At 42.1% G+C, this 62,656-nt stretch overlaps 3 protein-coding genes across 3 annotated transcripts; 1 reads left to right on the top strand and 2 right to left on the bottom strand.

Moving 5' to 3' along the window:
• Positions 1-5,447: 5,447 nt before the first annotated feature.
• nsdhl (NAD(P) dependent 3-beta-hydroxysteroid dehydrogenase NSDHL) lies at positions 5,448-23,033 on the bottom strand. Its single transcript, XM_080745510.1, has 8 exons — positions 22,989-23,033; positions 22,761-22,846; positions 22,048-22,209; positions 17,127-17,273; positions 12,195-12,323; positions 10,706-10,848; positions 7,952-8,054; positions 5,448-6,882 (listed from the first exon to the last, which is right to left on the bottom strand). Exons 2-8 carry the CDS (start codon positions 22,779-22,781, stop codon positions 6,550-6,552), a joined length of 1,038 nt encoding a protein of 345 aa, XP_080601636.1. The 5' UTR covers positions 22,782-22,846; positions 22,989-23,033; the 3' UTR covers positions 5,448-6,549.
• A 1,299-nt stretch (positions 23,034-24,332) lies between these two features.
• On the top strand, positions 24,333-28,356 carry cetn2 (centrin, EF-hand protein, 2; the record flags this gene model as incomplete). The annotated part of the gene is made up of 5 exons (XM_080746548.1): positions 24,333-24,428; positions 25,610-25,774; positions 26,398-26,526; positions 27,455-27,592; positions 28,267-28,356. 5 exons carry the CDS (start codon positions 24,333-24,335, stop codon positions 28,354-28,356), a joined length of 618 nt encoding a protein of 205 aa, XP_080602674.1.
• A 13,225-nt stretch (positions 28,357-41,581) lies between these two features.
• Positions 41,582-53,054, bottom strand: gcna (germ cell nuclear acidic peptidase; the record flags this gene model as incomplete). Its single annotated transcript, XM_080746547.1, has 11 exons — positions 41,582-41,810; positions 43,710-43,914; positions 44,719-44,857; positions 47,169-47,313; positions 47,893-48,229; positions 49,081-49,587; positions 50,153-50,223; positions 50,796-50,862; positions 51,303-51,352; positions 51,692-51,764; positions 52,916-53,054. 11 exons carry the CDS (start codon positions 53,052-53,054, stop codon positions 41,582-41,584), a joined length of 1,962 nt encoding a protein of 653 aa, XP_080602673.1.
• Between the last annotated feature and the right edge of the window lie 9,602 nt (positions 53,055-62,656).

The following is a 62,656-nucleotide window of genomic DNA, read 5'->3' as shown; positions in this document are numbered from 1 at the left end:
GGATGTCGCAACAAATCCACAACATTCATTATTAACGCGCTTCTGAGCCCACAGTGACACCTGCTCATTTGTCTCCCATGCGACGCCGCCTGCCGAGGAGAAAGCGACACAGGGAGAAACACAGGGAGAGGCAGAGATTAATACCAGTGACCACACAGAATCTGATAGATAGCAGACTAGAAGTCAGGGAATATTAATATAAAAACCTGGGAATAAATTCCTTACCAAACGATTTCTTCACCGATGTGTTCGTAAAGGTGTCTAGTAACATATCTAACAAAGATTGAAATTCAATATCCTTAGGAAAATCTTTGACAGCTATGGTAATTATTGGTCTCATTCACTCACTATACAATATACTATAAGGGAAAAAATGACTCCCAAAAAATATGCTTTAAGTGGGATGTGAGGGGTCTAACTAGGTGTTTTTAATTATTCTGAATCCATCGCAAGCATTTGTTTTGCACGGAAAACATTCATTGGGCTAAAAACAATAAATAAAAATGGTGGTTTAGTGATGAGTCATCACTTTTCACAGTGGTATGGGGGTACATTTCTAGCCCAAGGAATGTTTTTCGTGCAAAACAAATGCTTGCAATGGATTCAGAATAATTACACCTAGTTAGACCCCTCATATTCCTCATATTTTTTGGGAGTCATTTTTTCCCTTATAGTACATTGTATAGTAAGTGAATGAGACCCAGAATTACCCTAGCTGTCAAAGATTTTCCTAGGGATGCTGAATTTCAATCTTTGTTAGATATGTTACTACACACCTTTACGAACACATTGGTGAAGAAATTGTTTGGTAAGGAATTTATTCCCAGATTTGACAGGTATTCTGCTAATTTTACCTGACTATAGAGAGAGAGAGAGAGAGAGAGAGAGAGAGAGAGAGAGAGAGAGAGAGAGAGAGAGAGAGAGAGAGGCAGACAGACAGACAGACAGACAGACAGACAAACACAAGCAGGCAGACAGACAGATATGATGGAATAAGAAACTGGCAGAGGTTTCACTCCTCACGTTGGCACTCAGGCATGTCTGTCTGCTTTCACCTCCCACCACGCACACCACACACGTGCACACGCTCAGAGGTTTGTGTTATTTACTATGCTTGTGAGGACATCGACGAGCTGGAGCTTGTAGATCTGCTCTCTTCGGCGCAAGACAACCGCCGGCGCACAACTAAGTATGAATCAGACATGACTATATCAGTCGTTCTCAAACTTTGTGGGCTTCAGTACCCTGTTTTCCTGATTGCTGAATCCAAGAGCCCCCTTTAACTGACAACAACATTTTGATGAGAAAATACGGACATCAAAAGTCCAGTTTTTATGTCAATACGTTTAAAATAAAAGTGAGTAGCCCGTTTTCTATTCAGTAACAGTAAAATTAGTACTTAGTTTGGTTTAAAGAGGTGGTGCCATAGTTTTGTACTTTTTCTGTTTGTCATGTGTCTAGGAGGTTGAAAGTACTTCATTAGACCCCCTTATGTGTTTTTTTTTTAGAAATGATTATTCTCTTAGTATTTGTTTCTTTTCTCTTGGAGGCTGCCACCTTGTGGTGAAAAGTGTCAGTTAAAAAACACAGATAAGATGACATCACAGAATCAACTCCTCCCCTATTTACCATTCACCCAACACTGTGGGGTGTGGCTATATCAGCTGGGTCACCACCCACCATGCCATCCATGCATACTTAATGAACTGGGGGTGTGTCCACATAAAAACCCAATTCTAACTCTTTCTGTATACTTTTTTGGAAAAAATCTTCCTCCTAGTATAATCATAATACCTGATAATCATGTTTTAGAGGGGGGGAAATCATGGCACCACCTCTTTAAAGCTTTACAGAGCAGCACGTTCAGATACATTTGTCAATGTTATATCTTTAAACATAACAGTAAAATGCATTTTCTGTTTTCTCTCAAGTACCCACTGTATTGCCTACGTACCCTCATTTGAGAAACACTGGACTATATAACACCTAATCCCTAATATAAACCTAAGCTCTAAATGCCTAATCCCAACCTGAATCGTTTCCTAATTGTAAGCGTATCCTCATAAAACAACCATTTATCTTGTGAGGTCCTCTCTCAGAGGCCATTTCTCAAATTCGACGAGACTTGTGGGAATATTTGGCTCTCACATGTATAGTAATAGATAGTAGACACGTACACACATACACGCACACACACACACACACACACACACACACACACACACACACACACACACACACAGACACACACACACACACACACACACACACACACACACACACACACACACACACACACACACACACACACACACACACACACACACACACACAGGAACCAGTCGGGTGGCCTTGCCCAGTGGTGACTCTCCAGCAATGAATCATCTGGGTGCTGCTGTGCTGAGGAGGGAGGAGAATGCAAGGTATCTTTAACAGAACCCCCACCTTCCCACAAAACCACACCACAACACGGAATGACAAACGCACATCAAAGCAGCCCGGGTGACAAGTGGTGGAAAAAGTACTCAAAGGTTTTACTTAAGTAAAACTGTCAATTACTGCCATGTAGAAATACTATTTTACGAGTAATAGTCCGGAATTCAAAATGTACACAAATGTTCAAAAATAGACTATCTACAAGTTCACAACGTGTCGCGATGCGACACGTTGTGAACTTGTAGATCGGCTATTTTCGAACAGACAAGGAATACAATAGGGCTAAAGTGTTTTGTATCTATGTTTTATAATATAATTTTTACCAGCAAAGTAACTAGTAACTAAAGTTTTTAAATAAATGTAGTGGGGTAAAAGTACAATATTTGAATCTGAGATGTAGTGGAGTAGAAGTAAAATAATTTGGAATTGGAAAATACTCAAGTAAAGTACAAATCGCTCAAAAGTGTAATTAAGTACAGCGCATAAATAAATCTAGTACATACGTAAATCTACTTAGTTACTTTACACCCCAGCCAGGTGGAAACATCCCACACGCGTGCGTGCGCGCACGCGCACACACACACACACACACACACACACACACACACACACACACACACACACACACACACACACACACACACACAGGTTCTTTGAACTGCAGTCGGCAGGATTATTTTGACTTGTAATTGTTAAATGTTAAAGAAAACAAATGACTAACATAATAATATGTCAGCTGGAATGTGAAGAGAAGACTGTGATCGCCCTGCCCATCCCATTATTGTAGTTCGACTGCCAGCAGACGTTTACAGGACCGACCGACGGTGTCGCAACCGCCTCGCTGGAAAAATAAACCAACACATGCCATGCCTCCTCAGTGATGCGTGGGTTCATTGCAATGTCGCAACAGCAGCGGAATGCCCATATTAGAGTAAATATAAAATATGGTTTCCATATTCATTAATCAGTAGGTGCCACACCTCAAGAAATATAGGCTAGTATATATATTTTAATGAAAGTATTGGGAGGAACAAATTCCACTGGAATGTATGAATGCAGTTTGTGCAGAAATGAGGCCTACAAGCACTATTAGGCCTAGAATTATTGAATGCTTTAACTATTGAAAAAATAGCAGATATACAAGCTCACAGCGCGGCACCGAGTGCCGCGCTGCAAGCTTGTAGATCTGCTATTTTTGAAAAGTCGTGAAAATGTGTGCAAATCTTTGAATATATGTATTTTTAAAGCGAACATTTGAAACTAAAATTTTGCTTCTGGGGGGGGCGGGGGGTCTCTGGAACTAAATATTTTGAGATGGGGGTCCATGGCCAAATACATATCATTTTGGGGGTCCTTGACGTGAAAAGGTTTGAGAACCACTGACTTAGGAGAGACTTATAGAATCGGGTCAAAACATTCAAAGACTTCTCAAGACTTTTCCAAAAATAGCAAATCTACAAGCTCGCAGCGCGGCACTCATTACTCTGCTTCTGTCAACTCCATTAATTTGAATTATTGTATGTAATAAGTAACGCAAGTTGGCTTATATAGTGCAACTTTATCTGGGTTGCCTTTCCTATTTTCCATCTCGCTTGGGTGGAATGTAGAAACCATTCTCACTATTCGTTTGTCCCGCCATGCCAAGACCATCACCTTGTCATTGTGGCGCACAATTGTTTCGCCAACATGCAGGTCAGTTTTTGTAGCCTGTCGAATGGACGGTGGTTCTCCTCCACTCGGTGCCGTGCTGTGAGCTTGTATATCTGCTATTTTTCAATAGTTAATGCAAAAAAAAAATGTACAGCACATTACAGAGATCTACTGACATTCGTTAGCGCAGTGAACAGATTAGTTATGTCAGCAAAACTTATTACCATCTGTTTGTCAGTTCTGTTTTTTTTTTTAAACCTTCACTCTGTGAAAACCTTCATACCTTCTGTTCTGTCCAGGGCAGGCTTTCAGGTCAACCAATCTGGCTAGCCATCGCCAGGGAAAAGTCGCTCAGTCGCTCGCCTCTTTCCCCTTGACTTAACTGGAGCTCAGTTTTAATTGGAGCTCAGTTCGGCTGTTCTTGAGAGACTACAGGTCAACTGACTGAAACCCGGGGAATGTCTGCTGCCGCCATCTGCTGGCGAGAGGCGGGGAGTGTAGGGGCAAAAGAGGTGACTTCACATTATTCACTGCACACAACAGATCCGTGTAAAAAGCTTTTAAAAGCCATCAGCGCGTCTGTCAGCGCGTTGACCGAGGCTTGTGAACCGGCCAGCTGCTTCAAATTGAACCGTTCCCCCAGAAACCTGAACTCGCGGGCCATTCCGCTCTCCCTCTGCAGGCATCAGTAAACCATTACAGTAATGTCCATAAATTGCACATGACTCGAGGGACCCCCCTCCTCGTCGCTTGATCTTCCACTTCAGGTGTTCTCAACGTGGGGGTCCGGGGACCCCCAGGGGGTCCTTAACCCATTTAGGCCTAGAATTATTGAATGCTTTAACCAGTGAAAAATAGCAGATATACAAGCTCACAGCGCGGCACCGAGTGCCGCGCTGCGAGCTTGTAGATCTGCTATTTTTGAAAAAGTCGTGAAAATGTGTGCAAATCTTTGAATGTATGTATTTTTAAAGCGAACGTTTGTAACTTTTTGCTTCTGGGTGGTCCCTGGAACAAGATATTTTGAGATGCGGGTCCGTGGCCAAATAAATATCATTTTGGGGGTCCTTCACATGAAAAGGTTTGAGAACCACTGACATAGTAGTCTCTCAAGAACAGACTAACTGAGCTCCAGTTAAGTGAAAAGGACCTTTTCTTTGACGATGGCTGGCCAGATTGCTGATATAGAAACATAGGTTTTTCAAAAAATCTTAGAAGGATTCAAAAAACACTAGAATCGGGTCAAAATTCTAATTTTCACGATTTAAAAAAAATAGCAGATCTACAAGCTCGCAGCGCTGCACTCGGTGCCGCGCTGTGAGCTTGTATATCTGCTATTTTTTTATAGTTAAAGCATAAAATAATGATACACAATGTGTACCCATTCTGAATGGGTTAAGGCATATAGCATCTTTGCAAAGAAACATATTCGCACATCATCCACTTTGTTCAGATGCGGGTGTGTTGTTGGACAGTGACAAATGAAGCAATCATGAACAAAGGTCCTGCACTCTGCTCTGCTAGCTCGGCACCAACAGTTTTATTCAAATCAACGTTTTGCTCCCTCTGGAGTCTGGAGTCCTTCATCAAGAGTGTCTCGTGATATTTGTTCACGATTGCTTCAGTTAATATAGCATAAATAAATCAGTTTTAACAACTTTAACCCTATTTTACACACGGAAAACTACAAGCTAAATAGGTAGATCTGTTATTTTCCCTTTTTTGTCTTTCAGTCCGAGTGTATCAAAAAAGCACATCGACGGAGGCGTGCCGTCTCAGGCGACCTTGAGCCATGTGAGACACCGCCGAGCCAGAATAGTAAATCTTAAGCTTCCGCCGACAGCTCTTGCCTTAACCGAGGTGCTTTTTGGATACACTCGGACTGAAAGCTCTGCAAAAAAAAGGGAGTCCCTTGAAAATGTTACTGTATGAAAATAATTTCTTCTTATGGGGGCCCCTGGCACAAAATATTGTCAGATGGGGGGCTCCGCGGCCAGATACATATCAATGTGGGGAGTCCTTGACATGAAAACATTAGAGCAGGGGTCTTCAACAGGTGGTCCGGGACCCCTAAGGGGTCCTCAGAGTTACTACAGGGGGGCCACCAAATTTTTGTGTGCTACAGTAGGATAATTCTTTTAAATTAACAACTTGAACCCTCCCATCCCTATTTTGAGGAGAACTTTAGCGAAAAATATTCGGGCAAATAGGTTTGGTGTAGAGGTAAAAAAAAGAATCCAACATAGACTGATGACAGCGCTGTCAAACAAGTCTATGATGAGTCCATCTATGAAATCGATGAAAATCCCCATCATCACACATTTATACAATATGTAGAGGGGGGGTCCCTCCCTGCTTCATCTCCCTCTCAGCTAAGGGGTCCTTGGTCTGAAAACGTTGAAGACCCCTGCATTAGAGAACCACTTTCACCACCTTCCACGTCCGATGGTCCCGCGCGTCGCCTCAGGCTCCCTGTCGGAGGTGAGGGTAGCTGTCCACCGTGCGGGCGATGGCCTCCTTCAGGCTCACCACGGGCGCGTAGCCCATGTCCTGCTTGGCGCGCTCGCAGCTGTAGTAGTGGTGCGTGCCCGCCAGCGCCACCCTCATGGGGGTGAAGGTGGGCTTGAAGGCCACTAGGGGGCGCAGGACCAGGGCCAGCAGCCACAGCAGGAGGGCCAGGCCGTACACCAGCGCGTAGGGGAGGTGGTAGCGGGGCGCCGCGTACCCCAGGCCCACCAGGATGTCGGACATGAAGTCCCAGAAGCGCACGGGCTCGTCGTTGGTGATGTGGTACGGCTGTGGATGAGACACATATCGTCGTTGTCCGATGAAAACCTTGTATGTCCAAAACCGTTCGTTTTGCATTTATCATTTTAAAAATGATTTAAACTAGTGAAAACAGCCGATCTACAAGCACACAACGCCTCGCACCGCGAGGTGTTGTGTGCTTGTAGATCTGCTGTCAGAGGGAGATTGTCTGGGGTATCAGCTAGGGATCCTACGATGAGCAATTACAGTAGGTCATCATATCGGTGTCTGCAAAATGATGTCGCGGTTTTAGCCAATATTTTATTTTATAATAGTTATGTCTGAATGTGAAGCTGAAAAAGCCTTTTGTGATGATTAAGTCAGCAGATTCATTCTTTTCTGGGAACTTTGAAGTTTAAGAACTTGACATTGCTTGAACTATAGTGTACATGTGCATGAGTAGGCCAAATAGGCTAAATCAAATTAAAAGAATACGCCTTTTCAGAAGCCTGCAACTGCACCCAGAATCACAGTTACTGTATGACAGGTACAGTACTGGAAACTTGCATTGCAATATCTGTATCGTATCAGTTGATTTGACCATGCAATTAATCTGTTATCAGAGGATATCTGCCAATATTTCAACAGTGTCCACCACTAGTATCAGCAAAACCCACCCACACCCATATAACCTTACACCACAGATTAACCACATAAGCCCTATGACCTATGTTACACTTCAGCTATTCAACAATGGCCAATCTACAAGCTAGCAACGCTGGTTATTTTCTGAAAGGTTTTGACCATTTTAAAACATTTTTATGACATTAATAGAGTTAGAAAGGGGAGAGCTCTCGCATCAAGTGGACCCGAAATATAGAAGTATTTCTCGGCAGCAAACTGAGCAGAGCAGCTTTGGTGACAAGCAACACACATCAGGCAGGGATGTTTGCACACGAAATAGGGAGATTAATGGGAGAAATTATAAATCAGGAGCACAGTGGGAAAAAAGGATTAAAAAAGGTGGAGAGTTCCCGCTGCAAACGGGAGTGTTGGCAGGTATGTATGCACGGAGGGACGGATGCCTGTCTGGTTTGTTTGTTCTAGGCTCTCTCACCTTGCCACATATGGGCGAGTCAGGCCTCAGGCGCTCCGCGGCCAAGATGTGACCATGAACGACGTTCTCCACGAAGGTGAAATCCACCAGGTTGGTCCCATCACTGGAAAGACACAAAGAAAAGAGTTAAAGGCCCACTTCACCTCTGGGACAACCAGATCTTATTTTATTGTTGTTTGGGACACAATCAACACAATCCTCCTGAGTAATTTTTGTGTTCAATCTGTGTTTTGAGATATTTTAGTATTTCAGCATGACTAGTGATGCATTGTGCATCATATGATGCAGCATGATGCATATTCCACTTTCTAAATATCTAAATATTGAATCAAGCAATTTAAAATCTGTCCAGGGTGTTCACAAAAGCCTGATTAAACGATAAAATAACCTAAAGTTTTTTTTTTTTTAAAGTGGAATATCCCTTTAACACCAATGAGCACAGAATCTGATAAATAATGCAATCATACCGGTGTCTAATAATAATACCTAAAATGCAGAAAATAGAAGAGAGAATCCCCTGTATGTAATTCAACTGTATAAATATTACATTTTCTATTTTTATATGTTTGAAGAGTTATTAAAGAATTGTCTCGTCATTGTTAGATGAAAGTGTATTTTGTATGCTGTCATATTGTAATCAAATTGCCCTTTTACTGACATTTGTGTGTGCTGACATATCAACATCCTGGAGATATGGTTTAATAATGACTCTACTGCACATCACATCCTCTTCTGTATCTTACAGTATGCACCGTCCACCTTCTGTACCCTGCTAACGAGCATTAGTCGCATCGTGAAGTACACGGTCAGCTGGATTCTTGTCGGCACGTCTAAAAATGATGTAATGCGTTTTTTAATAGATTTTAATGGTTTAAATAATGTACGATCCTTGGTCCACTATCGGAAAGCTTCCTCTGAAATAAACCATTTGATATCAGTCAGCTATGTTTGCTCTCCTAATCTCCTACTTTTAAGCTTTATCAGCAACAAACATTTATTAACCCATTTAGGCCTAGAATTAGAAGGATTCAAAAGACACTTAAAGAATCGGGTCAAAATTCTAATGTTCACGACTTTTCAAAAATAGCAGATCTACGAGCTCGCAGCGCGGCACTCGGTGCCGCGCTGTGAGCTTGTATATCTGCTATTTTTCAATAGTTAAAGCATAAAATAATGATACACAAAATGTGTACCCGTTCTAAATGGGTTAAAGCCCTTCAGGATTTCTTTTTGCTATTGCTATTGATGATATCCTATGCATAGTACTGTGTTCTATCTGTCTGTCATTCAATGTTATATGAGATACAAAAAGGTTTCCAATGTAAATAAGCCAAAAGGCTTTCTTGGATCTCCTTTTAGTTGCCACTGTACCAGTGGACTGTACTGTCATGAGACTGTACCTTTTCCTACTTCTAATAAAGTCTTCAATCAAACAATAAACTTTATTTGCACAGCACTTTTTATAACAGAGAGCATCGAAGACAAACAAAATACACATTTTTATAGAAAATGCATAGAAAACATTGCAAAGGGCACACATTTCAAGTCTCTGATAGATTAAGATAAAAAGTGTTGTTGTTTTCTTTCTTTTGCATTATACAGTCAGTGACTTCCCTCCCTCTCCATTCTTTATATTGTGGACTTCAGGGTTTCCTGCAGGAAAAAGTCTTGACCAGGGGGGGGATCGAAATTTTTTGATAATTAATTAATTAATTCGAGTGATTAATTCACTTAATTTTTAATATTAATTCTTATTTTTGCCCTATAAAAAACACATGAATGTGCCCATGATGACGGAAAACACTACATGCTATCATCCACATTTATTCAACATTGAATAAATACGTTTTTCACAGGACAGTGTAACTTGTTTTTTTCCCCCAGGTTAATCAACCAGCACTTGTGCCATATAAATAGAAGTCTACAGCACAGTAAAAAAAAAAAAAAAACATTGGTGTAAAGTAACTAAGTAGATTTACTTAAGTACTGTACTTATACTGTACAAAGGAGATTTTCAGGTATTTGTACTTTACTTGAGTATTTCCTGTTTTCAGTACTTATTTACTCCACTACATCTGGGATCCAAATATTTTACTTTTACTCTTACAAAGTTAACTTTAGTTACTTGTTACTTTGGAGATATAAATGTTTATACAATAAAACATACATTAATACATTAACATACATAAAAAAAAAGTTGTCCTTTAACTTCTTCGGTGCCATTATGTAAAGTGGGACCTCTTATATTGCCGGTTCGCCACCAAAGGGTTAAAAAAATAGTGTGCACGCTGGTGTACGAATTCGTGCACAGATGATGCACTATGCATGTACACGCTTTTCACAGCTTTCAAACAAAAAAATCCGCTTGGAAATCCGTTCAGGCATTCAGGAGATAGCAGCCCTTATGTTTTCTTCAAATGTAAACAAACATGGCTGCCATGTTTGAAAGATAGGGTTGGTATGGGGGTTAAACATGCAATTTCGCGATCGCGATCATGCCTAGTACATTTTTGGAGGTCCAAAAAAAAATTTTGAATTTTTTTTTTATTTTATTTTATTTTTATTTTTTTTATTTTTTTAGACCCTTGGGGGGGCGGGGGGGTTTTCTGGCCGGGCTGGGCGCCTGGCCTGTAAAGTGCTGCAGGAAACCCTGGGACTTTGTGCCGTTTTGGAAACCTTTTTGTCCTCCACTTTGTGTCGTGTCTGATTAAACCTCCATCTCTCTCCTCCTGACAGTAGGATTTGCTGACTCACCCGATGATGAACTTCATCTTGCCCCGGCGAGCCGTGTCCACTAGGATGGGCACCAGCTGGGGGTCCCGGGGGCCGAAGATGCCGTGAGGGCGGATGGCCACGGTGAGGAGACCCTGGTCCTTGTCACAGGCCTCCAGAACCAACTGAAGCCCAAGGAGAGAAATACACCGTTTATCACTGAATAAATGACTATAGTATACAGTAAGTTGGGCTGCAACTATAGACTTATTTTCTTATTGAGTATTCTATTGATTACACCCTGAACAGTTTTTAATTTGCTTGATTCAATATTAAGTTATGTGATGTAAATGTTATCAGCAGGTTTGATCCAGAGCCTCTCCACACACACACCCACCCATTGTAACTTCAAACTCCATTTTAACCATGATAGATTCATTAAAAACACCCATTTTATTTTTCTGATGACTCATACTACCCTCCTAATACGTGAGCAGGCCGTGTTTTTTCGATAACTATTTTTATTTATTTGTAATAATTCTTTGGGAAAGTGAAAAATATTTAATACAAAAATTAATTATTAAAAATAAATGAAAAAGGTTATCGAAAAAACACAAATAATGGGTGTTTTTATTGAATCTGTCACGGTTAAAATGGAGTTACAATGGGTGTGTATGGGGAGAGGCCCTGAGCCTGGAGGGCCTGATAACATTTACATCAAATATCTAAATATTGAATGAAGCAACTAAATATCTGTTCAGGGTGTTCATAAAAGCCTGATTAGACGATAAAATGACCAAACGTTTTTTTGAAAGTGGAATATCCCTTTAACATTGTTTTGCCATAACTAGATTAACTGCCAAGGTTGTTTCCCATGATTTTGTTTACCAGATTTTCAGTGGCACTGTGCACGTGGCACGGGTGTTCTCGTCCACGACCGCCCAAGGTCTTTTCTTTCACGCGGAGAAGAAAAGGTACAACCGTGATGCTCTGTGTGTACGTTATGGTCCATAGAAAACAGGCCGTTTTGACCAAACGGGCGATGATATGGCAAAAGAAGAGGAGATATATCCATGTGTCTCCAGCCAGGGTGAATACAATTCAGGGATAGTGTTTTCTGCAGGTGTTTCAGTCCGAGTGTATCAAAGGGTGCGTTCGGAAATGCGCACCGGGTGTGTGCTCAGTGTAGTGAGTGCCTGAACCTAAACCTAATCTTAACCCTAACCTCAGTAAAACTATGCCTAAACCCAACCCTAACCCTAACCTTAACCTCAGTAAAACTATGCCTAAACCTAACCCTAACCCCTAACCCTAACCACACCCGGTGCGCATTTCCGAACGCACCCTTTGATACACTCGGACTGAATCACCAGCAGAAAACACTCTCCCTACAATTCAATGGGAGCCGGAAGTCCGTGGATGTTGTGTTCGTGAGGAATCATGGGAAACTGAGTTCTTTCGCTCACTCCCGGCCGTGGCAACGCGGGGGCTATCAGTTACGGTTACCACGGTAACCAGTTAACACTCTTACCTTCTCCTGTTCAATCTTGGTCTCGGTGTAGTAGTCGATGGGCTTCTTGGCATAGGGGAGGTCCTCTCTCCCATTCTTAATGTCTGTCCCCTCAAACACCACACTGGCACTGCTGGTCAAAACCAGTTTCTGGCAACATATATATATATATATATATATATATATATATATTATATGTTACAATTACAATAAATGTTACAATTACAATTTGACAGACGCTGTAATCCAGAGAGACTTACAAGTGTAAGCTCAGAGGAAATGTCATGAACCCTAGTGGACACACTACAGGGTGAAACTAGAAGCAGTGCTCTTCCGAGCACAGGTCTCCACCAGGTCAGGTAGGTAGGTCCTGGTGTTGCTAAAGGGAAAAGGTGCCATGTCTTCTTTGGCCTTTAACAGCAATGTGACGCTGCATGCATGATTTGAGGCATTTTGGGCGCCATGGCATTGGTCCGAAGGTTCATTAGTCCGAAGGTTCATTAGTCCGAATTTGTTAAGAATACTATGCCTAACTCTAACCCTAACCCTGACCTCATTAACCCTAACTAAATTCTGACTAATGAACCTTCGGACTAATGAACCTTCGGACTTATGGGCAGTCCCCGCATTTTGTTCCAAAATTTAGTTTGGCAAAAGTCGACCTGCTGGTGGAGCTATAACAGGCCAATGTGAAAAGAGTGGCATTTGTTCCTTGACCTAGTGGGAATGTGCGTGCAGAATTTCTCTGTAATCACAAGCTGTGTTCATGATGTAAGTCATTTTGTTCAAAATGGACCAATCCTGCAAACTTTGGAAGCCAATGTTAGCCAATTAGAATGGAATATGAAATATCGGACAGATCTGTCTAAACTAGTACTAGTTCTGTCATCTGTGTGTTGCTAATCTGCACTACTGCTGCCCTGTTGCTTAAGTCTGGTTTTGTTTTGAAATTAAGCTGTTTTGTAATGTTGAACTGTAACTTGCTCGGCTGTAATTGCTGCACATGACTGTGTTCTGCTTACGAAAATAAATGGTGTCAAAGGGTGATGAAAAAAAAAGAAGCATGGGGTGTTGTTGGCAGGCAGCTAGGGAACGAGAATGTGAAATCAAAGTTTGCAAGAGTCAGACATAATAATGTTCTAAAGACCTCTACTGTCAGAGATTTGACTGAAGCAGTAAAAATGTCTAATTTGCATTATCTTTGCTGCCTGGAAGAAATCTCATATGGCATTACATTCTGGAACTTTTTCCTACAAGAGGAAACTCACAATGCGTTGCGATGTGTCGCGTTGTGAGCTTGCAGGTTTTGTAGTGAAAGTTAAAATGGTTAAAGGGTTCATATTTTAGATAGTCATTAGAGAAAAGAAAAGATGAGTGTTACAATGTTTTCATTTACTGCTTTCTATCAATTCAGCTATTTTAATGATTTTGATTTCATGTCTTTGTTTTTAGACACAATTCCCATGATGCACCACAATCTTTCATGGCCAGATGTGACTTATGAGGGCTAGTAGGGTTACTGCAAATAGTAATAAAGAAATTGTCGGCTTACTGTGTCTAAAAATACATACTTAGCCACTTGTACACTTGCCCCCCCCCCACCCACCGAAATCAAAATCGCTAAAATGGTAGAAAGCAGTGAATGAAAACATTTTAACACTCATCGTTTCTTTTCTCTCATTACAATCTAAAACATGAACCCTTGTTGGGAAAACAAAGTTGTCCTTTAAGTGTGTGTGTGCCTGTGTGGGTTGTAAAAAATATTGAACAAATGAAAACAAGCATTAACAAGAGCTGGTGACTAAATCATAACTTCATTGGATCCATTGAAGCAGAACACAGGTTATTTTTCCATTTCCGGATTTTTTTTTTTTTTTTTTTTTTTTTGAAATAGGGAATGCACTCATATATCAGCCATATATCTAATATTAGCATATCGGCAAATAAGTTGACTTCCACTGACGGCAGTAGCCAATATTTATGTGTTATTGTAGATAGATACCTTTATTATCCCAAGGGGGAAATTTAGTATTGTGACCCAGCCTGCCAAGCAGCAGACTCAGTCGGAACAGTTATTCCTTTTCTATAATGAAGATTGTATTTGTTTGCCTAGCACAAAGGAGGAGATAAATAAGAATTTCCATTATCGTCAATGTCGGGCAGAAAACTTGTATCACATTTGTACGTTTTTTCATAGTGGTTTCAAGTATAGCCCTGCTTCACCACACCAGACTGCCACACAAAACAAAACTTGCTCGGCCGTAATTGCTGCACATGACTGTGTTCTGCTTACGAAAATAAATGGTGTCAAAGGGTGTTGTTTTGGCAGACAGCTAGGGAAGGAAAATGTGAAATCAAAGTTTGCAAGAGTGAGAGTCAGACCTAATAATGTTCTAAAAGGCTAGGCGTTGTGTGCTTGTAGATCTGCAATTCTCACTAGTTTAAATCATTTTTTTTTAAATACGATAAATACAAAACGAACGAATGACTCTATTATTATTATTCGCCCGGCCGACAAAGGCGGAGCCACGGTGATCTTGTCTAAAGAGCAATATATTTCTGAGGCGGAGCGACAACTTGATTCTAAACATTATGTGAAATTGTCTACTAATCCTTTACCTGCTATGCAAACTGAGTTCCATGAACTCCTAGTCAAGGCTAGGGAGGCTCAATGGATCTCTGATAATGAATTTAAGTTTTTAGGTGTTGAATTCCCTATGCTCGCCTCGTTTTATTTACTCCCGAAAATACATAAAGAACCTTTTGATAATCCTCCAGGCCGCCCTATTATCTCTGGAATTGGCACTCTTACTGAACCAGCCTCCAAATTTATTGATAGCTTTATTAAGCCTTATGTTCAACAACTCCCCTCTTTTATAGAGGACACCACTGATGTTTTAAATAAGCTTTCTACTCTTACTAATTTACAAAATAATTTTTTGGTTACCATGGATGTAGAATCCCTTTACACTAACATTGACCATAATGATGGTTTGGAGGCCATGAGGTTTTTCCTTTCAGATAGAGATGCTTTGCCACCCACTGATTTTATTGTTGAGCTTACTGATTGGATCATTCACAACAATGTATTCATGTTTACTGACGCTATTTATAAACAGTGTATTGGCGTTCCTATGGGGTCATGTTTCTCTCCAAACTATGCATGCTTATACCTGGGCTATTGGGAGAAACGTTTTGTTTTAAACACTGTTAACCCCTTTTTCTCTTGCATAACCTGGTATGGTCGCTACATTGATGATCTTTTGCTCATTTTTAACGGCTCTGAGACGCAGTTGCTTGAATTCCATAAGTATCTAAATACTTTGAATCGTAATATCAAACTCACTATTGAATATTCTCAAACTGCTATTAACTTTCTAGACCTCACTATATCCAAAGATTTACTGGGAAATCTCCATACTACTATTTTTAGAAAAAAGACTTCTCGCAACACGCTGCTCAGAGCTGACTCATTTCACCCTTCTTATTTAATAAATAATATTCCTTTTGGTCAATTTCAGCGGCTACGCCGCTTATGTGATGAGGAAGATGACTTTAACACACAGGCTACTGATATGGCTGGTCGCTTTGTAAGCAGAGGATATAAACAAGAGGTGGTCGTACGTGCCCGCAACAAGGCGCATGATATTAATCGTAACGACTTATTAATAAAAAAGAAACGTAGGCCTACCAATTCCTCTCAATCCCGTCCTTATTTTGTTACACAATACAGCACTGCTGCCAACCATATCAGCCGCATCATCAAAAACAACTGGGGCATCATTAACAGTGACCCTACCCTTAGACAGGTCTTCCCTGAACCTCCAATGGTTTCTTTTAAAAGGGCTCCGACTTTAAGGGACAAATTAGTCAATAACTTTTTACCTCCCACCAAAAGCGATTCTTGGCTTAAAAGACCAATAGGTTGTTATAAATGTATGCATTGTCCACATTGTTCCAACGTTGAACAAACAAAAACTTTTATGGACTTTAAGACTAATAAAACGTATAAGATTAATGACTTCATTAACTGTAGCACTACTCATGTCATCTACAGGTTAACATGCACCTGCCCTGGTGTGTTCTATGTGGGAAGAACCAAACGTCGCCTTAGGGACCGTCTAGCTGAGCATAAGTATGCTATTCGCACAAACAACATGGTATATCCTATAGCAAGACATTTTAAAGAAATGCACAACAGTAATGATGGTTTACTGCGCATCATTGGTCTTGAGCAGATAAAACCGCTAACCAGAGGCGGAGATCGGCTCAGAAAATTAAACCAGAGAGAAACATTTTGGATCCACTCCCTAGACGCATTGTGCCCTCCAGGTCTAAATGAGGATATAGACTTTATGTGTTTTCTTTAAACTTTTTTGCAATTATACTTTTCTTTGCTTTAAGTTTGCTTCTTTGTTATTGGCATTTTGTTATATTATTTTTTTCGTTCTCTTTATTTAGTCTTTGTGGCTAATTGATTGATTGCTCTATTCATTGTCCCTCCTATGTAATTACCTTTTGTGCTGCTCACACACACACATGTGCAATTCTGAGTGTGTGTCCTCAGTGCTGATTGACTAGGTCTCTGCTACTCAGCAGCCCTCTGTATATATTGACTTGTGTTGGTCTGTTTGCCTCATATATGCCCTGATGAAGACCCCGAGAGGGTCGAAACATGTCGGCTTTTATTATGTCTTGAAATAAAGTACACTGCTTTTACGTCCGTTCCCCTCCTTTTTACTTTTTGAGTGCTCGGATCCGCCTTCTCTTTTTTCAAGTTTTATCCCACTGATCCTGGTAGCACCCGCCACACATTTTTAACTTTGCTGGTACCTCCTGAGCACCTAGTTTTTCTTGTTCTCTACAAAACGAACGGTTTTGGACACACAAGGTTTCCACCCAACAACAACATCAATACTATACTAGTTTAGGACAGCTAGGATGTGGTCCCACCTGCACTCCGGCCTCCCGGCAAGCCTCGATCACGGTGCGGGTTCCCTGGATGTTGACCCGGTGGAACAGAGCCCGGTCATCACTGGCCGGGGCCGGAGAGGCACAGTGGAACACCATGGACACATCCTTTAGAGCTGGCAGCAGAGCCTGACACGCACGCACGCACGCACGCACACACGCACGCACGCACACACACACACACACATGCACACACACGCACAGTTTTAGTTGACTAAATATCATATACTTACTGTATCATATCAATATTTTAGTCTACAGTTGATTTTGTCGACAATAATATTTTTGGGCAGGCCTTGATTGATTGATTGATTGATTGAAGACTTTATTAGAAGTTTGCATAGGAAAAGGTACAGTTTCATGACGGTACAGTTCACTGGTACAAGGTCTACTAAAAGGAGATCCATGAAAAGACTAAGCTTATTTCCACTGGAAACCATTGAAGTATCTCATATATCTCATATATCTCATATACCAGTAAGACTCCCTAATCGGGAGATAAGCGACCGTAGGTCACTTATCTCCACAAATAGGGCAAAAATGTGTTTTGCCAAAATCTTCCTGATCCATGTTGATGACATGAGTGTAGACATACTGTGTAGTGATTTTCGTGATTTTAGGGCAAAATCTGTAGGAGCAGTGTCCAAAAATGCGTTTTTAAAAATCGGCCTGGAGGTGGCGCTATATGGGAGAGATTCATGTTGATGGGATGAGTGTAGACATACTGTGTACCGATTTGCGTGATTTTAGGGCAAAAATTGTAGGAGCAGTGTCCAAAAATGTGTTTTGCAAGAATCGGCCTCATGGTGGCGCTAGAAGAGGGCCATGTGAGAAATGAGGGGTGGGGTCTCCGCGCCGGCAAGGCGGACGAATAGGTACCGGCCCCGGCTGTCCCGGTCGCTCCTAGCCGGAGTTACGGCATTTTATGTGAGCTGCAGTGTAGGGGGTCCTCCACTGGGGGCGCCACCACTTTTGCATCCGTTCTGGAGCACCAGGAGTGGGTGGTCCCCGGGAATTCCCCGTGAGCAGCCCCGTTGGGGTGGTCATTTGGTCAGTTTAGCACATTTGGTCATTTTTTACATCTGGGGGTCCCCCAGGGACCCCCTCCGGGGGTCCTTGGAGGTTGTAGTTTGGCAGGTAAGGAACGTGTGTGCAAAATTTGGCATGGATCGGGGCAACGGTGATATGGAGATATGAGCAGGGCAAGAGTGTGACGTGTGAGGTGTGACAGACAGACTGACTGACACTTTGTGCAGGGTTTGATAGTAAATGCGACCTACGGTCGCTGTACAAAAGTTCACACTGGACAGTCCCTCCCCCTGGCCCATCATCAGTACAGCTCCACCCACCTCACCTGCTCCCACTCCACCACACCTGCACACACTCATTCATCACCGGCTAGGCTATATAAATGACTGTTTGAGTGTCAGGCCTTTAGTTCTCCCTAACAGCAGCAGTAACCTTACCACCGGAGAGTGCCCTGCCATGGAGTCTCAGAGTCCTTGTCATGCGTGGATGAAGTGAGTTAGTTTAGAGTTTAATGAGTTTAATGATTACTTACTTGATTACTTGTATGGTGTTATTGTAATTGACTTTACCTGTTTGCTGTAGAGAAATGCAGCCACCACCATAACCCTGAAGAATATTACATATTGTCTGCCTTTATTGGTTGTCTGCCTTGATAGCATGCATAGTTTGTGATGCCAAATGCATAATATTATTAGTAGTCATTGTAGACTTCATGTTAATGCTATTTTATGCTATTTTAGACCTAAGAATACATGGAATGCTACTGTAGATACTGATGTAGAATGTTGTTGAATTATACCTTATAAAGACTATTGTTTATTAATACTGTTGAAATATATGAAATGTGTTGAATGTAATATAATTGTATTTATCTGTTCATAGAAATAAACCATGACAATATGGAAATACCTTCTCTACAATGGCTTTCTTACCGAAGCACCCATGGTGAACAAAACCCCTAGCCAGCCCTGAACCCTAGACACCCTATTCTTTTCTTCATGGTCCTTCGACGCCGAGAATAGTGCATTGTCATGGCGGAAGAGGAGCCTAGCCTGTACGAAATATTCACATTTCGGATAAACAAACCGGCTCACCCGAAGACGGACCAGGAGTGGATAGAGTGGTTAGAGGAGATTGACAGAGTATTTCAACTGATGTTAAACGAATCCAAGACCTTGCCTCGCAAGACTCCTACTCCTAGCTCGTCTCCTGTGCCCAGGGCTCCACCTCCTAGCTCGTCTCCTGCGCCCAGGGCTCCTACTAGCTCGTCTCCTGTGCCCAGGGCTCCTACTCCTAGCTCGTCTCCTGTGCCCAGGGCTCCTACTAGCTCGTCTCCTGCACCCAGGGCTCCTCCTCCTGCAGTGCTGCCCAAGTCTCCTCCTCCTCCTGCAGTTCTGCCCAAGTCTCCTCCTCCTCCTGCAGTGCTGCCCAAGTCTCCTCCTCCTCCTGCAGTGCTGCCCAAGTCTCCTCCTCCTCCTGCAGTGCTGCCCAAGTCTCCTCCTCCTCCTGCAGTGCTGCCCAAGTCTCCTCCTCCTCCTGCAGTGCTGCCCAGTCCTCCTCCTCCTGCAGCGCCACCCAAGTCTCCTCCTCCTCCTGCAGCGCTGCCAAGTCCTCCTCCTCCTCCTGCAGCGCCGCCAAGTCCTCCTCCTCCTGCAGCGCTGCCAAGTCCTCCTCCTCCTCCTGCAGCGCCGCTAAGTCCTCCTCCTCCTCCTCCTGCAGCGCCGCTAAGTCCTCCTCCTCCTCCTGCAGCGCCGCTAAGTCCTCCTCCTCCTGCAGCGCCGCTAAGTCCTCCTCCTCCTGCAGCGCCGCCAAGTCCTCCTCCTCCTGCAGCGCCGCCCAGGGCTCCTCCACCTCCTGCATCCTCCCCTCCAGCAGTGCCCAGGCCCCCTCCACCTTCAGCCCAGGCTTCGCCTCTGACACCCCCATCTCTGCCTACAGCCCCGCCTCCAGCAGCCAGGTTACCTGAGCCTCCCCCAGCACCTGGGCCCACTTGTCTGCCACCACCTGAGCCACCCCCAGTACCCATTCGTTCATGGGGCGGCCCTACAGCCAGTGTGACTTTTTTTTGGTTTAAATCTTTACAGATTTGGGGCGGCTGTACAAAAGTTCACACTGGACAGTCCCTCCCCCTGGCCCATCATCAGTACAGCTCCACCCACCTCACCTGCTCCCACTCCACCACACCTGCACACACTCATTCATCACCGGCTAGGCTATATAAATGACTGTTTGAGTGTCAGGCCTTTAGTTCTCCCTAACAGCAGCAGTAACCTTACCACCGGAGAGTGCCCTGCCATGGAGTCTCAGAGTCCTTGTCATGCGTGGATGAAGTGAGTTAGTTTAGAGTTTAATGAGTTTAATGATTACTTACTTGATTACTTGTATGGTGTTATTGTAATTGACTTTACCTGTTTGCTGTAGAGAAATGCAGCCACCACCATAACCCTGAAGAATATTACATATTGTCTGCCTTTATTGGTTGTCTGCCTTGATAGCATGCATAGTTTGTGATGCCAAATGCATAATATTATTAGTAGTCATTGTAGACTTCATGTTAATGCTATTTTATGCTATTTTAGACCTAAGAATACATGGAATGCTACTGTAGATACTGATGTAGAATGTTGTTGAATTATACCTTATAAAGACTATTGTTTATTAATACTGTTGAAATATATGAAATGTGTTGAATGTAATATAATTGTATTTATCTGTTCATAGAAATAAACCATGACAATATGGAAATACCTTCTCTACAATGGCTTTCTTACCGAAGCACCCATGGTGAACAAAACCCCTAGCCAGCCCTGAACCCTAGACACCCTATCCTTTTATATAGTCGCAATGATGGATGATGTGATGTCCCACTTTGTTGAATCCTGAAAATAGCCGATCTACAAGCTCACAACGCATCGCAGTGCGACACGTTGTGAGCTTGTAGAGCTGCTTTTTTTCATCTCTTCTCCACTAGTCCCTCCCTTACAGTAAGTAGGGAGTCTAAAATACTCTTTATTTGTTGACGAAACTGTCGATTGTCAACCCCAGCATATTTTTAGTCTACGACAGTGGTTCTCAACCTTTTCCGCGACCCCCCAAATAATCATATTTTAACTGGGGACCCCCCACCCTGTTGAGGCATTACATTTTGTATAACACGGTTCTATTGTGAAAATAGCAGATCTACAACCTATTTGACAATTTGGCCAAGGTTTAATTTGTCATTTTAGAGGTATTAAAAAGTCATGTGCAGATACCCTCTATCTATACACTTAAACATTGTTATGTTGGTTTGTTTACTGTTGAGTGAGAAAACAATGTTGCACATTAGGTTAGTCATCTGGGGACCCCCCCAAAATAATTTGGGGGACCCACAGGTTGAGAACCACTGGTCTACGACATGCTGCACCCCAAAGCCGCTGACGACATTAACACTTTACCCTCACAAGGGGACAGAGGGGAGGGGAGGTGACTAGGGCTGTCACAATTATTACATAATCGTCTAATCGTGATTATTTGACATTATCGCAATTATTTTGTCATAATCGTGAATGTTGAAAAATGTCAGAAATAGTGGAAATAGCAGATCTACAAGCTCACAACGCGTCGCATCGCGACGCGTTGTGAGCTTGTAGATCGGCTATTTCCACTATGAAAGTTATTTTTTAAGTAGTAAGTTGTCAAATATGTCAGTAATTTCTTTGTATATTTAGGTTATGTGTCATATCTACCATGTACAACTTCAAAGCCTAAAAGCCAAACAGAAATGTAATTGTCAACGACAAAAACACAATTAAATCGTTAATCGCCAATTATTTGAGTGACAATTAATCGTCATGTAAAATGTCATATCGTGACAACCCTAGAGGTGACCCACCTGCTTGTCACACAGGTCCCCCTGGTAGAAGGTGACCCCGGGCAGCTCGTAGCTCTGTCGGATGTCAAAGACGGACACGGAGTAACCTCGCTCCAACACCTTCTCCACCAGGTGTCTGCCCAGGAACCCAGAGCCACCGATGACTGCACACCTCTTACTGCTCTGTTATGGAAACATAATGAGAGAGACAGAGAGAGTTGAGGCATTACATTTTGTTTAATGCGGTTCTATTGTGAGAATAGCTGATCTGCGAGGTGTTGTGAGCATGTAGATCTGCTATTTTCACAATTTCTGCCTCTAATATTTGACAATTTGGCCAATGTTTATTGTTGGCAATGTTGATTTGTCATTTTAGAGGTAAAGAAAAAGTCCTTAAATTGTCACTTTAGAAATGTGCAGACATCCTCTATACACTTAATCGCCCCAAAATAATTTGGGGGCCCCCCTTGGGGGTCCCAACCCACAGGTTGAGAACCACTGCTATAGAGTGGTCCATGACACACATTGACACAGACAGAGAGAGAGAGAGAGAGAGAGAGAGAGAGAGAGAGAGAGAAAGCCAGACAGCCAGAGACAGAGACAGACAGAGAGATGGAGAGAGAGAGAGAGAGAGATGGAGAGAGGTTTTAAACACCACAGCTCAGTTAAACTATCACATAAACAGTGAAACACCATAAACATTGACGACATAAGAGCAGAGAAATGATGCTCACCGGTCGAACACGTGTGGTCATGATGATGATGATGGTTTACACGTCAGAAGTAGTCAAGACAACAACAGGTGAACGCTGTGGAGAGTCTGAGAGAGCAAAAGTATTAGTCAAAATATGTAGAGACTCTAAAACGGGGCTCATTCATTACAGCGTGCAAAACGCGCATATTGATAATATCGCACACTTTATAATTCCACTATTAAATATAAAATATGAATCTATATTTACCTGCTGCCAGAAAAACAGACCACACTGTGATGATACCGACCCGCGTACAGTACAATGAGCAGTGCATCAGCTGAGTGCAGGACGCTCTGCCATTGGACGGTCTGCGACCCGCCCATTTGTGCACGGCCAATCGTGAGAGGCATACGTCAAGGAACGCCACCGGCTGGACCAATCGGAGACGTCGCCCTCGCCGTTCTCCCCGCCCCTTGCTGGTTATAACCACGCCCCTAGCAACCACCCCAGTGCTGTTGTTGTACGTTTAAAATCCCATACGCCCGAAGGCTGCCTGCCTGGTTGTCAAGGGCAACGATGGCATCTTGTTTTTAAATATATTATATATTTTTTTTGTTTATTACGTGTTTTATTAATTAAAAAAAACGAACTTATAAATTATCTACACACCTACGTAATTGTTTACACATTTTGTTGATACAATTTGAGTTTCTTCAACTATTAATATAACCATGGGCTCTTCCCAAGACATTATTTGAATGTTATTTAAAATAATTAATATAAGCGGGTGCTTGCCAAAAAAAGAACGTATCACGACCATAGACTGTATAAAAGATAGGATCACGACACGTTGTTAGTTTTAAGATCTGTTCTTTTTAACCTCATCGGGAAAGTCTGGTTCATATTTACTGTTCACAGCTCATATCCGGGTTAAAGCCCGCCTTCTATATCTGACCATTTCCACCAAAAAAAAGCATGCAAGCAAACGAGACCGTTTCCGTATCCGCTCTGGACCGGATCTACAAACCAACCACACAGAGTGAACGTTGTTCTCCGTGAATCTGTGATCCCATGACTTCATCCAACCAATCACAATGTGGCCGTTTTCTCGTGGCTTTGATTTGCACCGCGTCGCGTGCCGCGTGAGTGGTGTACCTAGAAGCATACTATCTATGTGACAAAATTCATTTGGAAAAAGCACGTTTGAAAATTAAACAGAAATATGTTAAATGCTTTTTCATGTTCATGCCATGGTATCCGAGACATTAAGCCCATTCTTACCTCCCCCTTTCCACTGTAAATACATTATTTTCCCTTATTTCTTCTTCTTCTTTATAACTGCTTCTTTTCCCCCATTTGTTATTGATATCCTATGATGCATGCATAGTACTGTGTTCTATCCGTCTGTCATTCGATGTTATGAGAGATACATAGGTCTAATGGTTCAGTTCAGTGTGAATAAGCTGAAGAGTTTAGGATCTCAAATTAGTTGACCTTGTGCCAGTGAACTGTACCATCATGAAACTGACACTACCAGTTCCTATGAAACCTTCTAATAAAGTATTCAGTCAATCAATAAATGTGTTTGTATTAATTAAGCTACTGGAACGGATGGAGATGATGCCACTCACAACCGGGCGTCAGGGATTCACAAAGCGAACGCACCTCCAGCACCGCAGGCAGCTGAGAGCAGCGGTAGATAGGCGGGTGGGTGGATGTGATAAATAAGAACCCTGTTCCAGCTGTTATTGGGTTATATTGGCTGCAAAACGTTTATTTCGTGGCATTTGAAAAGGCGTTGCTTTAGAAACAGTGTTAAGAGCTTCTAGGGAAATAGAAGAGAAAATAAGACATTGTTTTTGTTTACGCGTACAACCGATAAAAAATAGGAGAAACAGTTTCATCATTATATCATCTCCCATTGCATCCAGCTAAATAATGGTGAGTGGAATATTGTTTATCATTGATGACAAAAGGTTTAATGTGCCTGCTTTAAGGCCAGGACCAGGTGCATGATGTAATTAAGCCTACAGACAGATAAAGAGCAGCTGGCTGTGGTATTAAGTATTAACACTAGACTAGTACAGACAAGGTAAATACATGTCTTATTTCATTCATGGCTGCAGCCTCTTACTCATCCCATCTTCTCAGATCACGTGGCTGGCTCATCATCTCATCTGTTCTCTTTCACCAGTGCAGCTGTGGTGCACACAGACATCCCTAATATCCCTATAGCTGTTAACAGGTGCTTTCAGTGTTGTGGGTCGGGACCCCCTGGGGGGATCCCCAAATTATTATTAATCTAATGCGCTAAATGCAGCCTGACAGCGAGTCACTGGTTCGATTCCTGAGCTTGACAACCTTTGCTGCGTGTCACTCCCAGTCTCTCTCTCTCTCTCTCTCTGTTTCCTGACACTCTCCGCTGTATAAACCGTCATCCACTCGAAACCTTTTAACAAAGATGTATTTTCCTGTGTTGTGGTGATTTGTACAATGCTTTACTCGCATTGGAAAATGATGGGTACAATTTCAGCCATTAAAACGCAAAAATAGGTGTACAGAAATTAATTTGATAACTGAAGCAATGTCCCATCTGTAATAATAACCATTCACTACTCAAATGGGATATGGAGCGTGTCATAGGTACTTTAAGTGACTAAACTCTGTATGATTGCATGCACTTCCCACCCCCTAAGCGGGGGGCTCTGGGGGTCATCATGTCACACATGCACAGTATAACTTGGACACGTGTTGCCACGGAAACCCCCCAATCCAGGAGAAATTCCGGAGAAATGACAATTCAGGAGCACCGCAGGAGATGGGGTCGAAATTCAGGAGTGTTGGCAACCCAGCCTATCTATTTGACTTGTTCTCCTGTGCTCTTCCAGGCGACCATAGCGAAGAGGCCGTCCCTGCAGGGCCCGGTGCCTCCTCCCAGGAAGAAGAGCAGCCCCAAACCAGAGCTCACAGAGGAGCTCAAGCAGGAGATCAGAGAGGCCTTCGAGCTGTTCGACACCGACGGATCAGGACACATCGACGTCAAGGAGCTCAAGGTAAAAGAACCCACACACTATAGGTCAGTGTTTCTCAAATGGGGTATTGTGGGTTACTGCAAGGGGTACAGGAGAAGATGGGATTATGTATTTTACTGTTATGGGTAATAATAAAACATTGACAGTCTTTGTGTGAACCAATACCTTGTGTTATTGAATAGAAAGCTTATGTTTATTTGCCATTATTACCCTGTAGTCGGGGTAAGGGGGTACTCAGCTTCAGAAGAAATCAAGGGGGTACTGCAACCAAAATGTTTGAGAACCAGTGCTATAGGACAAGGTCACAATCTGTTTTTGATGGAGGCTTGATGGATCTACAGCAGTGGTTTTCAACCTATTTCATATCAAGGTCCATTATTTATTGGGCATTTGTGCCATGGACCACCATGATGAGATGTAGCCTCTTTAGACCCAAAACAGAATATGTTATCATTGGATAAGATCTTGTCCACAATTCCATGCTATATTGATGTGGTGCCATAGGAGAGAGTCTAGAGGACACTCTCAAGAGTTAAAGATCTGTATAGGTCCATTTGGTTACCAACTCTCCATCATTTAGCTGGGGACCCCCTGGAACCCCCTCAAGAAGTCTAACATGCATGAATGTCTGGTCCTCTGTACAGGTTGCAATGCGAGCCCTGGGGTTCGAACCAAAGAAGGAAGAGATCAAGAAAATGATCGGTGAAGTGGACAAGGACGGGACAGGAAAGATCTCATTCGCCGACTTCCTTAGTGTCATGACACAGAAGATGGTAGGTGTACACATTAATGGTTGGTCGTTTTGTCTTTGAATCCTTTATTAAAGGCCCTTTCCACTGGGCACGATAACGATAAAGATAACAATACAAAATAGTGTTTTCAATTGAAGTGGATGGCAGCATACACACCACAACGATAAAGCCATCCTAATTAATGTGAATGCTGACATGTCGTTATCTTTATCGCGTCCGGTGGGAATGAAGCTTTAACCAGGATAAATCACCTTTGAGATTTTCATCTCTTTTTGAAGTGGGTCCTGCTCCACACTCAGGTTGGAACTATTGCTGTACTGACTTTGACCTCTAAGGACCTTCCAGGGAGAGTGCTCATGTGCGTCTTGCGGTGACACGCTGCCTAGTTTCTTCTGCTCTGAGCTGTTTCTGTTGTTTTTTTCGCACTGTTTTTCGACATTGCACTATTAGGTTGTGTTGGTAGTTTCTGAGTATTTGTCTTGTTTAACAATGACAGTGAGATACTTGTTGCACTAACTAGCATTGACTGCTTTGGTCTCTTTTTTGTAAGACACTTTATGTATATATACTTATATTTAATTCGGCCCCTCTATTGATGCACCTTCTCTTTTTTGGTACTGTACTGCTCTTGTTTTTTACTCTTATCTATCTTTTCCTACTTCTCTGTAACTTTGTAAATAACTGTATACTGCTGTGCTACAACTGGACAACTGAATTTCCCCCTTGGGATACTAAAGGTATCTATCTATCTATCTAACTTTAACAGTCACAGACATACACTGAGGTCCGAGCTGACTAGAACAACTTTCATAATCTGAACAGTTGCTGCAGAATCATTGCATCCCTTTTCCTTTTTGCTTGCTTGCTATTTTTCCCAAAGGTAACAGCAGGTGAATGTGAATGTGCTGAACGTGAATGAATGTAAAACGTGTGTGTTCTCTGAATTCAGGCTGAGAAGGACTCCAAGGAGGAGATCCTAAAAGCGTTCCGCCTGTTCGACGACGACGAGACCGGGAAGATCTCCTTCAGGAACCTGAAGAGAGTGGCCAAGGAGCTGGGAGAGAACCTCACAGAGGAGGAGCTGCAGGTACGAATGAACGCACACACATTCCTTAGCAGATACCTGTATATGTTAACGTGCATGGCCAGAACATTTCACTTCAAATCCTGTTTTGATTTTGTTTAGTTTTTCAAGTAACATGCAAATAAGTATTGCCTTCTATTCAACAACAGTTGTGCTACTAGTCAAGTATTTGGTTTAATTTGGTTTAATACCTTAAAGCTCAGCTGATTCAGATGCTGCGTTTTTTCGGTCGAATATAGGGGCGAATTTCGGAGCATGTAAATGAAAAAAAATAAAATGAATCTCACATTATGTCAATCATGTTTGTACACTGCCGCCCGCTTCATTTCCCTTGCTCTCTCTCTCTCTCTCTCTCTCTCTCCTTGAATTACACTGTTAATTTTTTGAATCTCCATCATATTACACAATGTAACTATGCACATCTTTCCACCTGAGATACGGTAGGCTATGTCACGGAGAAATATCCGGTTCCATCAGAACTGACTGAAAATAACTTTATACTAACCACTTGAACCCCAGCATCCCTATTCTGGGGGGAAGGTTCACCAAAAATAACCGATCTACAAGCTCACAGTACGTCAAAACGTAACGCGTTGTGAGTTTGTTGCTGCTATTTTTCAATGGCTAAAGTATAAAATAATTCAAGGCCTAAATGGGTTTATGCTGTCCTTCCACAGGAAATGATCGAGGAAGCAGACCGAGACGGAGACGGGGAAGTGAGTCAGCAGGAGTTCCTGCGCATCATGAAGAAGACCAGTTTGTACTGAGACACAGTGTGACGCGAGGAGGACCAGGGTCCTACATGCTGTTCTGTCTGTCTTAACCACTGAACCACGAGCTCTATAACCTCCCTATTCTGGGACGAACGTCCTGCGAAACATCGAACGATCTATTTTGTAGATCGGCTATTTTTCCGTTGTGTATTTTATTAAGCATATTACGATTAGGGAGTCTTACTGGTATATTAAGTATATTATTAGACTATTTTGGAGATATTGTCCTGCCCAAACATGCCCAAAATTGGGGCGACAGTGTTAATGGGCCCGATTCATCAAGCAGTTTACGGCCAAATTATGCCCATATTTTGATCTTACCGGCATTTAGGACAATTCCTAAGTTAGGGTCAGATTCAGCAATGTTGTTTTGTTTGGTATTTTGAAGGTAAGACAGAAATATAAGCCAGATTTAGTCACTACACTATAATTACGACCAGATTGATGAATCGGGCCCATATGTGTTTAAATTATTATCTCAGATCAAAGCACTTTGCTGTCAAACATCACAGTGAAAGGAAGGAAGTAGTTGACAGACGACTTGAATCTGGTCAGATGCCAAATAATTATTCTCATTTGTGTGTATTAGAGAAATGCAGCAGTGTGAAGCATTCTCACCTTAGTTCACACTGCAATGAAAGGTAGCTGTTTTGTTTACTTAGATACAGTACCTTTTGTCCTTGGTTGTCAAGTTGTAAATTAATTTAAAACAGTGCCTGCCTGAATATGATAATTTACACTAAAACAACAATATTTAGCTTCATGCTGGTGTAGAATTGGGCTTAATTATCTCTGTGCCATGATGTTAAAAGGGTTTACGTTTACAGCTCCACTGTTGTGCATTTTGACTGCGAGATATTGCATCTTTTTAAAAGGATGACATTTAAAAAGTTGCTGTTTAGCTAAATTGTGTTGATGTTGCTATAGCCTGCTAGATATCCTCATAATGGTGCTTGGGGATTGTGCGTTTGTATGTGCGCGTGTACGTACTACGTGCACATGCACGTGTGTGTGTGTGTGTGTGTGTGTGTGTGTGTGTGTGTGTGTGTGTGTGTGTGTGTGTGTGTGTGTGTGTGTGTGTGTGTGTGTGTGTGTGTGTGTGTGTGTGTGTGACCTCAATGCTGCTCTTGTGTTTGTGCCCGATTCTCTTCAAGGGTTGAGCATCACAATCAGAGAGGCAGACAAATGTCTCTCAGCTGTTTGTTTGTATTGGATATTTGTACCTTCTTTGTGTATCTACAGACTACAGTAGCATGTTTTCTCCACACTATTCTTCAATGTTTTGTACAAAAAACGTGGTGCTGTAACTATATTATATATACATATATTATATATAAATATTTAAAGTACAATTAAATAAACAAACAAATAAATAAGCAGTTTCGCGTGTTTGTGTCATGGTGATCATCTTTATTGTATGTTAGAATCTCATCTAACACTGAGGCTGCATATATCAGATATGTCAGTTTGACATTATTTGCACAGTGGCTGAAACTGATTGATGTTGTGCGTAACATTGACTCAGCGACACAAACCGAAAACACTGAACATGTACAGGCAGACAGACTGCCCCCCACACACACAAAGATGGAATTGTCATTCTGATTCTAAAAGCAATAAAGGTATGTATTCCAGTTGTCTGGGGGTGATGGGCTCTGCGTTCCGAAGGCAAGGCACAGTATATAACGGGGGAAAAAAAAGGTTTTCATCCATGGCACCCCTGAATTATACTTTTAATTTACATCATATTACTCAACATAAATATAGACATCTTTCCACTAAGATACGATGGGCTATGTCACGGAGAAATATCCATCTGAACTGACTGAAAATAACTTTATACCCCAGCATCCCTATTCTGGAGGGAAGGTTCACCAAAAATAGCCAATCTACAAGCTCACAACGCGTCCCAACGGGAAGAGAGTTGGCCGTAGATGGAAAAATAACTCATCAAGTACAGTGCAAATTAGGCCAGTTTTACTAAGCATAGTGAAATGATATGTTTTAGATGCGAGGAGTGGAATGCTCCCCTGTTTTTGCAAAAGGTTCACGCCCCTCGTGACTTGGGAGCAAGGAATCTGAGCACAACGGTGGGGGCCAAAAGTCGGGGGATGAAGGTTTACTATTCTGGTCCCCTGGTTTACAACTTATAATGGCGCTGAGTCGGCTCATGCGACCTTCGCAACGCTCGACACAGCCACTCGCTCGGTGGTGTCTCACGTGGATCAAGGTCGCCTGAGACCGCGCGCCTCCGTCACGCGAGGAGTGGACGCAGAGACTGGGGGCTTTTTGCAAAAGCCGGGGGGAATTCCACTCCTCGTGTTTTAGATAGATGTTGTGATATTGATGAATTCCAAATATTATCAAGTCATTCTGCGGGCACACCTGAACTGGCATCACGAACGGCATCCACTTTATGGGAAACCCTGATCTATATCTACCCGTTGTCCACGGCGCGGTTCCTCTTCATGCATCTGGCTGTCTGTAGTATCCTCTGCTGCAGCTCTCGCGAGCGGTAGCCGTACACCAGCGGGATGAGCGAGATGCCCAGGTTGAAGGTGAAGGTGGCCACGATGTCCAGGGTGTCGCAGTGCATGGAGCCGGGGATCAGGTAGCTCTCCATGACCAGAGGGACCGAGTAGAAGAGCATCTGGGTGGCCTGGAGGAGGTAGGGGTAGGGGGGGGCGATATGGTGATGAATATCGTTGAGAAACGAGACGATACAACGTCTCCACAATATTCCTTTTCAGAGATATCGTATATATATGGGAGCCTTCCTGTTGCATTGTTAATACAGAGATTCATTGCAGAATTCAATTTGGTCTAAATCAGTAGTTCTCAAACTTTAAAATGTCAAGGTCTCCTGTTAACTCTTGACAGTATACAATTGAAACCAAATGGACCCGTAAGGGTTCATTTGGTTTCATTTGTATACTGTCAGAGATACATACTTGTAAGGGTCAATTTAGACCTCCACAAAAGGAACACACAGAGTCCCTGGACCCCACTTTAGAAATAAATAGATACCTATTTCCTCCCGCCAGGGAAATTCAGTATTTTCAGCCCAACCCAGCTGATTCGCTGTCCACAAGGAGCGTGTGAGCAATTAGGGGTTAATATAGTCTTGCTCAGGGTCACACATCAACATTGCTATACCCTGGCCTGGAATCGAACCTGGGACAACCAGGGGCTCTGGTTCCCCAGGCGGGCTCCCTAACCATTCAGCAATGCCGTCCCCAATGGACCACTGGTCTAAATGGTCTGTTACTCCTTTTTCTTTGTAGTTTTTGTTACCTTGTAGGTCAGGGGTCTCAAACTAGCGGCCCGGGGGCCATTTGCGGCCCGTGAGACGATATTTTGTGGCCCCCACCTTAATATGAAAGTTTAATGTTAGTGCGGCCCGTGAGTTTTATATGAACCTCAAAACAGTTAACTCACTTACTGCCAATTAAAAATGCCCTCGAGTGGCATTAGTGCCAGCCCTCTCCATAGACTTCCATGTAATTTGTAGTGCACAGATCATGCACACCCATGCACAGATCATGCACCATATTTGTGCAGGCTGTTCACAGCTTTCAAACAAAAAAAAAAGATTGGAAATCCGTTCAGGCATTCTTGAGATAATAGCCATTATGTTTTACATGTTATGTAAACAAAGATGGCTGCCCTGTATAAAGATGGGGTTGTATGGGGGTGGAACATGCAAAATCGCGATTGAAATCATGTTTACTAGATTTAATGGGGTCAAAAAAAAAAAAAAAAACATTTAATTTTTTATTTTATTTTTCTAAGTAAAAGTCGCCCAAAGTCGCTTGGCAGGGAAGCCCATAGTGAGAAAGTTGCTCTAAAAGTCGCCTGGCAATGTAGTTAACAGTACATATGTTCCATAAGTTAAACACAACTTGTTTACGCCAGGGTCCTTGTTCATCTTATTTTGTGTTAAAAGATAAAAAAGATATTTGAGAAGATTGGAATTTTTTTTTTTTTTCGTTGATGGGGAGATAGACACAGTAGTTGTTAGACTGGTATGAAACTACAGTATAATAATAAAACAAATTTGTGCACATGCACTAATTAGTTTTATTAGTGCATGTGCACACGCACATGCACACGCTGCGCACGCGTGCATGTGCGCCTCAGCCAGACTCTGCCTCCAGCGGCCCCAAGGTAAATTGACTTTGAGACCCCTGTTGTAGGTGGTTGTTGTACTGTTAAGTAACTTGAAAAGTAACCCTAAAAAAACAACATAAAAAAGAATCGTGATAAGATTGTGTATCGTGATACTGCTTGGAGGAATATGGTGATATTGTATTTTTCCATATGGCCCAGCCCTACCTGGAGGGCCAGGGTGACCCCTGCCCGCCTGGTCCGCAGCGAGTCCCCAGAGCTGCCCCTGGCGTCCCAACACACCATGAAGAAGCAGCACAGCATTGTCAGGTAACAGCTGGGGAGCAACACCCCGGTGCCCACCTGGACAGTGGGGGAAGAAGTATATCGTCATTGTCGGGTGAAAACCTTGTATGTCCAAAACCGTTCGTTTTGCATTTATCATCTTGAAAATGATTTAAACTAGTGAAAACAGCCGATCTACAAGCACACAACGCCTCGCACCGCGAGGCGTTGTGTGCTTGTAGACCTGCTGTTTTCACTACTTTTGTGCGACGGCCTTGTACGATGAAGCAGGACTTTACTTTGCGAATGAACATACAAATTTGAAACTTGGAGATACGAGGTTTCCACCCGACAACGACGATATTCACATTATTTATATATCGTTGCTGCCGGGCAAACACTTCTTATCACCACATTTAAAAATGTATTTGTAAATCAATGAATGCCCTACTTGATCATATTACAGCATCACTCAAAAGTAGCAGATCCACAAGCTAGAAAAGCATCGTGAAGCAACGCGCTTTGAGCTTGTAGATCTGCTATTTGTATCTGTAAGTTTGTTAATATAATGTTTACAGTTGGGGTGGTAGTATTTTGTCTCCCTGCTCTTCTATTGAGATATTTAGGTTGTGTCAAAGGCCATGTCTCACCTGACCTGACACAAATTTTGATCTCATGGTCAAGATTAAAATTTCCCTTGAGCAAAGCAGGCCTGCAAATTTCGGCACTCAAATTCGGACTAGAATAGGAAAGTTACATAGCTTTACAAGTTAGATACATGATATATATAATGTTGGGGCCCTTGACAGTAAAACGTTTGAGCACCACTGATATAGCAATGTACCTTTTTCAGGAAACTGTTTAGGATTTAGAAGACATTTGTAGAATCAGGCTCAGGTCTTAAAGGACAACAAGGGTTCATATTTTAGATAGTCATTAGAGAAAAGAAAAGATGAGTGTTAAAATGTTTTCATTTACTTTCTATCATTTTAGTGATTTGTATCATCGGCTTATTGTGTCTAAAAATACATAATTAGTCACTGGTACGCATGCCCCCACCCACTGAAATCGAAATACTAAAATCGCTAAAACAATAGAAAGCACTAAATGAAAACATTTTAACACTCATCTTTTCTTTTCTATAATTACAAATCTAAAATATGAACCCAACAAAGTTGTCAAGCACACAGTCGGCTACTGTAGTGCAGTGGTTTTCATCAACCTTTTCAGGCTGTGACTCATATTTGAACTGGGGACCCCAAGGTTAATTGAGAACCACTGCTGTAGCAGCGTACTGCCCCACCTGAGGGAGAAGGATCAGGGGGGAGGTGGGCGCCAGGCAGGGCGCCAGGACGAGCGCGTGGCAGCGAGGCAGTTTGGCTTGGAGGGTGTGGAGCGTGCTGAGGCTGAAGCCCAGCGCCAGGCTGCCAACCAGAGCGGACGAGGTCCACACGGCGGCCAGCAGCGCTCCGCTGCGCCGGGTGCACGGCAGGAGCCCGTAGCGCAGCGGACACTTGATGGCCACGCAGCGGTCCACCGCCAGCAGCGTGCTCAGCAGGAGCTCTATCTATAGAGACGAGGAGGAGAGAAATGCATACGCTGTATCATTTTAGTCTAGTAGGAAAGGGGTTTGCACAAAAAACATTCCTTGGGCTAAAAATGGACCCCACACAACTGTGAAAAGTGATGGGTTCCGGTGACACTGTCGAAGGCGGGGATTTTCTCGGTTGAAAATGTAACCGGCCCAATGGGGATGGGATCTAAGGGGCCATTTATAGTTACGTATGGTTGATTTTGTTTACGTTTTGGGTGAGGAACTACGTACGGTTACTGCGTCGCCATTCATAGTAGACATGCACGTTATTTATGTGCCGACTCGCTCTCCGCTCCAATTCTGTCCCGTTTGTGTCCGCGCGCCACATGAAGGTGGTTCTCACACGTGTAAAAACCAAAGCATTTAGCCAAAATATGTAGAACCACAGATTTTGACCCGCCGTGATGTTTGGTACAGTATAAATACGTGGTAACAGTCTGGACTGGATCTGCTGTCGGCAACATTATCGCGGTAAATGCAACTCCGCGAGGGTACACATTTAACCACATGGATGCGGACCCGGAGTAGACTAATTATAACAAAACACACGTACACACCCGCTCATATATTGAACATAATTCCCAAGTAATAAATGAGCCGCATCATCATCTCTTCTTGTGACTTGTGTGCCTCGCTGTCTGCTCAGCTGATGACTGTTGATGCGTGATGAGGAGTCAAGGCGTCCTCTTCAAGTGGTTGTGTAACGACCTTTTTTCCGTTTCTTGATAAAATATAGACCTATTTATTATTGGGACACACAGTTTGAGAACCGCTGTTAGAGCAGAGTGTGAGCTGTGTGTGAGCTGTGTGTGTGTGTGTGTGTGTGTGTGTGTGTGTGTGTGTGTGTGTGTGTGTGTCAAGCCGTCCTGTTGCGAGTTGCGACGTTCCTTTTTTTTTTTTACCGTTTCTTGATACAATATATTTATCATTGGGACACATAGTTTGAGAACCGCTGTCATAGAGCAGAGGAAAAGTAATTTTCCTCACTACTGCGCCTTAGTTTGACAACGGTGGCCGTGGGTACTTCTTGCTACGGATACATCTTCAGTCCGTTCAGTCCGTTCAGTTGGGTGCTGTCCGTAAACGTCCGTATACGGAGATAAATCATCCGGAGTGTTACGTACTGGGAGTCAAACCGGACCAAACGGAGTAAAGTTCTCTCCCCCTCCGTTTCTTGTGTATTCCTGCGGTCCTTATGTACGACTATGCATGGTACTTAAGAAAACAGCCACACAGAGGGCTTTCAGACTGAATAATGGAGTGAGTGTCAGGCTATTAAAGAACAGAAGATCTAATGACATTTAAAACATATTTTTTTCACACTTTTAGAGCATATCAGTGGCCATAATGACGACATTCCTAACAAAAACAAAATGAAAGCATGGAGGTCGGCTATTTTCGGTGCGTGATACCACACTGAACTAAGCATAATCAAGTCGATACTGGAGATGTGGCGTAACGGCATGGATTTCTATACAGAGAGGGCAATTCTTTCAACATAAGATACTGCATTCAAGTTCAGGAAAAGTCGGGCACGGCAATTCTCCTGAATGGTATGCCATGGAAAGAGGGCATTTGCATTTCTTTCACCATAGTAAAAACTACATTCATGGTCTGGAGAGGGCACTTTTTACAGACGGGTAAAAGGGCAGGAGCTCAAGCCCCCTTTAATGTGTGTGTGTGTGTGTGTGTGTGTGTGTGTGTGTGTGTGTGTGTGTGTGTGTGTGTGTGTGTGTGTGTGTGTGTGTGTGTGTGTGTGTGTGTGTGTGTTTTGCATCATGGTAACAGACCAGGCTGAGGGTGTTTGAAGTAGCAGATAAGACCAGACACTGGACTACAGGAAGACCCTGCTGGGACAACAGAAGCACAGCCTTCACCGTCCACACCAACAACTGAAAGAACCAGAGGAGAAAACAACTCAACCAGGTGCTCACACGAGGAACAAGTAGCCTCATTTAAAGTATCAGAGGTGCTAACGGGATTAAAAAAAGTAATAAAGGCCTTATTGAGTGCCCGGTTCATCTGTTTTGAAATAATGGGAGCTATAGGGTGTGCCAATATGTAGTTCTAGAGCGGCCATTTCTTGGGTAAACACAGCCTTACACAGGTGTTCTGATTGGAGTAGAGCAGGGTTCCCCAATTAGTTTTCCTCAAGGGCCAAATTATGTCTAGGGTACCAAGCCGAGGGCCACAACATTGCAGGGGGGCAACGGTGGCGTTCCCGCTACTCCAGCGACGTTCAGATATCGTCACTGTCGGGCAGAAACCTTGTATCTCCAAGTTTCAAATGTGTACGTTTTTTGGTAAAGCAAAGCCCTGCTTCATCATACAAGACCATTGCACAAAAGTGACAAAACGCATCGCGAGGCGTTGTGTGCTTGTAGATCGGCTGTTTTCACTAGTTTAGTACATTTTTTAGACGATAGATACAAAACAAACGGTTTTGGACATACAAGGTTTCCACCCGACAACGACAATATACTAGTGTTGTTGCAGCTCTTATATCACCATTATTACTGTGGTTGGTGGGGGCCCAATCTCTCGAGACAAGATGATCTCGAGTCAATGATGTCTAAAGGGACAAGTGGGCGGTCCCTTTTCGTGACGATGGCTAGCCAGAATGGTGGGGTCCAGACAGTAGCCTCCCGCAGGCCGCAAATGGCCCGCGGGCCGCCTATTGGGGATCCCTGGAGTAGAGCATTAGTTCTATGCCAATCAAACAATGGACCAATCCCCAATCACATACACACCCATTGTAACAGTTACAATGGGTGTGTATGTGATTGGGGATTGGTTCATTGAAACACCTATGTTTGACCCAAAATATGACCGCTCTAGGACTACAATTGCGTCACCGTTGGCACACTCTATATCATCCAGTTTCAATCAAATTAAAACCTTCGAAATAACCGAGTCACATTAAATGTAATATCTACAATTCCAAGTGCTTGTCAGGGTGGGGGTCCCCAGTTCAAATATGTTTATTTTGGGGGTCACGGCCTAAAAAGGTTTGAGAACCCCTGGTATAGAGCATTAACAAATTCATCCACCAGGGGCATTGACAACTCATTCTTATGACTTCCTATCTAGCCAAGCTTTATAAACTATATTTTTATTAAAGAGAAAACAATAAAAAAAAAAATATAAGCGAATATTCTACTTAGGTGAACAACATCGAATGGTGACTTTGATATTCGAATATTCAAATAATCGAATTGTTGGTGAATGCCCTAGTGTGTGTGTGTGTGCGTGCGTGTGTGCGTGCATGTACTTACTTGCAGGTCGTCGCAGCAGAGGAGGTGTGTGAGCAGGAGGAAGCGTGTGTGCGTGAGCAGCGACGGGGACTGGGTGACGGCCATGAGCAGAGGGATGCTGAGCAGGGTGTTGAGGCTGAGGCTGGTGCAGTGGCTGACCACCTGGACCAGGGACGTGCACAGAATGTTAGAGAGGCAGGGGCTGACCACCTGGACCAGGGACGTGCAGAGAATGTTAGAGAGGCAGGCTCAAGAAAACCCTTTTGATGTCCATGTGTGCACGTGCCTGACCTTGATCCGGTAGAAGACGCTGGAGTCCATCTGGGTCGGGGGCAGCAGCGCGGACACGTTGCAGGGGACCTCCATCACCTCACCTCCTGACGCTCCCCTCACCTCTGCACACAACACAACCAGTGTTGATTTCATCGACTAAAACTATGACGAAAAATGTTTGTCGACTAGGTTTTTTTCACTGACGAAAACAAAATAAAAACAAAATAAAACTTGGTCAACCTAAATACCAAAAGGCCAAAATACATCTTATGATATTTAGTCGACTAAAATGAGACTAAAACTAAAACTTTTCAGGAGACTAAATTATGACTAAAACTAAAAGACATGTTATTCAAAAGACTATGACTAAAACTAAAAAAAATGCTGTCAAAAACAACACTGAACACAACATGATGATCCCGCATTATTATAGTGTGATTAAAGTGGTCGTTGGGTGTTTTAAAGGGATAGTTCACCCCAAACATAACTTATTTTCTATCGATTAATCACCCCATGGAGACTTGAATTCATGGATATTTTTTGTTTAATTCCTGAGCCAATAATTTGATGACCGACAGCCGTTCCCTATGGAGACACAAAGAGTTTACAGTTTAGGCGTTTAGTAAGGGAAAGTTAGCCCAGCGTTAGACCAATCTGGGAACTAAATTTAAATCAATAGCTTTCTTCACAAATGTGCTCATTAAGGTGTCTACTATCACCTCTGAACTTTTTCAATCACAACCAAAAATGAGGTGTGTAATTAGGGTATTTTGGGGCTGTTGAATCCATTCCAACCATTAGTTATCAGTAAAGATTACTCCTTGGCCATAAAATAGGCCACACCCACAAGACATAATATTGGCAATAAAAAAATGGTTGGAGTAGGGTTTGAATTCATGAAAACTATTCAAGATCAGGCAGGTAAACGCACATCATGACACACAGGATAACATGATGCAATCTGACAAGGAACACTCAAAATGGTTTAAAACATGGGGACTAACAGGACACAGGTGAACTCGAATTACTGTACATGATTGGCATGATTAGGCCTATTTTATGGACAAGGAGTCATTTTAGCTGAAAACTAATTGTTGGAATGGATTCAGCATCCCAAAAATACCCTAATAACACACCTCATATGCTCCTATTGGCCATTGTGTTATTTTATCCCCTTTAATCCCACGCCCAGGTATCCCGATACCCCCAACTTTCATTGGCTCCCACAAAGTTTCCGAAGGGAGTTGTGATTGAAAAATTTCAGAGGTGATAGTAGACACCTTTATGAACACATTTGTGTAGAAAGCTATTGATTTAGATTTAGTTCCCAGATTGGTCAAATACTCGGCTAACTTTCCCTTACTAGTTTAGCAGACGCTCTTGATCCAGACTTACAATAAGCCTTTGTGTCAAGTCTCTCCATGGGGAGAGTAAACGAGAAAAAATGTTATTTCTGGGGTGAACTATCATTACTAAGTAAAGTAATGAGATTCTTGAAGAGGTAGGCATAAACTTTGTTTGGTCTCTGACTTATAGTGACTCATAATCTACTATAATGAATTAATTATAACAGTGGTTATAATGATTTATATAAGTATTATAATGTATTACAACTATGAGAATTATACACTATGATCCTGTACAAAGTAAAATGTGATTGTCCCGCAATTATGAATTGTCACATAGTTAACGTGTTATGAATACATCATGAGTAGACAGTATGTGTTAAACCGATTACAATACATTTATACTTTAACTTATAAGTCCTCATAACGCATTATAGACATAGGACGCATAGCGAGTGTTACAGAATCATCAAAACAAGTCTCCTTATGGCGCATTCTTAAAATCAAAGGGTTTGCTTATTTCAAACATCAACCAGATTAACAGTAGTGGAGCACTCACCATCAGATGTGTATCAGTTGCGAAGCCCTCTTGATCATCCAAGACACTGGAAAACATTCAACTCATATCCTTCTCGTCCATGAAAACCTGAAGCTTTGTGTCCACATGAAGCTGAACCAGGAAGACCTGTGTGGCTTTGAAGCACATCCTTGTGGTCAGTCAGTGGTGAGTCAACAGCTTACATGGTCTGTTATCAGGGATTGAATGTGTGTATGAATGAGCACTACAGTCGGGTATTCGTCTCTGCAGAATCGTATTGTATTCTGAGTGTCAATATTTGCTTGTAATATTGAAAAGGATCAACAACAGGGGAAAACCAAATCCATCCTACCAACTAGTCTGTTTGGTTTCCAGCAGGGTTGATTTCGTCGACTAAAACTATGACTACCTTCTTTCACTGACGGAAACTAAATAAAAACTAAGCTACGATGACTAAATCTCTGACTAAATGTATTGACAATTCCGTCAACAAATAAAAACTTGACTAAAGTCGCTCCTAAAGGGAGCGACATGGAGAAGAGATCCAGTAAAGACATGTCATTTTATGCTTGGTTGCGCTTGGGTGTTGAGCTCTGAAAGTAGCAGATCTACAAGCTTACAGTTCTATTTCAGCATGCAACAAAGTTTAAAATCTGCCATTACGACACTATCAAGGCCTGCAAAAATACATTTTTGTAGCCAAAATCAATTGTAGATTTAGTCACCGAAAGCCTTATATTTAAATTGACAAAAGGAGATGACATTTTATTCAAAAGACTATGACTAAACCAAACTCAAAATGGTCTGTTAAAATTAAAACTGATTACCTTTGGGTTTGGCATTGTAATAGTGTTCCTTGATGCTAAAAGATCCATGAGATATTTACAGTTCTGAGAATGTAAGACTAACTTGGTATTTATTTTATAACGACCTTTTCATTGGATTTGATGAAAACAATATTCTGTACACACATTCAATTTAGGTTTAGACCCCTCTCCCTCCCCCAACAAACAGGAATGCGTGATTTATTTTTGCAGTATCAAAACTCAAGATAAATCTTTCCCTTGCTGGAAAAGAAATGAAGAGGATTACCCAGATTGAAAAACAAAAACAAGAGCTTTTATTAAAACCATTCATACAATTCCCTTTAAAAAGCAATTATTTAAAATAACTCATTGATGACAACAAATGTTGGGACCACACACATACCTCATCTCATGAACAAATATTTAAAAACATCAAATGAAATATCACAGTACCGCACAAATACAAATTAAAACAGATTTGACAATGACGATACCAGTTCCTTGAGGTCAAGATTCACATCACTTTTGTTGAGGTATTTTCGTTGAGGTCCTGGTCTTTCACAGCGCGTATTTGGCAACTGATTCAACACTAACTTTCAACATAATCATGAAGTATGCATTAAGCATATCGTCGTTGTCAGGTGAAAACCTTGTATGTCCAAAACCGTTCGTTTTGCATTTATCATTTTAAAAATGATTCAAACTAGTGAAAACAGCCGATCTACAAGCACACAACGCCTCGTTGTGTGCTTGTAGATCGGCTGTTTTCACTACTTTTGTGCGACGGCCTTGTATGATGAAGCAGGGCTTTACTTTGAGAAAGAACATACAAATTTGAAACTATACGAGGTTTCCACCCGACAACGACGATATAGACCTGACCTACGCTAGAATCTTTGAGAATTGTCTGCCTAAAAACGACACCCCCAACAGAGGGGGACGCCGGGTCCAATGTGGTCAATGACTCTGCAAACCTGGGAACAATATATTATATAAGACACAACATCACAGGGATCTCAGCTTTGACTCAGTTTGGCCTTGGCGGCAAACTCTTCGCTGAGTTTGCGCATGACGTCGCCGTGGCTCTGCCCCGCCAGCTGCTGGCGCACGCTGGCAAAGTTATCTTTGACGAAGCTGGCGAACGGCGTGGCGGGACGACTGGAGGGGTTGAGCAGGACGAACTTCCCTTTGCAGAGAGCGCACACGAACCGCTCCGTGTCCAGTGACTTGGAGTGGCGGCCGATTCTGTGGAGAAGGAAGCAGCACAGTATTAATTGCGACCGTCAGGTCGCAGTTACTATCAAAACCTCCACCGGCTGTCAGTCCGTCCGTCCGTCCGTCCGTCCGTCCGTCCGTCCGTCCGTCCGTCACACTTTTGCTCTTCTCACTTTTGCTCTTCTCACATCTCCGCAGCCGTTGCCCCGATCCATGCCAAATTTGCCCTTGCCTGCCAAACCACAACCTCATCAACCCATCAATTCTCACATGGCCCTCTTATAGCGCCACCATGAGGCCGATTCTTGCAAAACAACTTTTTGGACACTTCCTACAAAGTTTTCCCTAAAATCACGCAAATCGGTACACACTTGGTCTACACTCATGTCTTCAACATGGATCTGTCCCATATAGCGCCACCATCAGGACGATTTTTTCAAACACATTTTTGGACACTGCTCCTACAGATTTTCCCCGAAAATCACGCAAATCGGGACACCATCACTTTTTTGGACACTGCACCTACATATTTTGCCCTAAAATCACGCTGCGAGTCTGCGACCTCACAGTCGCTTATCTGCCGATTACTGGTAGAATATACAGTACATATACTATACACATTATTCACTCTGTGAATCTGTCTCTCATTCAATGTTATATGAGATACATAATGGTTACTGTGTAAATAAGCTGTAAAGCTTACTAGGATCTAGGACCTTTTCCTATGCAAACTTCTAATAGTCTTCAATATTCAGTAATTGACAAAAGATGTGCTGCATATTCATATTATGGGTGATGTTTGTACATTACTTATATTTACACCTACATTAGTGTTTCTTTTAGGCAGGGTGTTAACTGTACTTGTACTGTACCATTTCATTTTTACTATACTTGTACTGCTCTTCATTTTTGTCTAATAGAATATTCAATCAATTATAGCCTACTTATATTATAGCTTCTACTAGTTTATATTTTAATTACAATAACTTAGTCAATCCACATCCAGATCAGAACTTAGTCTACTTATTATATTACTCATTTGCCTTTTATCTTTTAGCTGAATTACATTTATGTTTTCTTTATTAAATCTCTCTGTTCCCATTCTGTTCTTGGTTGGTCTCCCGTCCAGGTTTATTCCCTCTTTCGCTCATTTGTATTCAGTGGACAGAGACCTTTATTTCCCCTCAGGATCAAATGAAGATGTATCTATAGATAACAGGGTTTCCACCCGACAGACGATGTCCTAACCTGTTAGTTCTCAGGATTCAAATTCAGAAGTAGCATCAAGTGGGACATTAACCCATTCAGAACGGGTACACAGTATTGTGTATTAATATTTTATGCTTTAACTATTGAAAAATAGCAGATATACAAGCTCACAGCGCGGCACCGAGTGCCGGGCTGCGAGCTTGTAGATCTGCTATTTTTGAAAAATTGTGAAAATTTGAATTTTGACCCGATTCTATAAGTGTCTTTTGAATCCTTCAAAGAATTTTTGAAAACCCTCTGTTTCTATGTCAGCAATCTGGCCAGCCATCGTCAAAGAAAAGGTCCTTTTCACTTAACTGGAGCTCAGTTAGTCTGTTCTTGAGACACTACTATGTCAGTGGTTCTCAAACCTTTTCATGTCAAGGACCCCCAAAATGATATTTATTTGGCCACGGACCCCCATCTCAAAATATCTAGTTCCAGGGACCCCCCAGAAGCAAAATTTGAGTTACAAACGTTCACTTTGAAAATACGTGTTTTCAAAGATTTGCACAAATTTTCACTACTTTTTCAAAAAATAGCAGATCTACAAGCTCGCAGCGCGGCACTCGGTGCCGCGCTGTGAGCTTGTATATCTGCTGTTTTTCACTGGTTAAAGCATTCAATAATTCTAGGCCGTGGGGCATTAATTTACAAAAAAAAAAACCATTTTGCACGTACATGTTCTTGCAGCGGACACACTCCCACTGGAACTTGTAGGTGATGGCGTAGGCGTGGCAGCGGGTGACCATGGGCAGCTCGGGGTGTGCCAGCGTGGACTTGCGGGCGTAGATCTTCCAGACGCTGCCGTGGCCGTCCCGTATGCCGTGGAACATCCAGACGGCAGCGTGGCACATCTCATGGACCAGCGTGTCCCTCAGGCGATCTGCCGGGAAACGCTTGTCAAAATTGTGTTTCACAATAACGACGGCTGACGACTGAGCCAATTCACATGAAAAACTGAAACTATCGTATATATACTTATATATTATTCGCCCCCTCTATTGATGCACCTTCTCTTTATTGGTACTGTACTGCTCTTGTTTTTTTTCCTCTTATCTATCTTTTTTCTTACTTCTCTGTAACTTTGTAAATAACTGTATACTGCTGTGCTAAGACTGGACAACTGAATTTCCCCCTTGGGATAATAAAGGTATCTATCTATCTATCTACTAGTTCATAAGAGGAGTTGCATGCACACCAACCACGTTGTGCAGACTTGGGTCTTTGACCGCGACAACCAATATCCATGGCAAAAATGCTTAAGTAATTAACAGCTTAAATATGAGAAAAGTCAGTAGCTAAAGTACATAATGCCATTTGCCAATGCTCATGGCGAGTTTCAAATCAACTGTTCAACCTACTAAGGAGAACATGTGTGAATGGATGAGGGCGGATAAAGTCTGCTTCCCAACATACCCAGCATATGCCAAGCAATGGTCAATGCACAGATCGAATGGTCAACTCACTGAGGAGAAGAATTGACTGTCCATTCTCAAAGTGGGGTCTAAGACATCCAGGGGTTCTTGAGGGCATTCCAGCGAAATAATTGATAGTTAGAAGAACCAAAAGGACCCTTACAGGTCTCTCTAACTCAAAGAGTTATGGGGGTCTGTGGATTAATGCCACAACAAACCGGGGGTCCTTGAAATTAAAACGTTTGAGAAGCACTGGGATAGACAGATCTTACCTGCAGTGTCACACACTTTGTCGGACAGTTCGATGCGAGCGTAGCGGGCACCGCCAGGCCCTCGGTGCTGCCCGCTGATACAGTAACCTGCAGTCTTCCTCAACTTCTTGTTCCAAGTGACTGACAGATCAGCAGGGAGCTAGAAAAAACATACAGTACATCAGGCAAACAAAACAAGGAATTATGAACACACAATCGGGCTGTAGCCTACTGGTTCCCACAAATGGGTCGGGACCCATTCGTGGGTCGCAGACACATTTTTATGGGTCCCTTTGTTTTTGGCTCCCTACATTTAGTTTCTTTTATTATTATTCTTCCAAATATATATATATATATATATATACGGTTTGATAGAGAAACAGTACGGTCGAGAAACGGAGCACTCGCCGTGCGGCACGGGGCGGAAGAACAAGCGGTCGCTTTGAGCCAAAACAACGTCCTCCAGGCGGAGCGGCTCGATTGTCCACGACATTGCAAGCGGCGCGAAGGCCAGCGGACCTTGGTCCTGCCGCAGGCGCGAGTGGCCGCGAAGAGCGGGCCAGGGCCGCGCGGCCGGCGGAGCGCCGCGCGAGTTACGAAGCCGTGGTGAATGCAATCGTTATATTTATGCCCAGGCCGTAAGGCCTGGGCAAGCCCACGATAAACGCCCTGTCCAAGTGACTTGAATGGAGCGCTCCCTAGCTCATAGTAAGCTAATGGCTAAACACTGCCGAGCTAGGCTAGTAAATAAAGAAAGAGAGTCGCAAACAAGTGACGTCAGCGCCTTCACTAGTGAATGGCTGTCGTCGCCATCTGGTGGTGATTGGTGTGTGGTGAACGACAAAACAAGCGCTCTTACAATGAACGTACTGAGTTACCCAAACGTACTGTAACTGTAACATATATATATATATTAAAAAAAACATTTTCAAAAAAGCAAAAATGTTCATGTCTTTAAAAACAAAATTCAATGATTTTCTTTTTCATTAAAATCTAAGAAATTCCATAAATTAGAGCACAGATGTTTAAGTGGTGAAAATAGCTGATCTACAAATCTCAACGTGGCACGAAGCGACTCGTTATGAGCTTGTAGATCTGCTGTTTTCACTAGTTTGGGTCCCGGGCAAACGTTTAATCTCTTTTGGGTCACAAGCTAAAAGGTTTGGGAACCACTGCTGTAGACTACCCTGAAGAATGACGCCTGTAGATTCAGGAAAGGCTCATTGCCTTGCACACACTTTCCCAATGTAATAATACAATTTGATATGCCAATTAAACTCTCAAAAGTGTGTGTGCGCTTGTGTCCCTACTGCCAGTCGCTGTTCAGGATCACAAATTTGGTGGTCTTGTTTTTAATGTGGCTCTGGTAGCCTATAGCAATGCATCAAACAGGACCGATTGCAAAATTCTTGGCTGATACCGATCCACCGGTTTTATGAAGGTCTGACCTGCCAAAATCGATTTTTCCGATAACGAGAAAATAGGGTTGCTCCAATACCATTTTTTTCAGGCCAAGTAGGCCTACAAGACACTTCAATTTGAGTACCAATAAGCTAGAAGAACACTAATGCCAAATCAATCACAATAGTACAATATCCAAAATCACAGACAATATTATCCAGTCTAATATGACCGTCTGGACTAGGCAGGAGACGACATTGACACAGGATTATGGAACATATCCTTACATTGCAAAGGTAATCAGCACCATCTGTATTCTGTAGGCTGCCACTAAGTAGACTGGCTGCTACTTGCTAATGTTTACTTTAGTCACAGGACCAGAGCATCATGCTGTGCAGTGCCATAGACACAATTGGCATAAAACCGGTATTTATGTCAGTGACCTGCCGGTCACCGATTCGGACGGTTTGATATCATACCTGCCGATTTTTGATATTGGCCGATTCCGATGTCCATCCCTAAACTGGGCCATTGAAATTAACATTGAAATGATCGGGATGATCCTTGATCAGCAGGTGAATCTCTCCGCGCTCTTTATGCAATCTCAGGATGGAGCCAATAGGTATTTGTTATTTTCTGAACTGATTAGCAGATTAAGATCAATGTGCAAGCTCCTTTATTATGTGGTTGAAAGCTAGAAGTAGGACTGTTTTGAAGTCTCTAGTGACGTCCATGGAGATAATGTTTTAGAAAACAAATTCAGTCACCCATGACGTCTTCATGAATATTAGCCAGATACACAGATTTATTTCATCACCTGAAACTTGATTATGAAAACAGGGCAGTTTTGCCAAAATCTAAAGTCTATTCTTCTACAGTAACACTGTTATGTTTTGGATAATTGTTAGCAGGCTACTACACCGTACTGCCTGCATTGAAGTCAATCTATCAATGCCCCTTAAATATTTGAGCCCTAGATAGATGAATAGTGACAATAACTGATCTACAAGCTAGCTTTTGTTGTTGAAAAGTTCCCAAAATAGGTATTAACAGAACGTGGCAATGCTCACCTTGCTGTCGAACACAGTGGTGTTGTACAGCTTGTACAGTCTGCTGGTCAGTTCTTCCTTGTTCTGCTTGAAGTTGCGTCCGTAGGTGGAACCCGGCTCTGACAGGGACTGTAGGAAGCAGCCTGGAGTTCTACACACTGGCACTCTGGTTTAAACACAAGACAACATGAAGGGCAAGACAGACATTTACTGGGCATCCAAGTACCATCAAGGAGAGAAATTATCTTTTGAAAGCAAATACAATTATAAAAATCACCAGTACAGAACACCATCTTTAGAACACCTTGACAAATGATGTGCTCCTAATTTCTCTGCATCAGGGCTTGACATTAAGGCTTGTCCTGTTGTCCGGGACAAGTAATAAATCCTTCCAGACAAGCTCATAGTCTACATGAAGTCCATAGTCTACAGAATTTACCCTGTGGGATAATAAAAGTATCTATCCATCTGTCTATGTACGTACTTGTCCGATGGACAAGTAGCTCTTGGTTTCACTTGTTCTGTGACGCTCCTAGAAGCTTTGTGCTGTATATGCAGACTATGGACTGGCGATAACAGTGGAGGGTGGAGGTAGAAAATAACTGAAATGTCTATTTTTTTTTTTTTATCCAGACAAGTGAATTGTGCCCGGACAAGTGAATGGGAAATGTCCTTGTCCAAAGGACATGTGCCTCAAAAAGTTAAAGTCAAGCCCTGTCCATAAAAAGTAGCAAAAACCACACACCTGCTCACTGGGCCACCTCTGGGCTCCGTCTGGCTGACGGCGGGTTTGTAGACGGCTGACTGGCCCGGGGTCTTCTCACCCAGTGAGCGAACGCGTCCCTTTACAGGCAGCCCCCCTGGGGCCTTCACATCCAGGGGTGTTCGCCCCAGAGGCAGAGAAACGGGGGTCTTCTGCCCCATTACAGGGACCCCTGGGAACTTCACATCCAGGGGTGTTCGCCCCAGAGGCAGAGAAACAGGGGTCTTCTGTCCCTTGACGGGCAGCCCTGGGGTCTTCACATTCTGGGGCGTTTTTCCCTTTCCAGGTGGAATGGATGATGGAGGCTTCATGATGGAGCCTGGATTCAAGTCAGAAGATAATTGGCCACTTGTATAATCGAGGGAATAGGGCTGCCATCTAATGACTTTTACATTTTTTCATAATCGATTAAATAATGCAATTATTTCTTGTGTGTGCGCATGAGTCTATAATTAGGTCAAAGATTAATGCTAAAGTTATTTGAACCGAAACAAAGCAAAACAAGAAAATAATACCACATGATGGAAGGCATCATGTGATATTATTTTCTTGTTTTGCTCAAACCATGTTTTTGATTATCTGTCAATCGACAACATTAAAATAGCGGCATAACATGACTTTCTTCGCTCGGTGCAATGGTTTGGCTTCAGAAGACTGACTATGCTGCACAACTTGTAGTGCTGCACAATATCAGTATCGCAAAAGGCAACGATATGGGCGATATAATTGCCAATATATATTTACAAATAAATGTTTCTTGTGACTTGTGGAACAGGATCATATATTTATTTATGAATAAATATATTTATAAATAAACATATGGGCGAAATTTGCAGGGTCTTTGACTAGTTTGTGTCAAGTCAAGGCATGTTAAACGCAAGTCAAACGAGAGTAGACACTTTGAGTGGGACGCCCTGTGCGAGTGTGCGTCCTAGGAAAGTAAGCTCAAATTGTACGGTAATATATTGTATCGATATTAAAAACTTTAAACTATTAAATACAGAGATATGAAATGTTGTCCATATCGTGCAGCCCTGACAACCATGTATTAGACAAAGTCACAAAACAGAAAAAGCTGCAAAACCTTTTTTGGTAGGAACCCACCAAAACGTGAATGTTTCTAGTAAAAAACAAGGACAACTTGAGGGCTGGTTGGACCCTTTGCGTTACCTGTGAGACCATGCTTAGGTGAGGCTGTGCTGGGCTTCGCATCCTTCCTCCGCAGTCGTTCCAGCAAGGACAGGAACTCCTCCTCATCAGAGCTGCTGGAATCGTCCTGGACGGGTGGACCCGAGTGGGTGCTCTTAGGAGGGCGAGACGACAGGCTGGCGGGTGTGTGAGTTGAGTGGGTGCTCTTAGGAGGGTGAGATGAAGGACTGGTGGGCGTGTGTGTTGGGTAGGTAAAGCGGAGGGAGGGAGATAATGGTGATGGCGATGGCGAGGGTTGGCTGTCGACATCGTAGTCTGGACTGCTGACTGTGGTGGACAGTTTATTGGGCTTGGTGTGGCGGGTACGCCAGGTGCTTTTCATCACAATGCCACATTCGTCGTCGTCGTCGTCATCGTCGCTGAGGAAGACCGGCGAGTCCCACTCAGAAAACGGCCGTCTCACCGGAGGCAGAGGTGCGGCAGGAGTGGTCTTCTTCGACGCCACAGCAGGAGTGGTCTTCTTAGACGCTACAAAACAGCAGATTAAAAACAAAATGGGCCTCAATCACAAAAGAAAGCTTACATTTTTAAAATAGCTCATTTATAAAAGCCAAGGATATGCTGGGGTGAATTTGGACTAGGGATTTGAATCCTCCGCGGTTGCGAGCTAACAGAATTGGCTGTGTAGAGGGAGGGAAGGCGGGCGAGCCAGGGAGGGTGATGATTTCTGAATGTATAATATTCCTGGAGAATGACACTTCTCAAGCCCCTGGAGGGTTTTTAGGCATCTCCTTCACATTTTCTAAATCTTTGTAACAAATGTAAATGTTGTTGTAAGTGAAATAAACACAAAAAAAAATCCACTGGCTGATTCGTCTGAATCGGCAGCTTGGGACTTTGTGTATCAGATGAGACAAAATCTCACAGGGTTGTCAGTGACACGTGTGTGAAAAATCTGAATTGGCAAAAAAAAAAAAAAGACTAGTACAGAGAATCAATTCAGATAAGCCAAAAAATTATGAATGCCACAATGTCCATGGACAAAGCACCGTTTAGGCCTGCAGCATAGAACAGATAGAGTCATGCAGGTTACCTCTAGCAGCAGACGGCTTCTTCTGAACAAAGTCATCATCAGATGATAAGTCCACTATGAAATGTTTGAGGCTGTGGGGAAAAACAAGCATTTCTCAGTATTTCTCAAAACATGTCAGACAGCGTGAGAGAAGCAGTTATGGAAGACTACAATGTTTTACAAGCGGCCATGAATTCAGTCAGCGTTGTCTACCGCTGAGGGACCCAATCAGAAGCACCACAGATTGTCTGTGCTGCGATGACGGCAGCCGTGCTCTGCCACTCTCTGAACCAAAGGGCCTGGAAAACTGATGAAGAACTAGGCTTTGAATTGAATTCTGGATATAAAAAGCTCACAAAATAATGTTGTCTTTAGAAAGGCATTGCTGGGTGCAGAAGCACAACATTATGTATTGATGTTTTAATAGCAGACCGACTCACGTCTGATCTCATCACTTAAGAGAATGAATTCTGGTCAATCTGTTTGCTACGATAATTAATCTCATGACACATGCAAAGTTCAGTTTCAAGCACATTCTGGCAATGCGGTGGGAAGAGCCATTTCAAAAGATATTTCAAGAACAAATGATTCTATATTCATTTTTTCAAAAATCTAAAAGATAATCACAATAAAATCATACATTCGCAAAAACTTCAAAACCCACCTGTCTTCACTGTTGCTCTCAGGTGTTCTCCTTGGCTTGGATTTTGGCGTCTTCATTCGGTTCACAACTTCAACATGCAAGGACAGACAACAGGAAAAACACTTCATTATCATCCATTGATGAGAACTTGCATCACTGACAAAATGACACTTCTACCACATGTTCAGATACTGGATTCTGATTGGCTTAAAACAGTGGTAAACAACCTTGAGTTGGCTCATGGACCCCGCCCACTGTTGTGTTGCAGTTGATTGTAACTAAATAACCTTGCAAGTTACAACTGTGTTTTCTTTCATTTAAATGGTAGAAGTGGTAGAAAAGCAATTTACCTGAACAACCCTGAAACAGTGGTAAATCAGCCAACAACCCACCCCCTCTCAAGGTAAATGGCTTAAATTTTCAACTGAAGAACTTTTGCGCTATAAAATGCATAATTTCTGTCAAGTGACACTCGAAAGGGTGACACGTCGCCAAAGTATAAACAGAGCTTAAATCTGGAGTACTCACATGCCTCAAAGCCGCCATCACTGTCCGAGCTCAGGGCCACTGAATGGGAACTACAGAGTGACCAATTGGGTTACATGTGTACACTCCAAATGTGTACACTCCAAATGAATTAAATGTTTACATGTTACATTAAATGCTTCACAATATTTCAAGAGGTTACATAATACATTACAATAGATAATGATATTACATAGATGTTAATTAGCTGCATAATTATGTAATTAAGGGTGCAACGATCAATCAATACAAACCAATGACGATTATTATGTGTGAGCATTATGTGCAAGGCATGTGTGCTTTGCATTGTGACGCGTTGGCGTCGTGAGCTTGTAGATCTGCTATATGTTGACGCTGGGGATTTATTTTACTCTGTGTAACCTTGTTCTTACCGGTCTTTCTTCACAGCACTGCACGGTTTCTGTGAGCTGGGTTTGACTCTGGGTGTAGCCCTCTCCTTCAGATCTGAGGAGCGATCAAACAAACATCATTCACATAGCACATTTTGTCCATTAAAATATCCCAATAGTGTGTAGGGCTGGACAATACATTGATATAAAGTCGATATCGGGATATGAGACAACATATTGTCAGGGATTTGGGGGATATTGTAATATGGTATGGCTAGGCTATGGCAGTCTGTGTGTGTAAGGTTCCTTCACCTACATGGCCAACAGACTACAACTACGTGACACATTGGGTTTGTATATGAATGCGGTTAATCCTGATATCAGACAACAGAAGTAACGGGACAACCAAAATCCCGGTCCACGTCTAATTAATACCCAAGACGGATATAGCAAGACACGGCAATTCCGGTTTACTTCCCCATCTGCGTGACATAGGTGGATACCTTTTTAGGAGGCGGAAGCACTTTGGAGCATTCATTTCCAATGGGAGAGTGAATGTGAACACAGCTTCTGAACCAGTTTTTTGTTCCATGGTCACTGAACTAAATATTAGATCCGATTGTTACAAGCCACATAATATTCCCAAATTTTTCATACTAAAAAGGCTTATTTCAGAGACAAATTAGGAGAAAATCAACTTTATTATTGCTAGGGCTGTCACAATTATTACATAATCGTCTAATCGCAATTTTTTGACATAATCGCAAATATTTTGTCATAATCATCATAATCATGAATGTTCATACATTTACAAACATTTTCAGAATTAGTGGAAATAGCAGATCTACAAGCTCAAGTGAGCTTGTAGATCGGCTATTTCCACTATCAATGTTATTTTTTAAGTAGAAAGTGGTAAAATATGTCAGTAATTTCTTTGTGTATTTAGGTTGTGTCATATCTACCATGTGCAACTTCAAAGTCTAAAGCCGAACAGAAATGTAATTATCAACGACAAAAACAATTAAATCTTTAATCGCAATTATTTGAGTGACAATTAATCGTCATATAAAATGTCATATCGTGACAGCCCTAATTATCGCCCTTTATCTGTCCCAGCAACACTTTCGCGGGACCTAGAACCAGTAAACAGGACTTTGCAAGCCCACTTAGGAGGCTTTTTGTAGGCTTCGTGTACCATGTCGCACTCTAGTGGCTCCAATCAGGTTGCCCTATCTTGGTATATGAAAAATCTTTGTTAATACTTACACAGGTCAAACTCCTCATCGCTGGACTCTAGCAGGACATTGCTTCTGTAGACACGGTCTCTGGAGGGTTGGTTCTCCTTGTCGTCTTCACTGTCAGACAGCTGAGCTTCGACAGGAGAGGCTGTGTCGACGGTCCCCATGATGCCTCGCTTCCACATTTTACCCCTTTTCTTTCCTGTTAAAAAAAAATGGGGGTGTAATTGTTACATAGCTCTATTGTTCTGCCCTTGGTACCGAGTCTGTATGGCTTGGCAGACAGCTAACATTTGCAACTAATAAAGCTCCAGACAGTGACTTGAATTAGGCTCTTTACTGGTCACAATTTATTTGTAAAACTGAAAATACAGAAATAGAAAAACTAACATTTGTGTCATAATTGAAAAACACATGCTTCAACTTCAATTCAAATTCAATTCAAATTACACAAATAATTATTACAGATCTTAACAAACTTAAACCCATAAGCTTTAAGAGCCAGATCTAAACAAATGTACACAACTTGAACTTAATACAGACTTATCCTGTCCAAGGCTTGAGAGAAAAGGTTCAAGTGTGTCAGTGTGCTCTTGACAAGAGTGCTGGTCTAAACCGAACTGGCTCAGAAACTTAGATAATCCCTTATCAACTCACCTGGTGAGCCTGACCAGGTGTACAACATTACTAATTAGGCTAAGGCAGGGGTCTTCAACGTTTTCAGGCCAGGGACCCCTTAGCTGAGAGAGAGATGAAGCAGGGACCCCCACTACATATTGTATAACATTGTGCTGCCGATTAAAATTCCCCATAGATTTCTTAGACAGCTTAGACTTGTTTGACAGCTCTAGGGCTGTCACAATTATTACATAATCGTCTAATCGTGATTTTTTGACATAATCGTGATTATTTTTCATAATCGTCATAATCGTTTCCATGTTGAAAAATGTTCATATATTTTTAAAAAAAGGTCAAAAATAGCGGAAATAGCAGATCTACAAGCTCACAACGCGTCGCGAAAGTTATTTTTTAAGTAGTAAGTTGTCAAATATGTCCTAAAAGCCAAACAGAAATGTAATTATCAACGACAAAAACACAATTAAATCGTTAATCGCCAATTATTTGAGTGACAATTAATCGTCATGTAAAATGTCATATTGTGACAGCCCTAGACAGCTCTGTCATCATGTTGGAGTAATGTGTAATTGTGTATGTTGTCCAGACATTTAACCACTTGAACAGTCAAATACTTTAGTCTGCTCTTCTTTTCACTCTACAAACCTCTTTGCCAAAAATAGCCGATCTACAAGCTGTTAGGCGTTGTAAGCTTGTAGATCGGCTATGTTTGGCAAATGTTCCACTCATTATAGGGATGCTAGGGTTCAAGCGGTTAATGTAAAAAAAAACATGATCCTATCACACAAAGATTTGGCGGTGCACCTGTAGTAACTCTGGGGACCCCCTAGGGGTCACGGTCCCCCATTGAAGACCCCTGGGCTAAGGCACATACCACATACCCCAAGGTGGCAGCAAATCACACATAAAAGTAGACAGCACATCTATATTCCCACAGTAATCATTGCTGTATAGAAAGGTTTGTTCGGTAACATCTCTCCTGCTATTTAGTGAACACTTTATTTTCAGGCCTGTATGGGATACCAATAATAGTACAGGAATCAAGATAAACATATTACTAAAGTTACTAAATAAAGTACAGTACTCACATTATTTTACTTAAAGGACCAGTTCACCTCTGCAAAATGCATCATATGACCAGTTAAAATATCTAAAAACACAGATTGAACACAAAAAAAATAACTCAGGATTGTGTTGATCGTGTAAAATAAGATCTGGTTGTCCCAGAGGTGAACTGATCCTTTACGTAAAGTAGTATCAATACTGCAATGTAGAAACACAACCATTCATACACATCTTTTGAAAATAGCCGATCTACAAGCTCACAACTTGTCCAATGTTCCACCAGAATATGGATGGCGGGTTTCAATGGTTTAAAGCAATGATTCTATCTCTTCTTTAGTTACTGGTTACTTTGCAGGTATAAATTACAATATTACAAAACATACATAAACCACTTTAGCCCTATTTTATATCTAGGCTATTTGAAAATAGCAGATCTACAAGATCTCTTGTAGATCTGCCATTTTCAAACATTTTGTACTTTTACTTTTGGTATATTTTGATGCCAATACTTTTGTACTTTTACCCAAGTAAATATTGAATTCCGGACTTTTACTTGTAATAGAGTATTTCTACATTGCCGTATTGATACTTTTTTACTCCTAGTGAAGGAGTAGTTCACTAGCCTGGCAAGCCAGCCTCACACTGTGCTTTCACTCACTCGTTCCTGGGGAAGGAATGAGTGAGCTCAGTATCAGGGCTGGCTTGCAGGCTAGTAGTTCACAGTCACCAAAATGACCTTTTTCCTATTGATTAGTCACACCATGGAGACTTGAGTTCAATAAAAAAATATATATATTTGTCGCATTCCTTAGACAAAAAAATCAAACCTCGGTTCGAAGTGAAGCGGTGAACTTTTATTCTATGCGATCTAGAGCTATGAACTCCATACATTCGGTTCGAAGTGAAGCGGTATGTGTTCTAGAGCTTCAGAATTCAGAATTCTGAATGAATTAATGATTTTATCTGGAGGGCCGAATTTTCATGTGAAGCTTGACCAATCCTCAAAGTATTGGACATTTTTAATCATCCAATCATCAGACCGGGACGGACACTACACACATATTCTGGACTTACGGGACAGATAAAACCTGTTCATTCTGGACTGAAATGACCATATATGGACGTGGGGGACACACATGGGACACACATTTACGGACAGATAATTCTGGACTGAAATGACATGGGGGACACACATGGGCCACTCCTTGGATTATGGAAGCGGCTTTCACCGCTTCAAAAATGTATTCGAGTAAATGTACCCCCATTGATTCTGGATGGGGACCCAAAAGTATGGGCCTGGATGGGGACCCAAATGCATTTGGGTGAGAATCAATGGGGGTAAATTTACTTGAACCTTGACCCGGCCTAAATGTACCCCCATTGATTCAGACCCAAATGCATTTGGGTCCCCATCCATGGCCTTATTTGGGTCCCCATCCAGGCCCATGTATATGGGACTCCATCCAGAATCAATGGGGGTAAATTGACTATAATATTAGTTTTTTGTCTTAGGAATGCGACAAATACAAAAAGAATTATTGAACTCAAGTGTTCATGGCGTGAGTAATCAATAGAAAAATAGTCATTTTGGGGGTGAACTAACTACTCCTTTAAAATTTAAAGAGCTGCAGACGTAGAGAAGCGCGTTACAGAACAAACACTAAACAGCAATGATGACCAGAAGAATAGACCTTTAACTGGTCAACCACAACTACAAAACCTGTGTTCAAACCCAAACATATCACATAAAGCAACTTTACGTTCATATATCAGCACTTTTAAACAACAGAAGTAATGTAATAATAGTTGTAATGTAACTCAAAGAGCTTCCGTGTTGACTGTGAACTGAAACACGCTTCAGTCAGTCTCAAGTCATTATTATGTCTTTGTTTAATCTTTCTTTCGTACGTTTCTTATGCAAAATATGAACATAATCAATACGTTACTTGTCAGGTAGATGCACTAGTCCAGATAAATGAATAATAATGGTAGTTTACACACAGTGTCTGCTTGCTGCTGTTGTTGTGTGCCTTTTGTTGAGGAAAATTCAAATACTGAAACCGGATGTTGACGAGTGCATGGCCATCCTCTTCTGTTTTCTCACAATGCGTTGCACTACCGCCATCTACTGGAAGAGTAGACCCAGGAGTAGACCAGAGGTCTTCTTCAACAGGGGGTCCAGTCCACGACCCCTAGGGGGCCCACGGAGGTACTGCAGGGGGTCCGCGAAATTGTGTCTTTATTAAACAGTAGTATTGTATTTCAGGCCAATAGAATATTCAAAATGGACAGAATCATGGTTTATTTTTAACATAAATGTGGAAAATGTTTTAAAAATATTTAAAGACAAATGTTTTGATGATTAGTATTAAAAATCATTTGTCTTTAAATATTTTAAAAACAAATTTTCCACATTGATGTTAAAAATAAACCATGATTCTGTCCATTTTGAATATTAAATAAACCATGATTCTGTGCATATTGAATTTTGTATACAGTAGGCCTACTTGACAATCATCTCCCCATCAGTTTGGGGGTCCCTGGCCTGAAAATGTTGAAGACCCCTGGTTTAGGCTGTAAGACGGTAAGTTGTGTTGCAGTTGTTACAAGTAAATAGTTGTCATCAATTTCTATAGAAATGCTTGAGTGAATTCAAATAATAAAATACAACAATGAAAATCTTACTTCACTTGTATTTATTTTTCAGCCAAGCAGCAGTGCAGTGTTCCCTTTTGTTACTCCATGATCAGAAAACGTACAGAAATACTTGAATGAATTATGAATATGAAGTGCAAAAAAACAGTATAAAACTGTAAAGCAAGTTTTCAACAGCGGGTCCTCAGAGTTACTACAGGGGGTTCTCCAAATCTGTGTGGTTCCTGTGGAAATAAGCCTCGGCTTTCTAGGATCTCCTTTTAGTTGACCTTGTACCAGTGATTTGTACTGTCATGAAACTGTACTTTTTTCTATTGCAAACTTCTAATAGATTCTTCAATCAATCAATGTTATAGGAACCTTTTTTCTACTTTTTTTTTTTATAAACTACTTGAATCCTAGCGTCCATATTCTGAGAACCTTCGCCAAAAATAGCCGATCTACAAGCTCACAACGTCTCGCGTCGTGAGCTTGTAGATCGTCTATTTTCGGCAAAGACGCTTGGTGTAGAGGGGGTGGGGAAATGGAGTAGACTAAGTACAGAAATGTCAAGTTATGTATTGGTTAAATACGTATCTGAAAACACACATTGACGTGAATCCAAAATATACCAATGATTGTGCTGTCAAAAAACGATGAAACTATATGGAATCTATGAAAATCTTGTGGGGTCCCTGCTTCATCTCTCTCTCAACTAAAGTGGTCCTTTCCTGGCCTGAAAACATTGAAGACCCCTGCTGAAAAGAACAGCATATAGCATTTGGCATTACCATCTGCTATCATGACATGTCATAACCTGGAGAAAGTGGTCACACAAACATCTACTGTAGGACAGTGGTGCTATGAGTGGGGTCTCCAGGAAATGGACTTTGCAGGTCTGTGGGGGTCCTTGAAAATAAATCTCTCTAGGGCAGTGGTTCTCTGCCTGTGGGTTGGGACCCCCAAAATTATTTTGGGGGGTCCCCACAGATGATTAACTTAACTAATGTGAAACATTGTTTTCTCACTCAACAGTAAACAAACCAACATAACGTTTAAGTGTATAGAGTGCACATTTCTAAAGTGACAATTAAGGACTTTTTAATGCCCCAAAAATGACAAATTAAACATTGGCCAAATTGTGAAATATTAGAGCAGAAACTGTGAAAATAGCCGATCTACATGCTCACAACGTCTCGCAACGCAAGGCGTTGTGAGCATGTAGATCTCCAATTTTCACAACAGGACCGTGTTATACAAAATGTAATGCCTCAACTCTTAGCGCTCATCAGGGTGGGGGGTCCCCAGTCAAAATATGATTATTTGGGGGGGTCGCGGCCTGAAAAGATTGAGACCCACTGCTCTATCAGACTGCATGACTTTAGTTTAGTTTAGAAATGGCTCCTCCTTCTGACTATGTGGGTGCCACACATACGGGAATTCACAACATTCAGAACACAGGGGAATTACAGTATGTCTACTTTGTTAAAACATTTAAAAAAAAAATAAGAAAAGAGAGATATGAGCTTGTAGATGAGCTGTTTTACTAAGAATGGAGGGTTTCATTCGTTATATGGGTCTCTCAGCTAAAACTGTGACACACTCACCATAATTATTATGGGATCCTTGTCCACAAAGGAACAGATTCCGTGAGAAAGTAGCCTCCTTCATATTTTGAAAGTACATTGCCAGTTATAAAGATTCAAATGCTTATATTACATATGACCCAATTCTGAAAAAAACAAGATATCAGTACAGAAAAACACAGCTGTGTAGACTAATTTTATCTTTTACAATGGCTAATATACATTGTAAATTATGAAGGTGGGTTTCGAGGGCAGTTTTGAAGGATGAGGGGAGGGGCTCTTTGAAGTGGTTAGGGAATTTGTTCCAAAAACGTCAACTGGAGCTGAGTAAGTGTGGAGGGAGTTGGATGTGTGTGTTGGGGGAGGGAAGGGGAGGGGGGAATCTCAAGGTGAAGGTCTGGTGTGATGTCATCTCTTGAGTTCTGAACGAAACTGGAGTTGCAGCAGGAAGCAGATTTCTTTGCTTGACTGGAAACGTCAAGTGGTGAGAAGAGTTGAAGCTCTTGAAGGACAGTGATGTGCACATCTCTGAGTTCTGGACAGAACTGGAGTCGCAGCAGTCGAGCTGGTTTTTGTGAGCTTCCTAGTTCAGCACGAACTGTAGACAGATGAACAAGAGGAAGACCATAATATGTAACTATAGATAATATTGTTCCTGAAGAAACAATGAGGGCTCACTTCAAGCCCCCCCAAAAAATTAGTATGAGGTTTGGGAGGTGGGGTGGCGGTGGAGTATAGGGTGTGTGTTTGTGTGGGGGGGACGTTTTAGCATCAACATATACTTTGAGTACAGCACCAATTCACCAAATTAAGATTACTCAAAATTTCGAGAAGTTATCACCCCCACCCCCTTTACCTTAGCCCCACCCACTTGTTTCCCCTATCCTGTACATATAGTGTTTTTATAACTGTGATATAGAATGTTTCTTTGCTTGCTATTTGTTATGTCCATGAATTAAATACCAAGGACTTCCAACATAAAAAAGACCGTAAAAGGTCTTATTTGGGATGTTCCTTTTAGGCAGGGTGTTTTAACTGTACTTGTACTGTACTACATTTCTATTGTATTGACTATACTTGTACTGTCCTCCATTTTTGTCTAATAAAATAATCAATCAATCAATCAAAAACTCTTATGTACCTGTACTAGGGCATTCACAAATAGTGATTTTTAGTATTCGAATTATTCGACCTCAAAGTATTCGAATAGTTGAATATTCGACAGGACTGGCCAAACTGTCAAATATTAAGTCAGCAAGAGGCGAACATTGTATGTAGATCTGCTATTTTCACAATATTTATTATCTCAGTCACATTAAATGTAATACCAACAATTCCAAGTGCTTGTCAGGGTGGGGGTCCCCAGTTCAAATATGTTTATTTTGGGGGTCACGGCCTAAAAAGGTTTGAGAACCCCTGGTATAGAGCATTAACAAATTCATCCACCAGGGCCATTGACAACTCAGGAAAAAAAAAGAAGCGAATATTTGACTTCGGTGAACAATGTCGAATAGTGACTTTGATATTCGAATATTCAAATATTCGAATATTGGGTGAATATTACCTACCTTGAACCCTGGAGGCATGCGCGCAGGGGGTAGGGGGGGACGGGGGGGATTAACACCTCCACTTTTTTTGGGTGGGGGGGGATATCCCCTCCAGTGTTCAGGAGCTCTTTAAATTTTTAAAATCGCTTCATAATTGCCCGATCTATGAGGAATCAATCTGCAGTTTTGCTTTGCTTCATATAGATGCGTGATCGCTGATCGCGATGCGTCATGCCAATTTAGCCAAATAAGAAAAGAAAAAAAGCTCTCGAAGCACTATAGGCTATACATGGCATGTTGACAGCTTTTAAGTCTAAATATGTTTTTTTCGGACACACACATGTACAGTAGGCCTATGTGCTACAGTTCAAGGACATGCAGCAGCCGTCTGGCTGCCATTACCTAGGCGCTGAATTAAGTAATTAAACAGCCCTATTCTTTTACATCTCTGTCATTTTTGGTCTAATTTTACAAATGTAAATTTCTAAATAATAAATGAAATGTATTTATTATTACTGTACTCAATATCAAACTAAATCAGGTGGGATATGTTTTATTTCGTTTAATTAGGCTACTGGTTCCATCAGATTCCCTTTTTTTTTGGCAGGAGGCCGCCGTTCCGTAGCCTATTAATTAATAGGCCACTATGCGTCCATTGTTCACTCAACAAGGCCAGCCTATGTCACACTGACACGCTGGCATGAGATGAGAGAGACAAATAGATATGTGGACGTGACAAAAAAAAGTATTATATTAATATAGCCTTCTCTCTCTCTCTCTCTCTCTCTCTCTCTCTCTCTCTCTCTCTCTCTCTCTCTTTCTCGCCTTTTTTTCTCTATACGCAAACAATGTCGGTTCTAATAAAACAGACCTTATTGAGTGTGAGATATTTACAAGCATGATATCACTGTGATATGTGAATAAGCATTAGCCCCCCCATCCTCTGGTTTTATGCCAGTTAAATGGAATGACGGACAAGCTTCTGATTGGTGAATGTACCTACAGCGGTCATGCCATCGGTTTCCTCACACGTTTCCATGAAAACACACCCATGAATAATTTTTCACGTGGTGAGCGCACAATTACGATCATCGCAAATCACATAATCAGCTGCTGAGCGTTATTCATGCGTCAAACGCGATCGTCGGCAGTCGGTATCTCCTTAGCACGGGCGTTAATTACCGCCTTCTTAATTGGGCCCTGAGTAGTTCTCATTTCAAGGCGTATTACTGCCCTCTAGAGGCACAGTCCCACCAGTGCAGTGCAGTCAGCTCAGCTCAGCTGTTCTGAATGAGTTTAATTAATGCAACGCGATAGTGACAAGCAGGCAGGCAGTGGCAGAAGGAGACCGTCATTGCAGGTGCTGGACCTGCTGCTGGTGTGTGTAGGCTAGTCTCACATCATTCTCAGTCAAAAAAACAAAAAACGATAACGTCGTTCTTTAAATCAAGCAACAATGTAAGTACCTTTGAACAGATGCATAATGGAAATGCAATTTCGTTTGTCAACACATTTTAAGTTACGTTTCCTCTTGTTACTGTGGGGGGGATACAGTAACAAGAAAAAAAAATGCCTTGAAATCTGCGTAAAACAACTGTGTAATTCAGCTCAAGTGGAGGGGATATGTCCCCCCCTCCTCGGGGCAAAAGTGGGGGGGATATCACCAAAAGTGGGGGGGATACCCCAAAAATTTTCGCGCGCGCACATACCTCCCAGATGTGTCCCCTTCACTTTTAAAATGCCTCCTGCGCCCCTGCCTGGAGGACTGGGTCCAATGTACTCAGAGAGACCGTGAAGACAGTGGGCTTCTTGAGGACGTTGCACCTCCCGTGCCCCCAGCTGACAACACCGTGGACCACCCAGGTGCCGTTCCCCTCACACATCAGGGGACCACCGCCGTCTCCCTACATAGGCAGACAGAAAGGAGAGATTTGGATTTTTTTCACAAGGGTCGGTCCAATGACCAATGATGATATCACAGCATGCGATTATAAAGCAAGTTTCTGTTATTCTAACTCACAATGTTTTGATTGATTGGATATTTTATTAGACCAAAAATGAAGAACAGTGTAGTCAATACAAAAAAAAAGTAATACAGTACAAGTACAGTTAAACACCCTGCCTAAAAGGAACACCCAAATAAGTAATTTTACGGTCTTGTTTACGTCGGAGGTCCTTGGTATTCAATTCATGGACTATAAAACACTATATGTACAGAGTAGGGGAAAAGAGGGGGTGGGGCTAAGGTAAGGGGCCCCCCCTCACTTCTCGCCAATGGGAGAAGTGATAACAACCTACTCC

This window comes from Nannobrachium achirus (assembly GCF_963921795.1).
Source record: "Nannobrachium achirus genome assembly, chromosome: 17".
In the NCBI taxonomy this organism is placed as follows: domain Eukaryota; kingdom Metazoa; phylum Chordata; class Actinopteri; order Myctophiformes; family Myctophidae; genus Nannobrachium; species Nannobrachium achirus.
The sequence above is the reverse complement of the archived record's forward strand: the minus strand, read 5'-3'. Positions and strand labels throughout refer to the sequence as shown.

Bases quoted from the DNA above. Each gene is read 5' to 3' on its own strand.
- nsdhl (XM_080745510.1), bottom strand. From the start codon at position 22,781: ATGACCACACGTGTTCGACCG. The intron at 12,324-17,126 runs GTGGGACCACAT...ATATGTTGCCAG, and splicing joins GCCGGGAGGCCGGAGTGCAG to AAACTGGTTTTGACCAGCAG. The intron at 8,055-10,705 runs GTGAGTCAGCAA...GTGTCTTTCCAG, and splicing joins AAGATGAAGTTCATCATCGG to TGATGGGACCAACCTGGTGG.